Source organism: Sebastes umbrosus, chromosome 14 (assembly GCF_015220745.1).
Source record: "Sebastes umbrosus isolate fSebUmb1 chromosome 14, fSebUmb1.pri, whole genome shotgun sequence".
Lineage (NCBI taxonomy): Eukaryota > Metazoa > Chordata > Actinopteri > Perciformes > Sebastidae > Sebastes > Sebastes umbrosus.
The window spans coordinates 8,095,965-8,167,621 of NC_051282.1; the positions used below are offsets into that span (position 1 = coordinate 8,095,965).

The 71,657-nt window shown below is 40.9% G+C and overlaps 4 protein-coding genes across 7 annotated transcripts in view; all 4 read right to left on the reverse strand.

Moving 5' to 3' along the window:
* Positions 1-7,279: 7,279 nt before the first annotated feature.
* LOC119501755 (NLR family CARD domain-containing protein 3-like) lies at positions 7,280-21,761 on the reverse strand. 2 transcript variants are annotated; one of them, XM_037792337.1, is made up of 11 exons: positions 21,063-21,761; positions 20,884-20,936; positions 20,471-20,704; positions 17,847-19,683; positions 17,517-17,690; positions 16,604-16,771; positions 14,770-14,943; positions 13,745-13,915; positions 10,583-10,756; positions 10,405-10,454; positions 7,280-9,039 (listed from the first exon to the last, which is right to left on the reverse strand). In XM_037792337.1, exons 1-11 carry the CDS (start codon positions 21,338-21,340, stop codon positions 8,522-8,524), a joined length of 3,831 nt encoding a protein of 1,276 aa, XP_037648265.1. In that variant the 5' UTR covers positions 21,341-21,761; the 3' UTR covers positions 7,280-8,521. The 2 variants fall into 2 exon arrangements, with proteins under 2 accessions (XP_037648265.1, XP_037648264.1); XM_037792336.1 differs by having other exon boundaries at positions 20,471-20,707; positions 21,063-21,760.
* Positions 21,762-22,862: 1,101 nt separating this feature from the next.
* Positions 22,863-37,014, reverse strand: LOC119501754 (NLR family CARD domain-containing protein 3-like). Of its 2 annotated transcripts, none has more exons than XM_037792335.1 (12): positions 36,888-37,014; positions 36,104-36,413; positions 35,925-35,977; positions 35,510-35,743; positions 32,886-34,722; positions 32,561-32,734; positions 31,672-31,839; positions 29,835-30,008; positions 28,810-28,980; positions 25,663-25,836; positions 25,485-25,534; positions 22,863-24,149 (listed from the first exon to the last, which is right to left on the reverse strand). In XM_037792335.1, the coding sequence occupies exons 2-12, from the start codon at positions 36,379-36,381 to the stop codon at positions 23,629-23,631; spliced, it is 3,834 nt and encodes a 1,277-aa protein (XP_037648263.1). In that variant the 5' UTR covers positions 36,382-36,413; positions 36,888-37,014; the 3' UTR covers positions 22,863-23,628. The 2 variants fall into 2 exon arrangements, with proteins under 2 accessions (XP_037648263.1, XP_037648262.1); XM_037792334.1 differs by having other exon boundaries at positions 35,510-35,746.
* A 7,220-nt stretch (positions 37,015-44,234) lies between these two features.
* On the reverse strand, positions 44,235-54,631 carry atf7ip2 (activating transcription factor 7 interacting protein 2). 2 transcript variants are annotated; one of them, XM_037793305.1, is made up of 13 exons: positions 54,396-54,631; positions 53,031-53,106; positions 52,136-52,393; positions 50,478-50,550; positions 50,195-50,326; positions 49,596-49,664; positions 49,373-49,406; positions 49,228-49,283; positions 48,922-48,967; positions 47,835-47,914; positions 47,503-47,664; positions 47,213-47,400; positions 44,235-44,613 (listed from the first exon to the last, which is right to left on the reverse strand). In XM_037793305.1, exons 3-13 carry the CDS (start codon positions 52,360-52,362, stop codon positions 44,382-44,384), a joined length of 1,299 nt encoding a protein of 432 aa, XP_037649233.1. In that variant the 5' UTR covers positions 52,363-52,393; positions 53,031-53,106; positions 54,396-54,631; the 3' UTR covers positions 44,235-44,381. The 2 variants fall into 2 exon arrangements, with proteins under 2 accessions (XP_037649233.1, XP_037649234.1); XM_037793306.1 differs by lacking the exon at positions 52,136-52,393 and having other exon boundaries at positions 54,396-54,629.
* A 975-nt stretch (positions 54,632-55,606) lies between these two features.
* Positions 55,607-71,657, reverse strand: part of emp2 (epithelial membrane protein 2) — an 18,854-nt gene continuing 2,803 nt past the window's right edge. The window contains exons 2-5 of the mRNA XM_037793183.1: positions 60,364-60,654; positions 60,161-60,269; positions 59,928-60,068; positions 55,607-58,858 (exon numbers count right to left, since the gene is read on the reverse strand). Coding sequence (XP_037649111.1) covers positions 58,689-58,858; positions 59,928-60,068; positions 60,161-60,269; positions 60,364-60,441 — 498 coding nt within the window. The 5' untranslated portion in view covers positions 60,442-60,654 and the 3' untranslated portion in view covers positions 55,607-58,688. The remainder of the gene's footprint in view (positions 58,859-59,927; positions 60,069-60,160; positions 60,270-60,363; positions 60,655-71,657) is intronic.

Below are 71,657 nucleotides of genomic sequence, written 5' to 3' on the forward strand. Positions count from 1 at the left end.
TATCGATTGTTTTCATGAACGACAGAATGGTGCGGCTGCAAGGAATTGTGGGGCGGCATTATCTCCTTTCTTTTCGTAAAGGATGGTCCAGTGTATCCTATGCTAAAGGAGATGAGAAAGGAAGCATTGAAGCACCTTTCCTTAACATTTAGAGAATTCAAACAGCTCTTATTATGGCTGATACTTAGATACTTCCGGGTCATTTCACTCAGTTAGGAACCTTACTAAGCAAAAAAAAAACGCAGCCTTGGTTTTATCCTACCATCATGAAGAGGTTGGCTGGTCTTGACTCTGTGGATCTTCAATTCAGGAATCCAGGTTTTAGATGTTTCGACCGGTTTGGCTCGGCACCATCTTCACTCAACTCCAAAAACCTGCAGTTATCAACGTGGACAGAATTGATCATTATAATCACTTTTCGGTCTGAACTACCAGGAATAGCTCATTCCTTTAACCTAAAAAAAAGAAATGAATATCTTTAACTTGACAATGCATATATTTTTAACAACCATAGAGAATAATGCATGAATCACATTATGGTATGAACTATTTGGTATAAACATTACACACAGTATTATGCTAAGGTGAATGAATGAATGACAATTCAACAAAACATAAGCTTATTTAACATGTTGCTTCAGCATAAAACACTTCAGTAACTTAACCAGCTGCAGACAAAAACACAGCTTTACCAAAGCTTTCAGTAATGCTAACGATAAGTAAGCTACTACAGTCAGCTAAATGCACTGATCATCACTTAATGCACAACTAGCATATGCTGTCTACCTGCCTACGGTGCTGCGAAGCCGCGTTCTGATTGGCTAGGACAACTTCCGTATCATTAACCCTTTGTGGCATGAGTTACAAATGGGTTTAGACCAGGTGTCAGCAACCTCTACTATCAAAGTGACATTTTAGGCAAAAAAAAATCTGTCTAGAGCCGCAAAACATTTGAGCAATGTGATGAAGGTAACACAGTTTATAGTCTAAGTATATAGTATATAGGTCTAATGCAGTGAGGCCAAAGTGCAAATGTACTACGGAGTATTAGGACCACACTGAGGGAAAAAACATCTGAGATGTACAGGATAAAGTCATAATATTACGAAAAAAAAAGTTGTAATATTATGAGAATACAGTCCTAACTTTACAAGAAAAAAGTCGTAATATTACAAGAATAAAGTCATAACTTTACGAGAAAAAAATAAAATAACACGTAAAATTACTACTTTATAATATGCCTTTATTCTCGAAATCTCAGATTTCTTTTTTTTCCTCAATGTGGCCCTAATACTCCATCGTACCGTCGTACCATAGACCTACAACAATGATAAATAAAAATGAAAATGTAAACAAAAAAACAGTTATTCATTTCCATTTTTAAAAAATCCACAGGGACCCACTGGAGAGGGGCTAAAGAGCCGCATGTAGCTCCGGAGACGCAGGTTGCTGACCCCTGGTTTAGACCATGGTTTAGACAGGTGGAAATATCTTTATTTAGCCAATGTATAGGGAAAACACCAAATTTAGGCGGCAGGTAACAATTAAAAGTCTAAAAAAAAAAAATCTCATTTTACAGCTAAACAGCACACTACAAGATTTTTTTGAAAACATTTGAGGAATATGAGAATATTGATTTATATTTGATCAACGCTGCCTAGTTTGACTGTTTGATTGGAGTTTGCGAGTGATTGACAGCTGCCTCTGTTGAATGGATAGCCAATAGGAACGCACTCTCTCTCTCTGAAATGACCTGTGATTGGCCAAAGTCTCCCGTCACGGGAGATGATGATGATGCCAAAAACTTTCTGCCTGCCCTTGCTTTCAGTGGAGGGGTCTGGAAAGTGTCAAACATTTCCTGCATTCTGGTGAATTTGTATGCACCAATTTCTGGTGGAAATGCCTTTATTTATGTAAAGGAAAAACAAAAATAAGATGGCAGGTGACAATTAAAAATATAAAAATATAATTTTTCAGTAACAATCTCAGGCATTCCGTATTGCTTCCAAATATTTATTCATCTGTAGATCAACTTTTCTCATTTAAAGTTAATCGTGCTGAGTCAACACACATGAAGGAATGATTTACCCTTCCCTCCTCTTTTGGGTCTTTTGTTTGGGAAAATAAGTAACCTCTTTTAAATGTGCATGTGCCACCAATTCACTTCAATGATACATTAATTCATTTGAATTCATTAATAAATCCCTGGACTTTAATTCAATTCAATTCATTTTTATTTAATGTTTATTTTTAGAGAGCGTCAAATCATAACAGAAGTTATCTCGAGATGCTTTTCATATAGGGCAGGTCTACAACAAGACCCAACAAGAGCATGAGCATGCATTCTTATGCAACAATGGCAAGGAAAAACCCCATTAGTGGCTAGAAACCTTGGGCAAAACCCAACAGAACCTTTAATAGCTCATATGTGTTTCAGCAAGATTTCTGTTCATGGTGACCCCTAGCTCACCTGGTAGAGCATGCCGTGCACCCTATATAGGCTGAGGCCTGGTAGCGGCCACGGTTTGATTCCAACCCATGGCCCTTTGCTGCGTGTCATCTTCTCTCCCTCCCACCTTTCCTGTCATTCTCCAGCTGCACTAATAAAGGCAATAAAAGCCGTAAAAAAAAAAATCTTCTGCTCATGTTCAAAACTTTCTGCGCATTCCAAACATATCTCACATCTCAGTGTTCTCTGAGAAGTCAAGAATAAAGTTGGACTATTTGAGGAAAAAGTAATTTTACATACATGGTCCCTGCAGAATTTTGGTGATTCCTTCACTTTTTTTTAAGCTTCTAAAACTTTTAATGCACCCTGACCTTTACAACATATGGGTAAATCAAGATGAGAATATGAATAAATAATATGCATAAATAATTTCAAACAGAAGGTGACTCATGCGTGAAGGATTTGGCTCCTGTCTTTTCTAAAAGGGTGCTTAGCTCTGTTTATTGCCGATGTGTTCCTACAGTGAGTGTGTGTGTGTCCATCTGCTTTCACCTGTTCCAAGGTCCTCCTGTCCTTGAGATATTGTTCTATATGAGGTAGGAAAATGTCCTTATAATTAAAATAAGCTGCATTCTTTCGGTAAAACAGAAACACTGCTTTCACAGAAGCAACCCTGAAATAGGGAGAGAAGTAGGGCCTTCTGAGTCCATGTGTTTCCTTCTAATCACGGAACAAATATGCAGAGGCTATGCCTTGAAATGTCATTTATACAAACACACAAACATATACACATTAAACCAGCATGCCTACACTGTCGCCTGGCCTGGCATGCCATATCCTGTTAAGCATCCCCCTCTAGTGTTACACCATTAGAATGCAGTGACTGTGATATATAGTCAAATGCAGCAATGTGCAACATATATGACATGTCACCAGTCTCATATATCTGATTCCTCTGTGTTGCCTGGTGAAAGTGCAAAGCTTCTATATTGTGAAAAAAAAAAATCAAAACTTGTTTAAAGGAACAGTGTGTAGCATTTAGGGGGATCTATTGGCAGAAATGGAAAATAATTAATAAGTATGTTTTCTTTAGTGTATAAACACCTGATTGTTGTGTTTTCGTTACCTCGTTAGAATGAGCCGTTCTTATCTACATACGGTGCAGATCCTCTTCACGGAGCCGATGCCATGTTGCTCCGCCAAGTTTCTACAGTGGCCCAGAATGGACAAACCAAACCCTGGCTCTAGATAGCAATTTTCACATTGGCCACCGTAGTTCTCCTACACGTTTGGTACACGGAAGAAGTTTGAGTTGGTTGCAATCTGCAACTTCACAGCTAGACGCTGCCAGATACTACACACTGCACCTTTAAGTGAGAGCGTGTAACTAGTCAGCCGATTAGACTGTTGTCAGGCTATTATATAGGTGGTATCAGTCGCTATAAGCCCCATAGATGTGGGTCAATAGAGGCCTACTACACCCACTAGTAGGTTTTATCCTCTATTCACATGATAGATCACCGAAAGAAGGTATAAAAGAATACGACAGTGACCTCTAGCGACTGTAGTAATTATGACAGGAGCAGAAGGGGAAGTCGGGCGCTGTAGTATAGATAGTGTGAAACTCCGTAAGGGGTGGAGGTCGGAGACGATGACTAGGACACACAGGACATTCACCCAGGAGACCAGAGTTTGCATACTGAGTGAAACCAACAGTGCGTAGTTGTTTTGTAGTTATTTTAACCCAAAACACAATGTTTTTCCCCAAACTGAACTACGTGTTTCTTTGTTGCGTAAACCTAAAGAAGCCTTTTTGTTTTTGTTTCACTTTTACAACATAGTAGGTGTAGTAGGCCCCTAATTACCCCTAATTACCCACATTTATGGCGCTTATGGCAACCGATAACGCCTATTTAATGGCCTGATAACAGTTGAATTGGGTGAACTAGTGATGTTACGTGCTGTGCTGAGGCTTCGGAGCATGTCGAGTAATCCAGGAAGTTTTCTGTGAAGCGCGTTACCGAAACACAGCTGAGAAATTATTGTTCCTGAATAAAATCAAATAAAGTCTCCCTTCTATCATTTTCCCATAGTTACACTAGCACATTCACTGTCCTCTGACCAGTTAAAACCCTGCCACTTTCCAGTTTTAGAATACTAATATTGCCCCTTCTGCCATTATTATGACTATATATATAGTATATTACATATACTATATATATTGACTTAACTTTATTTATTATTGATTAATTTACCAGTACACACATTCGATGCATTACTCACAAGACAATTATTGTTTATTATACACTTGTGTTATACAATCATAATATAGGCTACTTGCCAGACAATACATTACATTGATATAAATGGATTAGCCTAAATGGAAACAATTTTTTCATTGTTGACAGTCATTATTTCAAAGCCTGTACTGGTGTAAAAGACATTAGCCTATATCACAGACCACATAATACATCTGCCTGTTTTACACTCTTTGACCACCAGGTGGTTTCGTGTGCACATGAAGCCCAGATGAAGTCTTGTGAAATGAACCCTTTTGCCAACCAATTTGCTGGAGAGCTTCAGTGCTTCATGAAGCTTCATCTCATCATCACTACGTGTATCAATAAAATACAACCTCTAATAATTATTTAAGAAAAGGGACGGGGTTATAAAGATGCAATCTTATGGCTGGACAAGATTATATTGGATGATTGCGCTAAACCCCAGAGTCACTTTAATAAATGGTCAATTGGTTGAAGTAATTGATTAAAAAAAGGTTTATTCCAGGACAATTTTTTTCACATTTAGTCTCAAAAACAATACCTGTTCAACAGGAAGTATGCTTGTTTGCTTTCTGGCCGAGAGTTAGATAAGAAGATTGATATCACCCGCATATAAAGCTGGAGCCAGCAGCTTGTGAGCAGCTTGTGAGCCCAAAGACTGTTGAACTGTTCCTTTGCGTCACCGTATGCACGTTCAGTATATTTAGATGTGTGTGTGATGAACTGTGTTATCTATGTGGCAAAAATGTGAATGTCGGTGTACAAGCAGGTAATTGGTGCTTGTGTGAGTCTCTCCAAATATGACAAACATGTGCGTGTGTGCTCATGTCTGTGTGTGCACGTTTATCTCTGAGTGTAGAGATGCGTGTGTGTCTGTGCACCTCGGAGTGAGGTACGCTAACAAGGCTCCTACTCTGCTGACAACTGAAGGGAACCGGGGGAGAAACAGAAGGTGACAAAACAAACAGCAGAGGGGACAATCCCCATGTGTGTCACAGAGCTGACAGGAAGCTCCACAGACTGCTTTAATGTTGTCAAACCAAGTTTTAAAGCTCCCACCCACCCATCGACCCACCACCACCACACACACATGCACATTTGCCCCACCTGAGCTAAAGCACGGGACTAGAAACCAAGAATCTGATGTCTTACTTTGGCTATTTGTGTTCTGCTCAAAGATGTTCTGAGCACATAGATGAAGAATAGTCTTATTTAGAGCAAATATTACTAGTTGGAGCACATTACTGTACCATATAGGCCTAGCTGCATGCATGGGGGGTCCATCCACAAATTTCAATGTGTCTCAAAATATCCAGGAATATCCAAGCATGTATTTCTGGAGATTGAAGCTATTCTAAAATCAATTTCATCCTGATTTTTTTTTTTTTCTTTCAGTATTTAGGTTCATTCCCTCCATCAAGATCAGCATAGAGTGTTCCAGGGATGACGTATTTTTGTAGGCCAACCAAAGCCTATTGAAAGAGGCTGGGACAGGGGTCATGGGGTATAACACATGCGCAGTGTAACTGGAGCTGCGGTCGCGCGATGTGATTGGCTCAATTTTGGCGAATGCAGACCAGATTTTACTGCGAGTGTGTTGTACCCCAAAGATATGACGCGTGACATCTCCTCTTTTCACCCTCCAAGAGGCCAACCAGGAAGTTAGCATCACTGTGGGTTCCCTCGACAAAAAGCCAATGGGATTTTTCCCATCGGGTTTTGGATTATTGCAGAAAAGAAACTCTGTGGCAAACACACGTTTATAATGCTTACACGTTTTGTTCCCTAAAATAATCTCCACAAATGAACAGAACTTTTATGATTTTTGAAGCAATCGCCAGAAGTAACGTTAGGCTATAAACCAACTACACCACGGTGGCATGAACGCGAGTATATACAACGAGGCTGTAAAGGAGGACCTTTAGTAGTCTCATTTAACCACTTGTTAGCAACGGCCTTTTTTAAAGACACAAAGGCTTCAAAATTCACAAGTGGAATATTTACCGATGTACTTTACGTCTTAGAACAAAATGTTAAAATCTCTTCAGCTTGTGTCAACCACAGACCTTATTTCAGGCATATAACTAAAAACCCATTAAAAAAATCCACTGACTTCGAGACAAGGAAACCAGAAGGGCTAAAACGCTAACTCATTTCAGGTGTTTACAACTCATTCCTGTAGCACTTTATAGAGACTTTTGTCAAATTCTTTCTCCCATGACCATATAGTATATCATTTTTCAGTCGGTATTTTTTTCTATGCATATGTATGTGTTACTATGTCTAGTGTCTAACTCAACCTTTTCTCACACTTTGCTGCAATTAAAACCGATCAGACAGCTACTTTAGGTTTTATCTATGTGCGACCAAAGTGTTCTGCAGTCACATAATGAAAGCTGTGGGAGGAAGAAAGCTGAGCTGTGGTTATCTATGCACATCCATAATAACAGTAACTGTCCCTCTTTATCTTTCACATTCAGTCAGGGTGGGAGTGCTCTGTTTTTTTTTTGCCTTTGCAGGAAATGGTACACACACACATGCAAAGAAAAATGCTTCAATAGTGTTTTTATTGTGCATCTACCGACAGGCAAACAGAAAGAAGAGGATGGATAATCAAGAGGCAGGAAGAAGAGTTTCTCTCTCTGCGTTTCACTTAATATTTCAATCAGAGGTGCAGTCAAAAAGATTAGATTTTATCAGAATCAGCTTTGTTTGCCAAGTACATGTGCACTTACAAGGAATTTGACTTTTCATCTCTCCTGTTGTACTTACACAGAAATAGAAATAACAGCGAGGGACAAGGGCAACAAAGTTGGACAAAAAGGTAAAAAATAGACAGAACTGTTATGTACACAAGTATGTGGAAAAAATAGGTGTATGTGTGAATATTACATAAATATATATAAAAAAACAAGAGAAACAATGACCAACAGTAAAATAAAAAATCAAATGTCTATATACAAGTCAAGAGTTCTTTAAGCTGTAAAAAAATACAAATAGCGTAAAGAAATAAATACCGAATGGAAATACATGGACTGGATGATTATGTATGGTATGTACAGGTGTCTATATACTGTGTGTACAGCGTGTAGGATTTATATTGACAGTGACAGATGATATGTACATTTCTTTTTAAAAATGGTGCATTATAAACTGTAAAATTATATCTATAATGGCAGCTTTGGATATGAGGAGATCAAAATTGATTCCATATATGGCCTGAATGTGCCACTGTGCTATTTTTGTTTCTCACAATCAAGTGGGAAATTTGCAGATGAACTTTCAATTGTTAACTGACAATCCAGAATTTGAGAAGTTGAGTCATAAAATGTGGGAAGAATTATAGACAAATCCTTATTGTACCAGTCTGAAATGTACTCTGCTTGATGTGCTTTCTGGCCCTTGTTTCAATTGTTAAATGTGTTTTTTTCTCTAGATTTCCTATATTTTTAGTGGGCCATGCTGTGTAAAGCACAAGGATAACCACATTTTTATTTGCCATACTTATTATTATCATTCTTTATCTTCTGTACAGATGTTTTTCAAAAAATATACAAACACGTACGCAAAAGATGGCTGGGTTGAGTATGCTGTGTGCTCAAACCCGCCCCAATTTGGACCCATATTTCTCATCATACTTTCACATAGAAAATGTATTCAACCTTTAAACAGGTCACGAGACTTGGATCTTTATTTGGCTAAATCAGTATGGTATTGACAAAGTCACAGTTTATGCTTTTTAAGACCGTTTCAGATCCTATAATGGGTTTGTGTTGTATGGACTTTTTGGTTACTTTATTTTACACAGGTAAATGGATCCATATTCTAATTGGAAACCAGGATGGAGTGGTTCAGTGAAAGTTGTACGGACAGTGTGCAAGTGGGTCAGTGTGTCAGGAAAGACCTGAAAAAAGGACAAAATGCCAGCAGGCCAGTCTAGATACACTCCTATCGTACTTTGATATGTATTGGGGCCCATAAACTCCAGATGGGAATTGTTATGACAAAAGTCCCCCTTAAAAAACCAGCACCAAGACTTTTCATTTTCTCCCAAAGAGAATTCCCTTGAATAGTCGTGTGCCCTGGCTATACTTTTGTATGCCACTCCGACATCAGCTGAAATACACTCAACCTCCCAGTAATGGCGACCAGTCAGACCCTCTTCACACAGTACTTGACAGTAGTCAAATCTGTCTTCATTTTTAGGATACGGCTGCTTCTCATGAACATATGTTCCCTTTTTGTTCTCTTCTGTCAAAATCACAGTCACACCTGCTGTGTTAGGGTCCAGTGTCAGATCACAAGCATCTGCAATCAAGACAGAAGAAACAATTTATTAGAGTTCTATTTCTTAAGTTCTATTGCTTTGTGAGCATGGCAGGCCGTTTTAATATGTAATAGCTAGACAGGATATTCATTAGAGATATCTGCAACGTCATTTTGCCTAGTCAAAATTCTAATTCTATTCTGACTAGGCAAAACTCTAATTTTATATACAGTACATAGCACAATGATACCGGAATCACATTACAAGGTCAACCTGATATCATGCCAAAGCCTGTCCACCAGAGGATAGCGTGTCAGTGTCACATTTTGCCTCGCCGAGGCGTGAATATTGCTCGCGTGTATGAAGCTAGAGTACCAGCAGGGAGCAACAAAACCACTCACTTAAGGCCAAGACACACCAAGCTGACATAAAAGAACTAGCGGCTTTGTCTTGGTTGACAAGTTGCAAATGAACACATCGCAAAGACTTCAGACGTCCTGCACCTACATGTGAGGAAATAACTCACCACACCAGCAGGTCACAGTAGTCAGTATTCGTCATTCAAAAAGGGGAAAAGGTAAGACCTAGGTCGGCGGATATACAAACTGTTGTTATGATACGTACATGAAAGACAGCGGCTTTTGACGACTATTTTCACACCACTCTCACTCACCACTTAGCTTTATTCCAGATGGCCGTGTTGTGAAAATATCTGTGTATTGTAATGATCAGATGAGATGAAGATGAAAAATGACAAGGACCCTCTGTGTGTGCCCTCCTGACTTTACTCGTTGGCTTGCTTTCCTCACTTCCGTTTCTTTACTAGTACACTGATTCGCTGAAGCTGAACAGCCAATCAGAGTGATTTTTCTTACCGACGAGCTCCACCGCCAATTCAACATGCTGATTAGGGCAAAAAGCCTCCGACACATGCAGACTAGAGCCGAAAGCGCGGAACACACCACAAAAACTAGATGCTCACCGACGGCCCCAAACTGTCCAACGGCCGACCATCGGCTTGTTGTGTCAGGGCCTTTAGGTTTAGGCAATCAAACCACTTAGTTAGGTTTAGGGAAAACGTCATGGTTAGCCTTAAGATAAGTACGTAAACGAACTACAATACGTATAGAAGCAACGTAACGTAAGTACGGAAAACAAATCACAAAAAAATACGTCACTAACGTAACAAAACAAAACAGCGCTTTTTCCTTGGCATTATCGTGTCATTCATGTCTTTTTGTGCGACTGGGCTGCCCATGTAGATAAGTGCCCTCCACTTAACATGATATCCTTTTATCCACATTTGAAGGATATTTTAAGACTTTTAAAAACAGCCTTACTGCAACATGCATGTGTGTTACAACACCACAGCTTTAGCATTTCATTAAAAATAAATGCATTCTTACACTGTCTCAGTAGCTTCAGGTCAAACCAGCATTCTTCATTGTGGTCCACACTGATGGGAAATAGAGGGACAGCAGTTGACAACATCAAAAATACTGTCAAATCAAACAAATGAAGTGAATCTTGCAAATGAATCTTGGAATAATGATAGAAGTGAGTAGACAGCCTGTTTGAGCATACTTGAGTTTCTCCAGACTGCAGCGTGAATCCCTCTGTATTTCAGTCAGCAGCTCGACTCCGTGATCTGCCAGGTGATTAAAGCTCAGGTCCAGCTCCCTGAGGCCGCAGTGGTCAGACCTCAGGGCAGAGGCCAGGGCGACACATCCATCTTCTGTCACTTTACAGAATGACAGCCTACAGAAATCAGACAAGTGACATTTTAGGCGTGTGGTACATGCCCTTATCGGCAGCGATTTTCACTTGTTAACATGACATGAACCTGATTAGTCATTTATCAGGCTCTCCCTTTGGACTTGTTGACATGTAGCGCCACACATCACACAAGTTGACACTTTCAGGGCAGGAGGCAGAGCAAAAGAAGAAAAAGCAAAGCACTTACACACTTAAACCTGCAGTAGACAGAATGTTTTTGGCATCATTGGGAAAAATATCCATAATAACCTTTCAGCATATTGTAATTCAAGTGTTCTGAGAGAAAACTAGACTTCTGCACCTCCTCATGGCTCTGTTTTCAGGCTTTAAAAAATCTAGCCCGTGACAGGAGACTTTGGCCAATCACAGGTCATTTCAGAGAGAGAGCGTTCCCATTGAGCGTTCCCATTGAGTGTTCCCATTGAGTGTTCCCATTGAGCGTTCCCATTGAGCGTTCCCATTGAGCGTTCCTATTGGCTGTGCTCCGTCTGGTGGGCGGTGCTTGGTATTTTCTAATCTCAACATGGCTGGCGGGTCACAAACTTTCTCATTTTACAACTAAACAGTACACTACAAGATGTTTCTGAAAATATCTGAGGTGAGAAATAGGCATTACAGTAAAATAATATTGATTCATATTTCATCAGCGCTGCCTAGTTTGACCGTTTGATCAGAGTTCGCAAGTGATTGACAGCTGCTCAGAGACAGCAAGGCTCCAGATCTGCTCTGATTGGTTGTTTTACTCCGGTCTGTGAAATCTTGCAGATGCCATTAAGAGCACCGGAGGACACAGAGGCACATGACTTTTTTCTTTTTTCAGATTACCTGTCTCATGCACTACTGTCAGGATAGTCACACACAGTCACACACTGTCACACATCTCAGCCACTGGGCGTGGCTCCCTTGGATGTTCGCCTGCCTCAGTGCTCCCTCTCCTCCTTCTCCCCTGTATGTGCTCCTCAGGTCGCCAAGTTGATCACTAAGGCCAAGGCCTCCACCTGTTCTCTGGACCCCATGCCCACAGCCTTGGTCAAGGCTTGCCTACCTGCCCTGTGCCCCATCATGGTGAACATCATCAACTCCTCCTTGGCATCTGGTTTGGTACCCGATAGCCTCAAGATGGCCTCAGTCACTCCTATCCTCAAAAAGCCAGGTCTGGACCGGGATGACTGCAACAACTACCGACCGATCTCCAACCTTCCTTTCCTGAGCAAAATTCTGGAAAGAGCAGTGGCCGCCCAACTCCATCAACATATGTCCAACCATGAGCTCTATGAAACCTTTCAATCTGGCTTCAGACCACACCACAGCACAGAGACCACCCTCATCAAAATCACGAATGACCTCCTCATCGCTGCAGATTCCGGCCACATCAGCATCCTCATCCTCTTGGACCTCTCAGCCGCCTTCGACACAGTCTCTCACACCATCCTCCTCACCCGCCTATCTGACTACCTTGGCCTCACCGGTTCAGCTCTCTCCTGGTTTCAGTCCTACCTCACAAACAGAAAACAGTTTGTCACCATCAGAGACTCCAGTTCCACCCCGGCCCCAGTAAACCATGGTGTACCTCAAGGCTCTGTGCTGGGACCCCTCCTCTTCACCATCTACATGCTCCCCCTTGGTCAGATCATCCGCCACCACGGTTTCAGCTTTCACTCATATGCTGACGACACACAACTATATCTTAGCACCAAACCATCCACACAGCTACCCCCACAGTCACTTGTAAACTGCCTGAATGCAATAAAAATCTGGATGTCATCTAACTTCCTTACACTCAACAGCAACAAAACCGAGCTCATGGTTGTGGCTCCCAAGGCCCTGCTCCGGAAGGTTGGAGATCTACATCTGGACGTTGATGGCTGTTCTTTCTCCCCATCCTCGGGGAGTCCGCAACCTGGGTGTCATCCTGGACCCAACACTCTCATTCCAGTCTCACATCAGGTTCATCACCAAATCCGCTTTCTTCCACCTAAAAAACATCTCCCGTCTCCGGCAATCACTCTCTGACTCTGTGGCAGAAACCCTCATCCACGCTTTCGTCACCTCCCGTTTGGACTACTGCAATGGAGTACTGTCCGGGGTTCCCAGCAAAGCCCTGGTCAGGCTCCAGTATGTGCAAAACTCTGCTGCCAGGGTTCTCACCCGCACCAAGCCCTGGTAGCACATCACCCCCACCCTCATCCACCTCCACTGGCTCCCGGTCAAGTCCCGCATCACCTACAAATCCTCCTTCTCACCTACAAATCCCTCAACGCCCTGGCTCCTCAGTACTTATCTGACCTCCTCCACCCATACACACAGCCCCGGAACCTCAGATCCTCAGGCACGGGTCAGCTCTCCATCCCTCACACAAAAATGCGAACTTTTGGGGACAGAGCTTTCAGTGTGACAGCCCCCACCCTCTGGAACTCTCTCCCCATAGAGCTCCGCAACGCACCATCTCTGGACAGTTTCAAAAGACTTCTAAAAACCCACCTCTCCACCAAGGCCTATGGCCTCTAGCTACTGTTATGTTCCTTTTGTTGTGTTTATTTATGCCTATGTTAAAGCGTCCTTGGGTTTCTTGAAAGGCGCTATATAAATCCAAGTTATTATTATTATTATTATTATTATTATAGGGTGACTGTTTTATAAAAATTACTTTTTTAAATCCTATTTTCTCCATTTCTACCCACTGCAGCTTTAACATGGAAAAAAATATTTTTAGAGTTAAATTTGACACACACACTTCATATATTTACACCATCCTCACTGATATATCACTGGTATAAGGTGGACAAAATATTTGTTCTAAGTATGATGCAATACAATTCAACAGCAGTACAACCTCCAAAATACCCATAAAGTTGAATCAACACCTCTCTGAAACAGTGCGTTTGTTGTGTTGGTGAATTACAATCATGCTGAATCCGGATTAGCAAATTCGCAAAGACAAAGTGAATAAGAGCTATTCGTTACACTGACTTTAGTGTTTTCAAACAGCGTGGGTTCATCAGTGCAGTAGAGAGCGCCCTCACTCCTGAGTCCTGCAGGTCATTGTAGCTCAGGTCCAGCTCTGTCAGGCGGGAAGATTTGGAGCTGAGTACTGAGGCCAACGTCTCACAACCTTTCTCAGTGAGTCTGTTGTGACTGACACTGAAAGACAAAGGTAGCAATATAATTGAATTGCTTAACAGAATATTTGAACAACATGTACACATGAAAAACTTTACTTAGCATGATGTTTTATTAATTATCTGTGTATGATCACAATTTAGTTTTTCTGGCTTAAAGGAACAGTGTGTAGGATTTGGCTGCATCTAGTGGTGTGGCTGCAGATTGCAACCAACTGAGTACCGCTACGCTCACTCCTCCCTTTCCAAGACGGTGGTAATGTGAGCCGCCGAGTGCAAAACCATGGTAACGCCTTTCGCCACGCTCAGAGGCCATCCTTACCATAATAACACTACTTTAAGAGCAACGGAAGTCAGACGGTGGCTGGTGGTACCGCGGTTTTGCGCTCTGCGGCTCACGTTAGCGCAGTTTCACAAGCGTGTCGGAGAACCATGGTGGCTTTCAGGTAATGTAAAAATGTGACTCTCTCTAGAGCCAGAGTTTGGTTTTTCTGTTCTAGGATACTGTAGAAACATGGCGGAGCAACATGGTGGACTCTGTGAAGATGACCCGCTCCCTGTGTAGATATGAAGAGCTCATTTTAAGCTAACGAAAACACTACGATTCTTAGTTTCAGATGGTTATACACTCAAGAAAACATAGATATGAATATTATATTCCATTTCTGCTAATATATCCCCCGAATTGTTACACATTGTTCCTTTAATGATATGAATTGATGTTTGTTCTTTCACCTTTTCAGACATAATTTTGCCTACATACTTCTTCACATGTATTGGATTTTGGTTCCTTCTTTCTTCTATTTTGAATGATATTGCAGCTGTAATTGAGACTTTTTACAACTTGTTGCAGTGCGATATAATGCAGTCTTTTACCTCAACACCTCCAGGGTACAGTTTGTGCTCATCAGCCCAGTAGAGAGGAACTCCATTTCTGAGTCTTTCAAACTGGTGTAACTCAGTTCCAGCTCTCGCAGGGAACATGGGTTGGATGTGAATGCCGTCACCAACTCCTTGCAGATTTTTGCAATCCAAGGATTTCTGTTCAGTCTTTTGGTACAGAGAAAACAACATTAAATTTAGACACAGATAAATAGGTCATACTGTCCAGCTCTACCAAACTGACTTGTGATACAAAACAAGCTGACAGCAGCTAGAGGCTGCATAAAAGTACACAGTGGGATGTTTAGCAAACAATTTTACATTACACAGTAATTTGATTCAGTGTTAATATGGTAAACATTGTTTATAGTAATTGAGCTGTAATAACAATGATACATCTATCAAGAAGTATTCATTTAAAGATGTTTTAGCAGCACGACTATTCCTACGATTTCGATGGTGTCTTCATAGAACACGTTGTAATATATCGAAGTAATAATACTTCTTTACAGTACTTAGGTGTTTTTTTGGAATATCTGTTTTTACCTGAGTTTTGATATTTCTGTCAACTTTCACTTTTACTCCACTACGTTTCCTTTGTAAAATGTATACTTCTACTCTGATACATTTCCCCTAAGCATCTTCGTTACTCGTTACTATTGCAAGCAAACAGGTTTAGTGAATCAGTGATCTTAGCTTGCGAGTTACATCGTTCATGTGACGGGCAAGTGCAAACAAAGTGCTCTCAAAGTCGTAGTTAAATTTAGATTTATGCTCAAGTCCAGGCAGGCTGCATGTCAGATCATGCTACATGCTACTTGCAACTACGAGGGAAGGAAGAACTGGATTTTGTTCTTTAAATCCTTTAAGTCGTTTTTCTTCATGTGTAATGCAAGCCCCCAAGAAGAGCGCCGGTCGTTGATCCCAACTTCCGTAGTGGCCAAACCGAGGTACTGCAACTTTTGTGTCCGTCACGTGATGCCATTGGGCCCAAAAATACTTTTTCCGATAGACTTACATTGGGAAAGAGACGTCTGTAACTCAGCGGATAATTTCTTTTTAGGTAAATCAACTTCCCAGTAGGAACACTCTAACACCCCTTATTCAATTCATTAGGTCCTAAAAGTTGTAAAATGCACTAATAGTCGAATCCAAAGTTATTTTCCTTCCTCCGTTCATGTGAATGAGACCCAGACCGTAACGACAGCGCAAGCCGTGACGACGGCGTGACGTTGGGACCCCGTGACCGAGTCATGTGACCGAGCGGACGCTACTGCCCGTGTTCCATGTGTCCCAATGGATGCGGAAGATCGCCGGAACTTTTCCAGACAGAAGTTGAGCCATTTAGTCTTCATGCACCACTGAGCAACTTTCATAGGAATGAACGTGACCTCGCCTGCAACGCTGTATCCAGTTCTGTTTATACACCTATGGTGTAATGTTGCCACCATTTTTAAGGTGGTGTATATGTTAAGAGGAATAAACCTATAAATCTCAAAATCCTTGCTTTTTTTAAACAGCTTTTACTTTTACTTTTACTTTTAATACTTAAATACATTTAATATCAGAAAATTAGTTTTGATACGTAAGTACAGTAAATATCAGACACTACAAGACTTACTCAAGTAATATTATAATAGGCTACTCTAACTTTCACTAAGGTAACTTACTGGTTAGATTTCTACTTTTACTCAAAAGTAAAAAGCTTTCAGGTACTTCATCCACAACTGATAGAACAAATACATAATTTCTGCCATATGACATAGCCAAGAAAATTGACTTTTATTCATACTTCAGTGTTTTGGGGAACAACATGTCTGAGACTGACCTGAGCTTCTCCAGTTTGGGGCTACCTAGCCCAACAGAAAGCAGAGAGTATAATGAACCTCCCAGCGGGTTGCCACTCAGATCCAGTTCCCTTAGATTTGAGAGAACTGATTTGATAGCTGATGCCATCTTTTCACAGTCTGGTTGTACCAGACCGTGACCTGAGAGACTACAAACACAGAGGATAAAAGCGTTACATGAGTGCATGTATAACAGCAACAGCAGCAACAACTAGTTGGCAACACTGACTGAAAGAGGATGCAGTGGTTCGTAAATGTCCCTGTTTGTTGGGGCTCATCCTGGCTCGGCTGGCTGAGTGCACATTATGCAATTTTTGGTGTATTAATCCTCTAGGATGAGAGCCAACTGGAAATATAGAACTTCAACTACGGCAAAATAGCCTATATTGTCCAGAAACCCTCACAGGTACTGCAATTAGCATTAAAAAATATGCTCAAATAATAACATGGCAAACTCAAGTTTGACCCAACAGGCAACAACAGCCGTCAGTGTGTCAGTGTGCTGACTTGACTATGACTTGCCCCAAACTGCATGTGATTATCATAAAGTGGACATGTCTGTACAGAGGAGACTCTTGGGTACCCATAGAACCCATTTTCATTCACATATCTGGAGGTCAGAGGTCAAGGGAACCTTTTGAAAATAGCCATGACCGTTTTTCCTTGCCAAAATGTTGCACTAATTTGGTTGGTACCAATGGTTTCCTTAGGTTTTTATCATTTTTCACTCTAGCTATAAAACTGAGCCTGCGACAACCTCCAAAAGTTTGATTGCGTTAATGCATTAATGAAATTAGTGGTGTTAAAACGATTTTGCGTTAATGTGTTATTATGCATTAACTTTGACAGCCCTAATAGCAACACAATACAATTAAAAGTAATAGTTTTACTAACCTCAGAGCTTCTAGTTTACACTGACAGTTTTGCAGTCCATCAATCAAGATCCCTATGCCTTTCTCAAAAAAGTTATTATTTGTCAGGTGCAGTTCTGTTAGCACGGAGTTTGGCATTCGAAGAGCTGAGGAGATTGTTTCGCAAAGCCAAACATCAAGAACGACACCTGAGATTCTGCGAAGAAGAAATTAAAAAAGACAATCATGCAAGATCGGATACAGTTTGCAGGGAAATTATAAACGTGTACTTGTGTGCGCTATATTAAAAAACGGTAGGGACAAAGTGATTGCATGCAATGCAGAAATACCACTATTTAAGTAACCAACCCACCTTGCTTTTCTGCAGTTCCTCACAGCTGGGACAAGTCGAAAAATACCTTTTGCTGATGGTCTGTATTTCTTCAGGTTGAATTCATCCAGAGGCGTATTTGACATCAGAATTGAGTCAGCCAGAGCTGAGCACTGAACAGGGGAGAGCTGTGTTTCTGGATCGTGATCCGGTCTCAGATACTTCCGCACATTATCGTGTAGGGAACTGTCTTTCAGCTCGATCAGGCAGTGAACGAGGTTCAGACATCTTTCAGGTGAGCAGTCCCCTAAATCTATTTCTAAAAGGCTCTTCTTAATTTCCTCAACAACCACAGAGTGCGCCTCTTCCTGCTGAATCAAGCCTTGAAGCAGCTCTTGTGTTGATTGTAGGGACATGCCGATGAGGAACCTGAGGAACATGTCCAGTTCTCCTGTCTTTCTCTGAGTTGAATTAGCTATCGAGATTTCCATCAGTTCGTCCAAAGGTAAATCAACTGGATCTGCATCCAAGATAGACTTGAGCTCTTCCACGGACCCTTTGAGCAGGAACTCCTTGAGGCTTAGGGAATCTATCTTTTTACTTGCAAAACTGTGGTACACAAAGAGGGCAGCAAAGTACTCCTGAACTGTCAGATGCACAAAGCAGTAGAGTTTCTTCTTGTTGAACACATTCTCTTCTTTGAATATCTCTGTGCACAACCCACGGTAAAGTCCAGCTTGGGTTATGTCGATGCCATAGCTTTTCAGATCATTGCCAGTAAATATGATGTTGCTTTTATTCAAATGTTCAAATGCCATTCTGCCTAATTTAAAAATGAACCCTTCATTCGACTTGAAGATCTCCTCTGTATCTGACTCATCCTGGTTGTCGTACTTTTCCGTAGCTACCTGCATTTGAATGCAAAGGAAGTGTGTGTACATCTCAGTAAGAGTTGTGGGTATCTTTATGTCTTCACCTCCAGTGTTGTCCATCTTCCGCAGCAAATACACAAGAACCTTTGCCGCAATCCAACAGAAGATAGGTATGTGACACATAATGTATAAGCTCCTGGACATCGTGATGTTGTTGATAATTCGTTCAGCTACTGCCTTGTCCTCAACTCTATTCCTGAAGTACTGTATTTTCTGTGGATCATTAAATCCTCTGACCTCAGTCCACTGGTATACATGCTGGCGAGGGATGCGCTGAACGTGTCCTGGTCTTGAGGTTATCCAGACAAGAGCGTTAGGAAGAAGGTCTTCCCTGATGAGGTTGGTCACCAGAGTGTCCACTGATGATTCCTTAGTGGCATCTTTCAATATTTGGGTTTTTTTGAAATTCAGTTGAAGCTGGCTTTCATCGAGACCATCAAAAATGAACAAAACTTTGTGATTATCAAATATTCTTGCAACTGATATGTTCTTAAGTGTTGGATGGAAGTCTCTCACGAGTGTCTCAATACTAAATGGATCATCTATGACTAGATTTAGCTCCCTGAATGGTAGCACAAATATGAAGTCCAAGTCCTGGTTGGCTTTCCCTTCTGCCCAGTCAAGGATGAACTTCTTCACGGAGACGGTTTTTCCAATGCCGGCAATTCCCTTTGTCATCACGGTCCTGATAGCTGATATAAAGATGTCATTGCAGTTGATTTTAATGTCCTCAGCTGTTTGACACCTCGCCTTATCTTCAATCTCCCAGATCTCATGTTCTGTATTGACACGTTCGCTCTCTCCCTGTACAATGTGAAGCTCTGTGTAAATTTTGTCCAATGATTTTTTCTCCTTATGATCTTTTTCAGTGCCTTCAAACTCATACCTGAACTTTTCCCTCAGATATGCTTTGTGGTTTTTGATGACTTCTTTGACGACATCTTCGGCTGCAATGAAAGAGTGCAGCGTTGTCAAAGCATAAGCAATGCAGTTTGTTCAATATGTTCAGCATTTGATTTAAAATTGCAACGTTGTTTTATCAACAAGCTATGCCATCAAATAGACTGGAATCAATATTTTATGGCCGACCTGACATGTTTGCACCATAGACTGTATATAAAGATGGATGACATGACAGCTCCCCAAAAGTGAGGCCAGAACATCTCAATCGCCCCCTGGGGGCCGGCTGCTGTATAGGTCATATTTCCCGCTCCCTCCATGTTAGTGGATGGGACATGGGTCAAACTAAAAAATCAAAGTACACGTGAAATAAATGTTTCCCAAAGATGGTTTCTGTCATGTTAGGTATATTTCTTATCACTCTGATGTATGTTCACTACTGTACAGACTCTGGCTTCAAATCAGAATCACAATCGTGTTTATTGCCAATTGTAAGAGGTATACACTAGGAATTTGCTTTGGTTTTGTTGGTGCAAATAAGCAGTATAATAACAAAAGTTTAGATAAAATGGATGTTGGGGCAGTTGTGTGTGTGTGTCTGTGTGTGTGTGAGGGAGAAATTACGTCAAAATCTCAAGACGGCAGCTCCCGTATCTGGGATATTTTGGCTTCACTTTTGTACAGTGGGAGGAAGTGGAGATGCGTCTATATATGCGGTCTACAGTTTGCACAAGTCGGTTTATTACAACACTAACCATTATAAACATTGTAGTATCATTATGTCTTAGACAAAGACCTCAACAGATGTCAACTTATCAAAAAGACTTCACGTACTTCCACAGTTCTCTGGCTGCCATTTCTGGAGGATTCTAAAGAAGTCCGATTTGGCTTTTGGAGACGTTAGGGTCTTGAAGAGCTTCCTCATCTTGTCCTTGTTGGTATTGGCAGCCTCGATGTTGTCGTACATCTCTTGATGCATTATCTTCTGCTGGAGCATCTCATCAGCTATTGGCATCACTGAGTTTACAGTCTGAATGAGATCAGCCCTGTTCTTGTCCACCCAGGCAGCTTCTTTTAAAAAGATAACAAACACACGATTGCACGTCATCACATTTTTGACACGGGTACCTGTTACAAGCATGCAGCAGAATAAAATGGCCTCTAAAACATGTGCATATTTTTTGTGATTGCCATTTTATGATCACCAAAATCAAGATTTGCTCTTGACACTATTGACTTGAACTCACCTTTCTCCTCTGTGTTGGCTGAAGCAGGATCAGGTGTTTCAAAGAGGCAAGCACTTACAAATGACAAAAACAACATGAGTTAACAGTTAACAATGCATGTAACTATTAGTATTAGAAGTAGCTGTTATTTACTGTATATACACATATTAATACTGTTTTAGTGTTAATGTGAGCCTCACTTTGAGGGGTTAACTTCAACGACAGTGTATTCATGTGCCAGAGCGCTGCTCGTCTCACATTCCAGTTTTTCAGAGGAAGTTTCTTCTTCTTGCCTCTCTAAAGTCTCCTCCTCCTTCACGGCTCCTCCCTCCTCCTGCAGAGATGGCCTTCTTTGGAGGAGAGGAGACTTTTCTCTACTCACTGTGGTGGAAACCTCATCTTTCTTTCTTATTTTGTGAGGTGTGTCAAACTCATCTTCCTCTATTTTACCCCTCCTGAGAGAGCATTGGCTCCCCATGATGTTGTTTCTTCAGTGTCGGCTCAGTGAATCTGTCATTTGGAAAGTATTTAAATGTCAGCAAGTTTTCTTTGGACACATACCATGCTCCGCTACAAACATTGCTGTACTTAGATCGTGAAAATGAAAGTAAAAAAACACTTTTGATCTGCATCTATCTTCTGTTAATTATTAATTTGATACACACTGGATCATAGTCATGAGTCATGATCGTAGATAGCAGAGTTGTAACAGTTTTAGTTTAACTAAAAATTAACATTTTTAAAGTGTTTTCTGCAGGCACACATTAACAAACTCTGTTAAAAGTGAAAGCAATGTTTGTTTAGTCTGTATTTGTATTCTTCACAACTCTAAAACAACTCTTGATGCTTTTGATTTTACCAAAACACTATGTAAGATATTTGACTGGACTATTCATGTGTAATAAAATATCTATTCCCCCCCCCCACACACACACACACACACATTCACAAACAGGCACAGAAACATTCAAAAGTGTTGTCTTACCTTTGGTTAGCTGCTGCAGGAAATGAGACCGTGTTGCATGTCTGCCGGTGTACTTGTGAACAACATTACACAAGAAAACTTTTATCAGACAGAGGAAGCCCAACATCTGGTGGGCGGACCCAGAGTAATGTGTGTGTGTGTGTGTGTGTGTGTGTGTGTGTGTGTGTGTGTGTGTGTGTGTGTGTGTGTGTGTGTGTGTGTGTTCTTGTACAGCTATCTTTGTGAGGACCAATTTGAGATTTAGACCTTCAGAGTGAGGACATTTTTGGAAAGTGAGGACATTTTGGCCAGTCCTCACCTTCGGACAGACCTTCAAAGGCCTGTTTGAGGGTTCAAACTTTAAGGTCCAGGTTAGAATTAGGGTAGGGGTTGGTGTCATGCATTTAGTTGTGATGGTTAAGGTTAGGGTAAGGGGCTAGAGAATGTGTGTGTGCACGTTCATCTCTGAGTGTAGAGATGTGCGTGTGTCTGTGCACCTCGGAGTGAGGTACGCTAACAAGGCTCCTACTCTGCTACACGCACACACATGCAAAGAAAAAATGCTTCAATAGTGTTTTTATTGTGCATGTACCGACAGGCAAACAGAAAAAAGAGGACGGATAATCAAGAGGCAGTAAGAAGAGTTTCTCTCTCTGCGTTTCACTTAACATTTCAACCAGAGGTTCAATCAAAAAGATTTGATTGTATCAGAATCGGCTTTGTTTGCCAAGTACATGTGCACTTACAAGAAATTTGACTTTTCATCTCTCCTGTTGTACTTACACAGAAATAGAAATTACAGCGAGGGACAAGGGCAACAAAGTTGGACAAAAAGGTAAAGAATAGACAGAACTGTTATGTACACAAGTATGTGGAAAAAATAGGTGTATGTATAAATATTACATAAATATATATAATAAAACAAAAGAAACAATGACCAACAGTAAAATAAAAAATCAAATATCTATATACAAGTCAAGAGTTCTTTAAGCTGTAAAAAATACAAATAGCTTAAATAAATAAATACCAAATGGATATACATGGACTGGATGATTATGTATGGTATGTACAGGTGTCTATATACTGTGTGTACAGTGTGTAGGATTTATATTGACAGTGACAGATGATATGTACATTTCTTTTTAAAAATGGTGCATTATAAACTGTAAAATTATATCTATAATGGCAGCTTTGGATATGAGGAGATCAAAATTGATTCCACATATGGCCTGAATGTGCCACTGTGCTATTTTTGTTTCTCACAATCAAGCGGGAAATTTACAGATGAACTTTCAATTGTTAACTGACAATCCAGAATTTGAGAAGTTGAGTCATAAAATGTGGGAAGAATTATAGACAAATCCTTATTGTACCAGTCTGAAATGTACTCTGCTTGATGTGCTTTCTGGCCCTTGTTTCAGTTGTTAAATGTGTTTTTTTCTCTAGATTTCCTATATTTTTAGTGGGCCATGCTGTGTAAAGCACAAGGATAACCACATTTTTATTTGCCATACTTATTATTATCATTCTTTATCTTCTGTACAGATGTTTTTCAAAAAATACACAAACACGTACGCAAAATATGGGTGGGTTGAGTATGCTGTGTGCTCAAACCCGCCCAAATTTCGACCCATATTACTTCATCAATACTTTGACATAGAAAATGTATTCAACCTTTAAACAGGTCACAAGACTTGGATCTTTATTTGACTAAATCAGTACGGTATTGACAAAGTCACAGTTTATGCTTTTTAAGACCGTTTCAGATCCTATAATGGGTTTGTGTTGTATGGACTTTTTGGTTACTTTATTTTACACAGGTAAATGGATCCATCTTGAAATTGGAAACCAGGATGGAGTGGTTCAGTGAAAGTTGTACGGACAGTGTGCAAGTGGGTCAGTGTGTCAGGAAAGACCTCAAAAAAGGACAAAATACCAGCAGGCCAGTCCAGATACACTCCTATCGTACTTCGACGTGTATTGGGGCCCATAAACTCCAGATGGGAATTGTTATGACAAAAGTCCCCATCAGAAAACCAGCACCAAGACTTTTCATTTTTTCCCAAAGAGAATTCCCTTGAATAGTCGTGTACCCTGGCTATACTTTTGTATGCCACTCCAACATCAGCTGAATCACACTCAACCTCCCAGTAATGGCGACCAGTCAGACCCTCTTCACACAGTACTTGACAGTTGTCGAATCTGGAGTCTGGATCATCAGGATACGGCTGCTTCTCATGAACATATGTTCCCTTTTTGTTCTCTTCTGTCAAAATCACAGTCACACCTGCTGTGTTAGGGTCCAGTGTCAGATCACAAGCATCTGCAATCAAGACAGAAGAAACAATTTATTAGTGTTCTATTTCTTAGTTCTATTGCTTTGTGAGCATGGCAGGCCGTTTTAATATGTAATAGCTAGACAGGATATTCATTAGAGATATCTGCAACGTCATTTTGCCTAGTCAAAACTCTAAATCTATAAACAGTATATAGCACAATGATACCGGAATCACAGTCCCAGGTCAACCATATATCATGCCAAAGCCTGTCCACCAGAGGATAGCGTGTCAGTGTCACATTTTGCCTCGCCGAGGCGTGAATATTGCTCGCGTGTATGAAGCTAGAGTACCAGCAGGGAGCAACAAAACCACTCACTTAAGGCCAAGACACACCAAGCCGACATCCAAGAACTAGCGGCTTTGTCTTGGTTGACAAGTTGCATTTGAACACACCGTAAAGACTTCAGACGTCCTGCACCTACATGTGAGGAAATAACTCACCACACCAGCAGGTCACAGTAGTCAGTATTCGTCATTCAAAAAGGGAAAACGTAAGACCTAGGTCGGCGGATATACAAGCCGTTGTTATGATACGTACATGAAAGACAGCGGCTTTTGCCGACCATTTTCACACCACTCTCACTCACCACTTAGCTTTATTCCAGATGGCCGTGTTGTTGTGAAAATATTTGTGTATTGAAATGATCAGATGAGATGAAGATGAAAAATGACAAGAGCCCTCTGTGTGTGCCCTCCTGACTTTACTCGTTGGCTTGCTTTCCTCACTTCCGTTTCTTTACTAGTACACTGATTCGCTGAAGCTGAACAGCCAATCAGAGAGCCAATTACCGATGAGCTCCACTGCCGATTCAACATGCTGATTAGGGCAAAAAGCCTCCGACACATGCAAACTGGAGCCGAAAGTGCGGGACAAACCGCAAAAACTAGATGTTCACCGACGGCCCCAAACTGTCCAATGGCCGACCATCGGCTTGTTGTGTCAGGGCCTTTAGGTTTAGGCAATCAAACCACTTAGTTAGGTTTAGGGAAACATCATGGTTAGCCTTAAGATAAGTACGTAAACGAACTACAATACGTATGGAAGCAACGTAACGTAAGTACAGAAAACAAATCACAAAAAAATACGTCACTAACGTAACAAAACAAAACAGCGCTTTTTCCTTGGCATTATCGTGTCATTCACGTCTTTTTGTGCGACCGGGCTGCCCATGTAGATAAGTGCCCTCCACTTAACATGATATCCTTTTATCCACATTTGAAGGATATTTTAAGACTTTTAAAAACAGCCTTACTGCAACATGCATGTGTGTTACAACACCACAGCTTTAGCATTTCATTAAAAATAAATGCATTCTTACACTGTCTCAGTAGCTTCAGGTCAAACCAGCATTCTTCATTGTGGTCCACACTGATGGGAAATAGAGGGACAGCAGTTGACAACATCAAAAATACTGTCAAATCAAACAAATGAAGTGAATCTTGCAAATGAATCTTGGAATAATGATAGAAGTGAGTAGACAGCCTGTTTGAGCATACTTGAGTTTCTCCAGACTGCAGCGTGAATCCCTCTGTATTTCAGTCAGCAGCTCGACTCCGTGATCCGCCAGGTGATTAAAGCTCAGGTCCAGCTCCCTGAGGCCGCAGTGGTCAGACCTCAGGGCAGAGGCCAGGGCGACACATCCATCTTCTGTCACTTTACAGAATGACAGCCTACAGAAATCAGACAAGTGACATTTTAGGCGTGTGGTACATGCCCTTATCGGCAGCGATTTTCACTTGTTAACATGACATGAACCTGATTAGTCATTTATCAGGCTCTCCCTTTGGACTTGTTGACATGTAGCGCCACACATCACACAAGTTGACACTTTCAGGGCAGGAGGCAGAGCAAAAGAAGAAAAAGCAAAGCACTTACACACTTAAACCTGCAGTAGACAGAATGTTTTTGGCATCATTGGGAAAAATATCCATAATAACCTTTCAGCATATTGTAATTCAAGTGTTCTGAGAGAAAACTAGACTTCTGCACCTCCTCATAGCTCTGTTTTCAGGCTTTAAAAAATCTAGCCCGTGACAGGAGACTTTGGCCAATCACAGGTCATTTCAGAGAGAGAGCGTTCCCATTGAGTGTTCCCATTGAGCGTTCCCATTGAGCGTTCCCATTGAGTGTTCCCATTGAGCGTTCCTATTGGCTGTGCTCCGTCTGGTGGGCGGTGCTTGGTATTTTCTAATCTCAACATGGCTGCCGGGTCACAAACTTTCGCATTTTACAACTAAACAGTTCACTACAAGATGTTTCTGAAAATATCTGAGGTGAGAAATAGGCATTACAGTAAAATAATAATGATTCATATTTGATCAGCGCTGCCTAGTTTGACCGTTTGATCAGAGTTTGCAAGTGATTGACAGCTGCTCAGAGACAGCAAGGCTCCAGATCTGCTCTGATTGGTTGTTTTACTCCGGTCTGTGAAATCTTGCAGATGACATTAAGAGCACCGGAGGACACAGAGGCACATGACTTTTTTCTTTTCAGATTACCTGTCTCATGCACTACTGTCAGGATAGTCACACACAGTCACACACTGTCACACATCTCAGCTACTCGGCGTGGCTCCCTTGGATGTTCGCCTGCCTCAGTGCTCCCTCTCCTCCTTCTCCCTTGTATGTGCTCCTCAGGTCGCCAAGTTGATCACTAAGGCCAAAGCCTCCACCTGTTCTCTGGACCCCATGCCCACAGCCTTGGTCAAGGCTTGCCTACCTGCCCTGTGCCCCATCATGGTGAACATCATCAACTCCTCCTTGGCATCTGGTTTGGTACCCGATAGCCTCAAGATGGCCTCAGTCACTCCTATCCTCAAAAAGCCAGGTCTGGACCGGGATGACTGCAACAACTACCGACCGATCTCCAACCTTCCTTTCCTGAGCAAAATTCTGGAAAGTGCAGTGGCCGCCCAACTCCATCAACATATGTCCAACCATGAGCTCTATGAAACCTTTCAATCTGGCTTCAGACCACACCACAGCACAGAGACCACCCTCATCAAAATCACGAATGACCTCCTCATCGCTGCAGATTCCGGCCACATCAGCATCCTCATCCTCTTGGACCTCTCAGCCGCCTTCGACACAGTCTCTCACACCATCCTCCTCACCCGCCTATCCGACTACCTTGGCCTCACCGATTCAGCTCTCTCCTGGTTTCAGTCCTACCTCACAAACAGAAAACAGTTTGTCACCATCAGAGACTCCAGTTCCACCCCGGCCCCAGTAAACCATGGTGTACCTCAAGGCTCTGTGCTGGGACCCCTCCTCTTCACCATCTACATGCTCCCCCTTGGTCAGATCATCCGCCACCACGGTCTCAGCTTTCACTCATATGCTGACGACACACAACTATATCTTAGCACCAAACCATCCACCTAGCTACCCCCACAGTCACTTGTAAACTGCCTGAATGCAATAAAAATCTGGATGTCATCTAACTTCCTTACACTCAACAGCAACAAAACCGAGCTCATGGTTGTGGCTCCCAAGGCCCTGCTCCGGAAGGTTGGAGATCTACATCTGGACGTTGATGGCTGTTCTTTCTCCCCATCCTCGGGGAGTCCGCAACCTGGGTGTCATCCTGGACCCAACACTCTCATTCCAGTCTCACATCAGGTCCATCACCAAATCCGCTTTCTTCCACCTAAAAAACATCTCCCGTCTCCGGCAATCACTCTCTGACTCTGTGGCGGAAACCCTCATCCACGCTTTCGTCACCTCCCGTTTGGACTACTGCAATGGAGTACTGTCCAGGGTTCCCAGCAAAGCCCTGGTCAGGCTCCAGTATGTGCAAAACTCTGCTGCCAGGGTTCTCACCCGCACCAAGCCCTGGCAGCACATCACCCCCATCCTCATCCACCTCCACTGGCTCCCGGTCAAGTCCCGCATCACCTACAAAATCCTCCTCCTCACCTACAAATCCCTCAACGCTCTGGCTTCTCAGTACTTATCTGACCTCCTCCACCCATACACACAGCCCCGGAACCTCAGATCCTCAGGCACGGGTCAGCTCTCCATCCCTCACACAAAAATGCGAACTTTTGGGGACAGAGCTTTCAGTGTGACAGCCCCCACCCTCTGGAACTCTCTCCCCATAGAGCTCAGCAACGCACCATCTCTGGACAGTTTCAAAAGACTTCTAAAAACCCACCTCTCCACCAAGGCCTATGGCCTCTAGCTACTGTTATGTTCCTTTTGTTGTGTTTATTTATGCCTATGTTAAAGCGTCCTTGGGTTTCTTGAAAGGCGCTATATAAATCCAAGTTATTATTATTATTATTATTATTATTATAGGGTGACTGTTTTATAAAAATTACTTTTTTAAATTCTATTTTCTCCATTTCTACCCACTGCAGCTTTAACATGGAAAAAAATATTTTTAGAGTTAAATTTGACACACACACTTCATGTATTTACACCATCCTCACTGATATATCACTGGTATAAGGTGGACAAAATATTTGTTCTAAGTATGATGCAATACAATTCAACAGCAGTACAACCTCCAAAATACCCATGAAGTTGAATCAACACCTCTCTGAAACAGTGCGTTTGTTGTGTTGGTGAATTACAAAAGGCTGAATCCGGATTAGCAAATTCGCAAAGACAAAGTGAATAAGAGCTATTCGTTACACTGACTTTAGTGTTTTCAAACAGCGTGGGTTCATCAGTGCAGTAGAGAGCGCCATCACTCCTGAGTCCTGCAGGTCATTGTAGCTCAGGTCCAGCTCTGTCAGGCGGGAAGATTTGGAGCTGAGTACTGAGGCCAACGTCTCACAACCTTTCTCAGTGAGTCTGTTGTGACTGACACTGAAAGACAAAGGTAGCAATATAATTGAATTGCTTAACAGAATATTTGAACAACATGTACACATGAAAAACTTTACTTAGCATGATGTTTTATTAATTATCTGTGTATGATCACAATTTAGTTTTTCTGGCTTAAAGGAACAGTGTGTAGGATTTGGCTGCATCTAGTGGTGTGGCTGTAGATTGCAACCAACTGAGTACCGCTACGCTCACTCCTCCCTTTCCAAGACGGTGGTAATGTGAGCCGCCGAGTGCAAAACCATGGTAACGCCTTTCGCCACGCTCAGAGGCCATCCTTACCATAATAACACTACTTTAAGAGCAACGGAAGTCAGACGGTGGCTGGTGGTACCGCGGTTTTGCACTCTGCGGCTCACGTTAGCGCAGTTTCACAAGCGTGTCGGAGAACCATGGTGGCTTTCAGGTAATGTAAAAATGTGACTCTCTCTAGAGCCAGAGTTTGGTTTTTCTGTTCTAGGATACTGTAGAAACATGGCGGAGCAACATGGTGGACTCTGTGAAGATGACCCGCTCCCTGTGTAGATATGAAGAGCTCATTTTAAGCTAACGAAAACACTACGATTCTTAGTTTCAGATGGTTATACACTCAAGAAAACATAGATATGAATATTATATTCCATTTCTGCTAATATATCCCCCGAATTGTTACACATTGTTCCTTTAATGATATGAATTGATGTTTGTTCTTTCACCTTTTCAGACATAATTTTGCCTACATACTTCTTCACATGTATTGGATTTTGGTTCCTTCTTTCTTCTATTTTGAATGATATTGCAGCTGTAATTGAGACTTTTTACAACTTGTTGCAGTGCGATATAATGCAGTCTTTTACCTCAACACCTCCAGGGTACAGTTTGTGCTCATCAGCCCAGTAGAGAGGAACTCCATTTCTGAGTCTTTCAAACTGGTGTAACTCAGTTCCAGCTCTCGCAGGTAACATGGGTTGGATGTGAATGCCGTCACCAACTCCTTGCAGATTTTTGCAAGACCAGGATTTCTGTTCAGTCTTTTGGTACAGAGATGAAAAAAAACAACGTTAAATTTAGACATATATAAATAGGTCATACTGTCCAGCTCTACCAAACTGACTTGTGATACAAAACAAGCTGACAGCAGCTAGAGGCTGTATGAAAGTACACAGTGGGGTGTTTAGCAAACAATTTTACATTACACAGTAATTTGATTCAGTGTTAATGTGGTAAACATTGCTTATAGTAATTGAGCTGTCATAACAATGATACATCTATCAAGAAGTATTCATTTAAAGATGTTTTAGCAGCACGACTATTCCTACGATTTCGATGGTGTCTTCATAGAACACAGTGGTGTAATATATCGAAGTAATAATACTTCTTTACAGTACTTAAGTGTTTTTTTGGAATATCTGTTTTTACCTGTGTTTTGATATTTCTGTCAACTTTCACTTTTACTCCACTACGTTTCCTTTATAAAATGTATACTTCTACTCTGATACATTTCCCCTAAGCATCTTCGTTACTCGTTACTATTGCAAGCAAACAGGTTTGGTGAATCAGTGATCTTAGCTTGCGAGTTACATCGTTCATGTGACGGGCAAGTGCAAACAAAGTGCTCTCAAAGTCGTAGTTAAATTTAGATTTATGCTCAAGTCCAGGCAGGCTGCATGTCAGATCATGCTACATGCTACTTGCAACTACGAGGGAAGGAAGAACTGGATTTTGTTCTTTAAATCCTTTAAGTCGTTTTTCTTCATGTGTAATGCAAGCCCCCAAGAAGAGTGCCGGTCGTTGATCCCAACTTCCGTAGTGGCCAAACGGAGGTACTGCAACTTTCGTGTCTGTCACGTGATGCCATTGGGCCCAAAAATACTTTTTCCGATAGACTTACATTGGGAAAGAGACGTCTGTAACTCAGCGGATAATTTCTTTTAAGGTAAATCAACTTCCCAGTAGGAACACTCTAATACCCCTTATTCAATTCATTAGGTCCTAAAAGTTGGAAAATGCACTAATAGCCGAATCCAAAGTTATTTTTTTTTCATGTGAATGAGACCCAGACCGTAACGACAGCGCAAGCCGTGACGACGGCGTGACGTTGGGACCCCGTGACCGAGTCATGTGACCGAGCGGACGCTACTGCCCGTGTTCCATGTGTCCCAATGGATGCGGAAGATCGCCGGAACTTTTCCAGACAGAAGTTGAGCCATTTAGTCTTCATGCACCACTGAGCAACTTTCATAGGAATGAACGTGACCTCGCCTGCAACGCTGTATCCAGTTCTGTTTATACACCTATGGTGTAATGTTGCCACCATTTTTAAGGTGGTGTATATGTTAAGAGGAATAAACCTATACATCTCAAAATCCTTGCTTTTTTTAAACAGCATTTACTTTTACTTTTACTTTTAATACTTAAATACATTTAATATCAGAAAATTAGTTTTGATACGTAAGTACAGTAAATATCAGACACTACAAGACTTACTCAAGTAATATTATAATAGGCTACTCTAACTTTCACTAAGGTAACTTACTGGTTAGATTTCTACTTTTACTCAAAAGTAAAAAGCTTTCAGGTACTTCATCCACAACTGATAGAACAAATACATAATTTCTGCCATATGACATAGCCAAGAAAATTGACTTTTATTCATACTTCAGTGTTTTGGGGAACAACAAGTCTGAGACTGACCTGAGCTTCTCCAGTTTGGGGCTACCTAGCCCAACAGAAAGCAGAGAGTATAATGAACCTCCCAGCGGGTTGCCACTCAGATCCAGTTCCCTTAGATTTGAGAGAACTGATTTGATAGCTGATGCCATCTTTTCACAGTCTGGTTGTACCAGACCGCGACCTGAGAGACTACAAACACAGAGGATAAAAGCGTTACATGAGTGCATGTATAACAGCAACAGCAGTTGGCAACACTGACTGAAAGAGGATGCAGTGGTTCGTAAATGTCCCTGTTTGTTGGGGCTCATCCTGGCTTGGCTGGCTGAGTGCACATTATGCAATTTTTGGTGTATTAATCCTCTAGGATGAGAGCCAACTGGAAATATAGAACTTCAACTACGGCAAAATGGCCTATATTGTCCAGAAACCCTCACAGGTACTGCAATTAGCATTAAAAAATATGCTCAAATAATAACATGGCAAACTCAAGTCCAACAGGCAACAACAGCTGTCAGTGTGCTGACTTGACTATGACTTGCCCCAAACTGCATGTGATTATCATAAAGTGGACATGTCTGCACAGAGGAGACTCATGGGTACCCATAGAACCCATTTTCATTCACATATCTAGAGGTCAGAGGTCAAGGGAACCCTTTGAAAATAGCCATGACCGTTTTTCCTTGCCAAAATTTTGCGCTAATTTGGTTGGTACCAATGGTTTCCTTAGGTTTTATCATTTTCCACTCTTGCTATAAAACTGAGCCTGCGACAACCTCCAAAAGTTTGATTGCGTTAATGCATTAATGAAATTAGTGGCGTTAAAACGATTTTGCGTTAATGTGTTATTATGCGTTAACTTTGACAGCCCTAATAGCAACACAATACAATTAAAAGTAATAGTTTTACTAACCTCAGAGCTTCTAGTTTACACTGAGAGTTTTGCAGTCCATCAATCAAGATCCCTATACCTTTCTGAAAAAAGTAATTATTTGTCAGGTGCAGTTCTGTTAGCACGGAGTTTGGCATTCGAAGAGCTGAGGAGATTGTTTCGCAAAGCCAAACATCAAGATCCACACCTGAGATTCTGCGAAGAAGAAATTAAAAAAGACAATCATGCAAGATCAGATACAGTTTGCAGGGAAATTATAAACGTGTACTTGTGTGCGCTATATTAAAAAACTGACAAAGTGATTGCATGCAATGCAGAAATACCACTATTTAAGTAACCAACCCACCTTGCTTTTCTGCAGTTCCTCACAGCTGGGACAAGTCGAAAAATACCTTTTGCTGATGGTCTGTATTTCTTCAGGTTGAATTCATCCAGAGGCGTATTTGACATCAGAATTGAGTCAGCCAGAGCTGAGCACTGAACAGGGGAGAGCTGTGTTTCTGGATCGTGATCCGGTCTCAGATACTTCCGCACAGTATCGTGTAGGGAACTGTCTTTCAGCTCGATCAGGCAGTGAACGAGGTTCAGACATCTTTCAGGTGAGCAGTCCCCTAAATCTATTTCTAAAAGGCTCTTCTTAATTTCCTCAACAACCACAGAGTGCTCCTCTTCCTGCTGAATCAAGCCTTGAAGCAGCTCTTGTGTTGATTGTAGGGACATGCCGATGAGGAACCTGAGGAACATGTCCAGTTCTCCTGTCTTTCTCTGAGTTGAATTAGCTATCGAGATTTCCATCAGTTCGTCCAAAGGTAAATCAACTGGATCTGCATCCAAGATAGACTTGAGCTCTTCCACGGACCCTTTGAGCAGGAACTCCTTGAGGCTTAGGGAATCTATCTTTTTACTTGCAAAACTGTGGTACACAAAGAGGGCAGCAAAGTACTCCTGAACTGTCAGATGCACAAAGCAGTAGAGTTTCTTCTTGTTGAACACATTCTCTTCTTTGAATATCTCTGTGCACAACCCACAGTAAAGTCCAGCTTGGGTTATGTTGATGCTATAGCTTTTCAGATCATTGCCAGTAAATATGATGTTGCTTTTATTCAAATGTTCAAATGCCATTCTGCCTAATTTAAAAATGAACCCTTCATTCGACTTGAAGATCTCCTCTGTATCTGACTCATCCTGGTTGTCGTACTTTTCGGTAGCTACCTGCATTTGAATGCAAAGGAAGTGTGTGTACATCTCAGTAAGAGTTGTGGGTATCTTTATGTCTTCACTTCCAGTGTTGTCCATCTTCCGCAGCAAATACGCAAGAACCTTTGCCGCAATCCAACAGAAGATAGGTATGTGACACATAATGTATAAGCTCCTGGACATCGTGATGTTGTTGATAATTCGTTCAGCTACTGCCTTGTCCTCAACTCTATTCCTGAAGTACTGTATTTTTTGTGGATCATTAAATCCTCTGACCTCAGTCCACTGGTATACATGCTGGCGAGGGATGCGCTGAACGTGTCCTGGTCTTGAGGTTATCCAGACAAGAGCATTAGGAAGAAGGTCTTCCCTGATGAGGTTGGTCACCAGAGTGTCCACTGATGATTCCTTAGTGGCATCTTTCAATATTTGGGTTGTTTTGAAATTCAGTTGAAGCTGGCTTTCATCGAGACCATCAAAAATGAATAAAACTTTGTGATTATCAAATATTCTTGCAACTGATATGTTCTTAAGTGTTGGATGGAAGTCTCTCACAAGTGTCTCAAGGCTAAACGGATCATCTATGACTAGATTTAGCTCCCTGAATGGTAGCACAAAGATGAAGTCCAAGTCCTGGTTGGCTTTCCCTTCTGCCCAGTCAAGGATGAACTTCTTCACGGAGATGGTTTTTCCAATGCCGGCAATTCCCTTTGTCATCACGGTCCTGATATCTGATATGAAGATGTCATTGCAGTTGATTTTAATGTCCTCAGCTGTTTGACACCTCGCCTTATCTTCAATCTCCCAGATCTCATGTTCTGTATTGACACATTCGCTCTCTCCCTGTACAATGTGAAGCTCTGTGTAAATTTTGTCCAATGATTTTTTCTCCTTATGATCTTTTTCAGTGCCTTCAAACTCGTACCTGAATTTTTCCCTCAGATATGCTTTGTGGTTTTTGATGACTTCTTTGACGACATCTTCGGCTGCAATGAAAGAGCGCAGCGTTGTCAAAGCATAAGCAATGCAGTTTGTTCAATATGTTCAGCATTTGATTTAAAATTGCAATGTTGTTTTATCAACAAGCTATGCCATCAAATAGACTGGAATCAATATTTTATGGCCGACCTGACATGTTTGCACCATAGACTGTATATAAAGATGGATGACATGACAGCTCCCCAAAAGTGAGGCCAGAACATCTCAATCGCCCCCTGGGGGCCGGCTGCTGTATAGGTCATATTTCCCGCTCCCTCCATGTTAGCGGATGGGACATGGGCCAAACTAAAAAATCAAAGTACACGTGAAATAAATGTTTCCCAAAGATGGTTTCTGTCATGTTAGGTATATTTCTTATCACTCTGATGTATGTTCACTACTGTACAGACTCTGGCTTCAAATCAGAATCAGAATCGTATTTATTGCCAATTGTAAGAGGTATACACTAGGAATTTGCTTTGGTTTTGTTGGTGCAAATAAGCAGTATAATAACAAAAGTTTAGATAAAATGGATGTCGGGGCAGTTGTGTGTGTGTGTCTGTGTGTGTGTGAGGGAGAAATTACGTCAAAATCTCAAGACGGCAGCTCCCGTATCTGGGATATTTTGGCTTCACTTTTGTACAGTGGGAGGAAGTGGAGATGCGTCTATATATGCGGTCTACAGTTTGCACAAGTCGGTTTATTACAACACTAACCATTATAAACATTGTAGTATCATTATGTTTTAGACAAAGACCTTAACAGATGTCAACTTATCAAAAAGACTTCACGTACTTCCACAGTTCTCTGGCTGCCATTTCTGGAGGATTCTAAAGAAGTCCGATTTGGCTTTTGGAGACGTTAGGGTCTTGAAGAGCTTCCTCATCTTGTCCTTGTTGGTATTGGCAGCCTCGATGTTGTCGTACATCTCTTGATGCATTATCTTCTGCTGGAGCATCTCATCAGCTATTGGCATCACTGAGTTTACAGTCTGAATGAGATCAGCCCTGTTCTTGTCCACCCAGGCAGCTTCTTTTAAAAAGATAACAAACACACAATTGCGCACGTCATCACATTTTTGACACAGGTACCTGTTACAAGCATGCAGCAGAATAAAATGGCCTCTAAAACATGTGCATATTTTTTGTGATTGCCATTTTATGATCACCAAAATCAAGATTTGCTCTTGACACTATTGACTTGAACTCACCTTTCTCCTCTGTGTTGGCTGAAGCAGGATCAGGTGTTTCAAAGAGGCAAGCACTTACAAATGACAAAAACAACATGAGTTAACAGTTAACAATGCATGTAACTATTAGTATTAGAAGTAGCTGTTATTTACTGTATATACACATATTAATACTGTTTTAGTGTTAATGTGAGCCTCACTTTGAGGGGTTAACTTCAACGACAGTGTATTCATGTGCCAGAGCGCTGCTCGTCTCACATTCCAGTTTTTCAGAGGAAGTTTCTTCTTCTTGCCTCTCTAATGTCTCCTCCTCCTTCACGGCTCCTCCCTCCTCCTGCAGAGATGGTCTTCTTTGGAGGAGGGGAGACTTTTCTCTACTCACTGTGGTGGAAACCTCATCTTTCTTTCTTATTTTGTGAGGTGTGTCACACTCATCTTCCTCTATTTTACCCCTCCTGAGAGAGCATTGGCTCCCCATGATGTTGTTTCTTCAGTGTCGGCTCAGTGAATCTGTCATTTGGAAAGTATTTAAATGTCAGCAAGTTTTCTTTGGACACATACCATGCTCCGCTACAAACATTGCTGTCCTTAGATCGTGAAAATGAAAGTAAAAAAACACCTGATCTGCATCTATCTTGTGTAAATTATTAATTTGATACACACTGGATCATAGTCATGAGTCATGATCGTAGATAGCAGAGTTGTAACAGTTTTAGTTTAACTAGAAATTAACATTTTTAAAGTGTTTTCTGTAGGCACACATTAACAAACTCTGTTTAAAGTGAAAACAATGTTTGTTTGGTCTATATTTTTATTCTTCACAACTCTAAAACAACTCTTGATGCTTTTGATTTTACCAAAACACTATGTAAGATATTTGACTGGACTATTCATTTGTAATAAAATATATATTCCCCCCCGCCCCCACCCACACACACACACATTCACAAACAGGCACAGATACATTCAAAAGTGTTGTCTTACCTGTGGTTAGCTGCTGCAGGAAATGAGACCGTGTTGCATGTCTGCCGGTGTACTTGTGAACAACATTACATGAGAAAACTTTTATCAGCTAGAGCAAGCCCAACATCTGGTGGGCGGACCTAGATTAATGTTTGTGTGTGTGTGTGTGTGTGTGTGTGTGTGTGCATGTGTGTGTTGTGTTGTGTGTGTTTGGGAGGGACAAGAAAAGAGAGAGAGGGAAGGAAATTTCTCATTTCCTGCACCGACTCAAAAACATGTCTTGTCTTTAAAATCAAACACTGCACAGTTTGAACGCAGCGCATAGTACAGCAGCCTCCAAGTCCATTTGGGGCTGTTTCATGTGTCTATCTTTTTGTGTGAAAACTTATTGCACATTGACCCACAGTCTGACACAAACATCATACATTAATGCCGGGCAGTTGGCAGCTTTCCTTTGTTAATAATTAGCCAGAAGTTCACTGTACCGGGCTGCATTTTGGGGTAGGGATTTTGTGGCTCACTTAAACACAGTGTTGTGTATGGTCTAAACAGAGAAATTTCTCAAACAGAGAAAGGATGGCACTGCTATACTAATAAATATACAAGAACAGACAGTAACAGCAACACTCCATTACCCTAAAAAACATGCATAGCTCTGTACTTGAGTCCACACTGACTACTCGACTGGCTTTACATGGCATTTCACTGAAAACAAACCTGTGAATTAGGTCTAGGTTTTACCCCTAAAAGAGGCGTGGTGATGAGAGCCTACTCTGGATGACGTATTGCCAGGTCTGATGTATAGGAAGGGGAGCCAAATCGGAATGGTTTGTTAAATCACGTTTTCTGATCCGCAGCCTACAAAAAACACCGAGTGGGTTGTCTTATTTCACAGTATGTGGGTTGGTAGGCACTCTAGGTATAACCTCACCCGCCAGATGGTCTGTTACACAGAACCAACTGAGAATTGGAAACTGTTTGGAAAAGGGCAGGCACTTTAAAAAAAATACTTGGTAGGTGATTGGATGAATCATCTGTCAATCAAACTGTTACCGAAGCCAGTCAGGAGAAGAGTGAAAACATCTTTTCCATGGAGAGAAGCCTTCAGTGACGTTCTTTGCTCTTCTTTAAAGAAGAAATAATCTCCAGTTCCGATATAACTGAAGCTATTGCAGCATCTACGCTAACCTCTTCAGGAGCGCCATTATTGTTTAGAACAAACCGTCGCCTCTCCGTGTCGTCTCGGTTGTCTCACACTATGGTCCCACACACCTAAGCCATACTTCTAGCTGCAGTAGCTCCTTACAGGACCCTGATTGATCCGTGATTTGGCTTGCCGAGCACAAATGCATTACTTGGAGCCTGACAAGATGGATTTTCGTGTGATGTTATCCCGCGATTCTCGCATGATCGTGTGATGTGTGTCACAAGCACTGAAAAAGCAAAGTTTTCATAATATGTCCCCTTTAATGTTAGCTGTCCTTTTGGCTTCAAGTTGAGGATCTTAGCAACTCTGCTGTCATATACTGTATAGTTATAATGCTATATCGTTCATGTGCATTTAAAATTATGTTGTGTGTCTTATTTTTGTTCCGATAAGCAGATTTTAACGGAGGCAGGAAGAAAAATCAGGCCATCATCTAATAGTGGATTTACAAGTGCCTATAAAAAGTATTTTGCCCTTTGGACCAATAAAAAGACTATAATATCACCTTTGTACTATGACACATCTACTGTCCAATAAATTATCACTGCCGCAGTCAACTGCTTTTAGGAGTTCATTACAAATAGATTTTGTAGCGGTAAAGTGAAACTATGAGAACATTAGTCAGGGTACTGATATAACCAAAAGATGACCAAGAAAATGACAACTTATATAAAACCTACTGCTCATATTAGCTGCTTATCAACCGTTGGTATCAGGAAAAATATTAAAAAAAATGTCCCCCTGTATAATACAGGTGGGTTGTGAGCTGTACTGTAAGCATGAGAGTGGTGTGCTGCTAACTGCATGGAACTTTTCAATGAGACTGTGTACAAACAATGATGACTCTCATTCCTGAAATATTTTGCAACAATGCAGGGTTGTCCAGGAAAAAAACTGAACCTGTCTCAACTTTAGACGCAATGTCATTAGATTAAGGTTTTGAAATGCTGCTGGCATTGCTCTGTGCAGTTACCCCTGATTTTCTACATAGTCTCCTTACAGGTTCCTCAGGCCACAAATGTGGGATTCATACCTGCCAACACTGCTGTTTTTCCAGGGTTTCTCTCGTATTTCAAGGCCATCTCCCAGCGGCCTTCCGTTTTGTGGTTTCTCCCGGGAAACTCCCGTAATTCGCATGGCCCTCAAACTTTATTATGAATAATCTTCATACACTGATCCATACGTTTTCTATGTTTGCCTGACGTCATCCAAGTTGCCAAATCGTCTACGAAACGCTAATTTCACACACAAAACACAATACATACAATTTCAACCAATCTGTCACCGCAACCTGCATTGCAACCAACAACCAGATTCAAGAGGTGTGTGAGCAGCTGCTCTATGTGCAGGCCAAAACCCCATGAAGAGCGCTGGGCTTTGAAGCCAATGTTCATAGTGGCCAAACCGTGGAATTACAACTTCCGTGTCCGTCATGTGATGCCATTGGGCCCAGAAAGACTTTTTCCCATAGACTTACATTGCGAAATAGAAATTGCCTTACACAGCCTTTATTTAAATCAGTAGGTCCTAAAAGTTGTAAAATTCACTAATAGTCAAATCCAGAGTTATTTCCCTAAATATAATGAACTGTTGTTCATGTGAGCGAGCAAAGACTGGGCGGTTGGGAGGTGGGGTTAAAGGAAATGCTGGTGCACTTTCTCTATGGGCCCCATGAATGCAGAAGATCGCCAGAAGATCCGGGTAATTTCCTACTGGGCAGTCTATTTTTTTTGGCTTCATGCACCACTGAGCAACTTTCATAGGAATGAACGGGGCCCTGCCTCCAATGCTGTATCCAGTTCTCTTTAAGCCTCGGTTATACTCCCAACGGAGGCGTTCACGGACACGTGCAGACACCACGGGCGAGTGGTAGCTCTGTTTATACTGTCCGCATGGAGGACTCATTCAAACATGCGCGGTAGATCGTCGGAGACAAGTCTGCGTGGTCACAACAAACTGCCGGTGCACGGACGTCCACACAGAGCCTACACGTACGCCATCTGATGACAAAATTAAGGTCACACGGACCCTAACGGATACACGGACGCGGAAAGTACGAATTCAGCTTTATACATCCATGACGAAGGCAGGCAGACGGGCCAGCTAACTTAACGTAACTGTTTTAAGCTTAGCGGTCGTCAAAATGGCAGGGCAGGGCAGGACAGTGTTCCGCCTAAAAAGATCTAAATACACCTGCAAATTTAAACAAAGTTGGCTTAAACAGTTTCCATTTATATCTGCCAGTCACCAGAATAGTGGCCATGCCTTTGAGCAAAGCCTGTAGGGTTGAACGGCATGAGCCAACATATCAGCTCTCAATGGCACAAGCGCGCCGTTGAGGCACAGACGGGTACACCGGCAATATCGACCTTCATCACCAAGGGACAGACAGAGGCAGAAAGCGTCTTATTTACTATCCCCCCTCACAAAATTAAGATGACAAGTTGACCTGTGTCTTCAAGCACACATTTACGAAAGGGGGTAATTCCATACACATCATCCATTTTACAGGACGGAAGGGACTCAGGAAGCAGGTCACCATTCTGCCAACACTTCACTTTAAAACTTTAAAGAACGCATTTGCTCCCTAATCACTCTCTCTGCTCCACCTCTGCTTTTTCTATCTGGCTTCCCTGCACCATCTTTTTTTTCCTCGCCCTCTTTTTCATAAGCTCTCTCTCCTCTGCTGTCAGCTCTAATTAGGCCACTGTGTGTGCCCGTATGAGTGTGTCAGTGTGATTGCGGGCTTGTGTTTTTAAGTGGTCTTAGGAGGCCCATCACTCTGCTTTGCTTCCCCATTGGGTCCTGCTGGTCGAGGGGAGACACACACATACACACAGACTATTGCTGATGCTGGGAACAGGCATTCAATGTGGGTCTAATGACTCCCTTTACAGTCGCACTCCCACTCCTTCATACACAGCATAATATCAAACTGTGCCTGACCAACAGCACAAGCACAACAGCAGACCTTCTTTGAAACCTATGAGCCTAAATGGTTAAATATTTTGCCATCTATACATGCATTATACACATATTCCAGCCTGTGGGAGAGAGGATAACTCTAAAGTCTATGTGCTCTGAAGAATAATGCAGGTAAGACTAATGTAAGCCACTCCTGAGTAAGTACACCTCACTCTATGTCTGGAGGAGTGACTGTATTAGGTGTAATAACCACAAACACAACACAAGTCAGTCAACTATACATTTTAGCTTTGCACATAGACTGTATATAAGAAGTGGACGTAGTCACAGTGACGTCACCCATTGGTTTGTGGACTGCTGTTTTGAAGCCTCGAGTTCAGCATTTTGCCCGTCGCCATCTTGGGTTTTTGCCCACTGGTTTTGCATCACATTTACAAAAGAGGGGAAATAAAAAAATGTGTCCCAGGAGAAACATAAACGTTATTGCTTATTGTCTTTCTGTTGAGTTTTCAGTCAGTAGGCTACCTACGGGTCTGAAAAGTGAAGCCAATGCTGAAGTGCCTTAAACTTGCATTCTTTCTAACAGCCAGCAGGGGGCGACTCCTCTGGTTGCAAAAAGAAGTCTGATTGTATAGAAGTCTATGAGAAAATGAGCCTACTTCTCACTTGATTTATTACCTCAGTAAACATTGTAAACATGAGTTTATGGTCTCAATCTCTAGTTTCAAGTTTTCTTCAATACAGCATGATGTTCATTTAGTAAATTATGGTCCCATTTAGAGTCAAATAGACCATAAAGCAGGGGATGCTTTAGGGCATGGCTACCTTGTGATTGACAGGTCGCCAGTTGTCGAGTTGTCCGTGTTTTCGTCTCAGTTCGTGTCACTTCTGGTAGCAAATATCCAACATGGCGACAGCCAAAAGTCCCGAACTCGAGGCTCCAAAACGGAAGTCCACAAACCAATGGGTGACGTCATGGTGACTACTGTGCGTCCACTTCTTATATACAGTCTATGGGTCTATGCTGCAGGGCTAACCTGCTAGGTTAACTTCAGAGGATCAGATCAAAACCTGCCAACAGCCCAATCAATGACCGTCATCGGTGGAAATTTATGTTCATCACATATTTATAATAGATTGTTCATCATAAGACAAAAAAGTAAAAAGTACTCAATCTGCATGAAAGACATAATAATTAACACACTTTTAATATTTGGAAATGATTTCTATTGTTTCTACAGCTTCTTATTCTATTCTACTAAATTTCACCTTATTGAATATCACTTTTTTGCTGTCGCTCTATCCAAATTTTCCTGCAGATATTACCGTTTCATCTCATGTGATATTAAGTACTCCATTTGTGGTTGGGCCGATGTCGCTTGTAATGAACTGCTCCGCCTCTTTCACATGAGCATGCTCGTAGCTGGATGGGAAAACCAGAGTTAACTGAGCCATAATTAACCACCTTGGTTATTCAGGATCACCAATGTTAAGGCTCAGTGAAGCCAGGTAACCCAAAGAGAGCGTGACTAAGTTGAACTTAACTGATGATACCGGCCCAGGATCTGATCAGGCCCGGATCAAAACTTAAATCAGATTAGGTCAGAGTTAGATTGGTCTTGATAGGGTCCAGTTAGTTGGGATGTGCCCTTTACATACAGTATATGTGTGTTCAAGCTGGTATTCGGGTGACTGTGGCACCTACCACAAGGCAGATTGTTCATCCGATTGTCTCATTGGTCCTGTTACTGGTCCAGTGGATCAAGCTGGGAGGTTTGCGGTCTATGGAATCTCTGGAGCTGCAAAACTAACTGGATCTCACTCAAAGAAAACTTGCATTTAAAAACAGGCTGAAAGTCTCTTGTCTGTATTCCTCTTATGCGTTATGTGTTTTTACTATACCTGCTTATCCAGTTCAGGATTGCAGGCGGGTCTGGGACCCTTGAAGGTGAACTTGTGCCAATAGGACAGGCCCCTCGGTACATGGTCAGCAACAGACATTCAATGAGATCCAAAACTATAGAGGACCAAACCTGGCTTCATAGGAAAAATTTTAAAAAAATTATTAAATACATTATACATATACTGCATGTATGTATGTATATAAATACATCATATGCTGACTGGATGCTAATCGTCATTATTTAGAGGTCATCTTGTAGAGGAAATGGCAGATATAGGGCTGGATACCACTATGTGGGTGAACCGGTCTTTTAAGGTCGAGCCAGGTCTGCAAGTCGGGCTCACAAGTCTACCCAATTTTGACGGAGTATTCCAAGCCTCTATTGTGACTGATGGGGATTGTGTCCTGTCTTCTTCACTTACACGTACTGAATGTAAGACCTCGCGGCAGAGCGAGAGAGTGAGGAGACCGTTGACTGCTGCCAGCTGGCAAGAGAGCAGAGCTCTATCAAGCAGGAAAAGGAAACATCTGGAGCAGCACAATCATAGCTTAGTGTGTACATGTGAACTGAAAGAAAATGCATTCTGTGTAAACAATGCAAAGTATGGCGTCACAGAGGAAAGGCAATGGTGTTACCTGAAAGAAAGCAGCTGTACTTCATCAGCCTCAGCTGTATTTAACTGGTGCAAAGCCGACACCTCCCTCTATCGGCCGCTTGTGGGTTGATCCGTGTTACTGTGCAAATTCAAATTCATGCTTGCTTCCATAATTGTTACAGTTTAGGGTCACAAATCACAAATCATTTGTTCAAAGGTTGCATCTGATGAGAGCCGAATTTCAGCAGAGAAATAAGCTTCAAATTTACAATCAATCATTGTACGTTAGGTGTGAGTCGTGAATTATGTGACGACAAACAAAAACACATCACAGAGATTATGGTATTACAGTGTATTCACTGGCATCGCCATATTTATTACATCACATTAGGTTGGGCACCTATTGACAGTTAATGACTCCAGACTTTTAATAATCTTCAAATACAACATTAGCATCCTCCGTGAGATATTATAGGTTGGTGGTGTATATGGCTTTAGCCTGACCAGCAGCCAAATAATCCAAAGCATTCAAATCATTATATGAAACAGAGAAGCAAGAAATTAAAAAATTAAAATAAAACTTCAAAATTTACAAACAACAAAATTATCAAAGCGAACATATGTTTAAACTTTATTAGCTCATTAAAAAATTCAACATTTATTTATTACTAAAATTTTGTGAAATCTAATTTTTTCAAAGTGAAATGATAACTCACAATTAACTGTTTAATTATGGCTCAAAAACTTAAAAAATGATGTAGGTAACATTGTCTCCAAAGACAACCAAAAAAAAGGAATCAGTATCCTCCCGATGCTTTCCTTGTTATCAACCTTGAGGCACTTGAAAATAGTTTTGTTCATGTGGAAAGTGGGGAAATCCCTCTTTAAGTAGCCACTTGTGTCGTCTTTTCAGGTATGGCTGCGGTTACAACTTTACTGTAAGGTCCGAACCGGCCGAACGTGTCCTTGCCCACCACAGCGACACACACCTTATGCCCGGGCTTGTACTTGTTGATCATCGCACACATGGGCAGAGGGATGGCCTTCACCTCACCGAGGGTAGTCCAATCTGGGAAGACGTTGCTACCCTTCACCTTCTCCACAGTCATGAAGACTCTGCAGCATGGGCGGAGAGAGAAAACGAGGATGCGTAAGAAGTGAGTAACTAAAAAAAGACTAAAAAGGACAAGAGAGCTGTAGTGAAGGCAACACGACAAAGATGGCAGGACATATTGTCGTAAACGAATGAATGAATGAATGAAATTAACAGAATCTGGTGGCTTTCTGCAGGTGAGGAAACTCAAGCTGTTGTTGTAAAGTACCCGTCTGCCATCTAGTGGCTCTTCTTTTTGTTTTTGTGATTAACAATTTGTTCCCAATTGACTGGTGAATAGAGCTGGGTAATAAATCAATTTTATCAATTAATTTGAATATATGGTGTAGGACGATGTTTAAAAATGAAAATTGATTTTTACTTCAACTTGGGTAATACAGTATAGAACCACCACCGCGTTTCTGAGCTCCCGAGTCACGCAGCCAAGTGGGAGAAGTGTATGGCACTGAGAGTTGCACAAGACGGCAGCAGCCCCTAAAACACCTGCTAAAAAGCAGGTAACATTAGTGGAATCATTTTCCCATAGCATCCCATATGGGAAGATTGCGAGCAGAAATGAAAACGTCGGAGCTGGACGACCCGCCTGCTGGTTCTCGGTCAGGAACCACCAGTCGGCCGTCGGACAGTTTGGGGCCGTCGGTGAGCGTCTGTCCGCCTAGTTTTTGCCGTCGGCTCTAGTCTGCATGTGTCTGAGGTTTTTTGGCCGATTCAGCACTTTGAATCACTGGCGGAGCCCGTCGGTGAGAGAAATCACTCCGATTGGTTATTCAGCTTAAACGACTCAGTGCACGAGAAGAGAAACGGAAGTGAAGAAAGCAAGCAAACGATTAAAGTCAAGAGGATAGTTGGCAAAGGCCACTTCGTTTCATGTACATATCATAGCAACGGCTTGTATCTCCACAGTCCTAGGTCTTCCGGGTTCCCTCTTTTGAATGATGAATTCAGGCTAACATCACCTGCTGGTGAGGAGAGTTATTTCATCTCACGCAGGCACAGAACGTATTTGCTAACTGGCCGTTGGCTTTAGTCTTTGCGGTGTGTTCAAGTGCAACTTGTCGGCCAAAACAAAGGCGATGCGACGCAACGGTCGGCCTTCAAAAAAACACAATCAAAATAGCACTACTGGTAAAATAAGTTATTGTTATTACATTTTAAATACATTATTTAAATGAGACCATATGGCCTTAGTGTGGTACATTCCAAAAGAAATAAGGTGGATATATCCTACTTACCATGTAGCCTTCTTTTTAAAGAAGAATTTGAAAATGTAAATGACGGTTGTCAGGGCATAAAACCAATGATCTTTATGGATCACGACAGAATAGTGGCATAGAAAAGAAAATGTTCAATAAATCAAAAATCGAATTGTGACCTTAAAATCAAGTCAAATCATGACACCCCTATCCCAGAGGCAGAGCAATGATGGCAATATATATAGATCTAATTCTAATGTGCCAGATGTCACCAGCTTGCGCACTACTTGCCTCAGATATCGCTGTCTAACGCCGAAACGATTAGTCGATATATCAATTAGTCGATCAACACAAAACAATCTGCAATGCTTTTAATAATCAATTACCCTCTTCAGTCCTTTCTCATGCCAAAATTGTGAGAAAAAAATGCTACACATTCTCAGTTTAAAGCTTCTCAAATGGCAGGGTTTGATGCTTTCTTTGCCATGTATAATCGCAAAACTGAATACGTCTGGGTTTTGGACTTTCGGTCAGACATTTAAAAGACGTCATTGTGGTGATGCATTTCACAGCAGCATTTGGAGGAGACACTGGAATGAGACGAATTCAGTGAAAGAGGCAGTCCCTTAAAAAAATATTAGGGCTGTCAAACAATTAAAATATTTAACCTTGATTAATCGCAAATTAATCACACATTTTTATCTGTTCAAAATGTACCTTAAAGGGAGATTTGTCTAGGGAGTATTTAATACTCTTCTCAACATGGGAGTGGGCAAGTATGCTTGCTTTATGAAAATATATGTATTTATTTATTATTTGAAATCAATTAACAACACAAAACAATGACAAATATTGTCCAGAAACCCTCACAGGTACTGCATTTAGCATAAAAAATATGCTCATATCATAACATGGCAAACTGCAGCCCAACAGGCAACAACAGCTGTCAGTGTGTCAGTGTGCTGACTTGACTATGACTTGCCCCAAACCGCATGTGATTATCATAAAGTGGGCATGTCTGTAAAGGGGAGACTCGAGGGTACCCATAGAACCCATATTCATTCACATATCTTGAGGTCAAAGGTCAAGGGACCACTTTGAAAATGGCAATGCCAGTTTTTCCTCGCCAAAATGTAGTGCAAGTTTGGAGCGCTATTTATCTAGTTTCATATGATGCCAGTATCGTCACTCTAGCTTTAAAACTGAGCCCGCTACAACCGAAAAGTCGCAAGTTACAATAATGCATTCAAGAAATTAGTGGCGTTAAAACAAATTTGTGGTAACGCGTTATCGCATTGACTTTGACAGTCCTAGTGTATAACTACAGTCTGGTTCAAGGTTCAGAAGGGTGATTTTATCCAGTGGCTAGCAGGGCTGAAACCTGCCTACTCAACACATTATCTCTCACCCGTAACTATCCATGGGTGGCGCACTGGGGTCTTTCTCCGCCACGTCCCAGAGCACAGAGAGGCCAGCGGGGTTCCTGATGAGAGCCATTTGTACCTCTGGTCTCTGGGGGATGTTGTATGACGCCGCCTCCATGCTCAGGGTGGAGGGGAAGGGATGGAAGGGGAGAGGAGGAAACAAGAGCTCGTCCTTAGGGTCAGAAAAAGGAGGGGAAGGCAGTGGAGATTAATATGTGTTGCAAACAGTCAAGTGAATTACTACTGTGGGTCAGTGTTAGAGTGCGTGTATTACCTGCTTTGAGTCTGTGTGCTTGGGAGTGTTGATATTGCCAGGAGAGACACATTCTACTTTCACCCTACTAGCCCCTGGTTCCTCACACTGCTTGGACTCCTCAACGTAGTTCTGTATTTCCTCTGTATCTTGTGGCTCTTTCTTTATGAACCGGAGAAGTTCCTCAATAACACAACATAACAATGTGAGTAAATGAAGGCACGACACAATATACACGTAAACAGTGAGAATAAACTCTAACAGATGTAGGTTTTTTTTTTGTTATTAGCGACACATAACATATTTATGCATGGCATGTTTTGAAAAGTGTATCAAATAATGACGCATCGTACCTTACAGTCAGGAGAGCCATATGGGGTAAGAACCGGAGGAGGCAGCTCCTCACTTAAATCGGCTATGGCAGCCTTCAAAGCTTAACACGGATTATGTGCAGTGACGAGTAACAGAGGAAGGGACAGGAAAGAGTAGGACAAAAGGATGTGGTTATTAATTCATGTACTCACTGACTCATATTATTTAATTTGGGTCATTATAACAGCTTATCGTGTCAGTTTTTCTCACTGTGTGGCAAAATAATGTTACCAGAAGCTACATTAGATAGTTTAAACTTGAGCTATTCAAACATCAGCTTGTTTATATATTTATATAATCATTAGGGTTGTCAAAGTTAACGTGATGATAACGTGTTAAAGCAAATTTGTTGTAACGCCACTAATTTCTTTAATGCATTATCACAACGTTACATTTTTTTAGGTTGTAGTGGGCTCAGTTTTAAAGCTAGAGTGAAGCTACTGGCATCATATGAAACTACAAGACCTAAAAAATTCATTGGTACCAACCATGTCATACTAGCTTGTTGAGAAGGAGGCTAAATAACACTCCAAACTTACATTCAATTTTGGTGAGGAAAAACTGGCATGGCCATTTTCAAAGTGGTCCCTTGACCTCTGACCTCAAGATATGTGAATGAATATGGGTTCTATGGGTACCAACGAGTCTCCCCTTTACAGACATGCCCACTTTATGATAATCACATGCAGTTTGGGGCAAGTCATAGTCAAGTCAGCACACTGACACACTGACAGCTGTTGTTGCCTGTTGGGCTGCAGTTTGCCATGTTATGATTGGAGCATATTGTTTTATGCTAAATGCAGTACCTGTGAGGGTTTCTGGACAATATTTGTCATTGTTTTGTGTTGTTAATTGATTTCCAATAATAAATATATAACTACATTTGCATAAAGGAAACATATTTGCCCACTCCCATGTTGATAAAGAGTATTAAATACTTGACAAATCTCCCTTTAAGGTACATTTTGAACAGATAAAAAGTGTGTGATTAATCATGATTAACTATGGACCATCATGTGAAAGTGATTCAATATTTTAATTGATTGATAGCCATAATAATCATCTTACCGTTATTATCAGCACGGATCTCATTTAGTGCCTTTTTTGTTGTTTCCTGGACAGAAAGGATTGATCAACTTCAAAGTTTACCCCATTTTTATTTTACTCAAAACAGCGTAAGCCACAACATTAAATAGCCTAATAACCAATTTTGGCCATACATGGCCATAAAAGCCTCTACTCTTTTTAATAACTATTGTCTAAACTACAATCAAACCTTACCTGTGTGAAAATAGTTTTTTTGCTGATTAAACAAGGAGACATTTATAAGATGTATTTAACGGGTTATTCCAAGATAAATAACTGCATATTTACCATAATTTTAGAGAGCTCTCCGCTCTTGTCCACGCACTCCATGCTCTTTTGGTCAACTGAAAAATAAAATTGCATAGAATGAATACTTATGGAACCCACAAATGAAAATGTTCATTAACGCACGTACGCTTTGCTGGGCTCTTACACTGTGACATGTTTTCCACTTCAGAGTTTGGGCTCTGAAAGGCAAACCGAGAGTTTGTTGTGTTTACATCTCAAATATTATTATCTGGTGTATCTATCATCACATTTTCTACTTTAAGTTACCATACAAACCGGACAAAAAGATTATATTAAGATTTTTTTCACTGCTTTGTGTTTGAACATACTGTATATTTAAAAAAAATTTAACTGCACGAGTAAAAAACCTTTTTCTGTGTCTTCGTCATGTAGGCAATAACTTCTTCCGTCCTCTTGGTTACCGTGTTAATCCGAGCCTGAGAACGAGAGGAACATTCTGTAGAGATTTAATGGGTTTAAGGTATTTGTTATCGCCAATTCGGCTTTGAGACATACGCACAATAGATTCATGTTTGGTTCTTTTGTTTTAAAGAGATAAGAAATGGCAGAATAACAAAAATGTGGATGGTAGGCATCTGTGTACAATTCAAGTGGATTTAATGGTGAAGAATGGATGCTTAAAAGATTAAACCGCAGCTGTTAAATTTAGAAAGGGCCGAGGCGGAATAAAAAGGAAAAAGACTGATTTTAAAATGGCTTGATGAAATTAAGGTATGAGGAAATTAAGTAAGAAAAGACAAAAAGAAGGAGAAAAAAAAACAAAAGGAAAGAACAAAGAAAAAGCCATGCGTTTATACTAGCAGAACTTAGCAGTAAGAAAAAAGTAAATTAAAGCATTAGACCCCCACTACCTAACTCTGACGATCCCAAACTCCCCGTAGAGTTGAAACTTTGTCAATTCAATGCAGAATTAGTTCAAAATGTGTACCACACTACTTCCACCAACCTCCAGTTTTTTCATGGAGTTTCCATAGTCTACTGCACGGTCCAGCTGTTGAATAGTTCCTATCAAACCCTGCAGCTTGCTTTCTTTCTTTTTCAACGCAGTGTGAACCTCCTGTTCGATCAACATTTCGACCTGTGGAACCACACACACATATACGCAATCATATGGAAGAGCTGCATTCAGTAACTGCAGATTATAGTTATAATCCGGTATATGCATTTACAGAATGTAACCATGCACAGAAAAAGTATACATTTAATAATCGCACAATAATGTCTCTCACCTCAGATTGGGAGAACTTAATCTTTTTATCACTGTCTTCAGGGGAAGCTGACCTGGAGGGCAACCTCTTCATTCTGCATGCAAACAGACAGACAAACACAGAATGTCAAGATTTACTACTGTAGGTATTCAGTTGATAACGTTTGTTTGCAGTCGGTAGAAATGGAGCAAATATGATAAAAAAAAAAAAAAGTTATTTATATCCTGACAGTAGTGCATGAGACAGGTAATCTGAAAAAAAAAATCATGTGATTCTGTGTCCTCCGGTGCTCCAGAAACATCTTGTAGTGTACCGTTTAGCTGTGAAATGAGAAAGTTTGTGACCCGGCAGCCTTGTTGAGATCAGTTAAAGAAATACCAAGCACCGCCCATTAACCGGAGCAAACCTTCTCATTTTCCAGATAAACAGGACACTACAAGATGTTTCTGAAAAACATTTGAGGTGAGAAATAGGCATTACAGTAACAGAGTATTGATTCATGTTAGGAACTCTCTCTCTCTGAAATGACCTGGGAAGTCTCCCACCATGGGCTAGATTTTCTAAAGCCTGAAAACAGAGCCATGAGGAGGTGCAGAACTCTAGTTTTCTCTCAGAGCACTTGATTTACAATACGCTGGAAGGTTATTATGACATTTTTGCCCAATGATGCCAAAAACGTTTTGCCTACCATCGCTTTAATGTCTAGAAGTACAATACTTCTACTGATATTGTTGTGCATTATGATCATAGTCACATTAAAGCTGTTCCAAACAGAACCAGCGTGCTGTAGGCATCGCATTTCCCATCATTTCATTTTAACACGCTGAAATCAGAAGTATAAGCCTGAAGCACAACACTAAGTAAAACACATGTATAAGCCCAGTAATATCACACTATATAAGCCAAATATAATACATAACAAATGTACCTTGAAGCATCATATAAATACACTTTCTATAACCTGCTGTAAAGAGAAGTGGCAAAATGTGGTGCGATAACAAGAGTTTTCAATGTAGTATAGCGTGCGAGAGAAAACAGCAAAGCAAAGTGTGCATTTCAATCTTGACAAGCCATTTGCGAAAGCATCACAAAACAGGTTTCATTAAGTTGAACAAGCACTGACTGCCTAGAAGAAAAATGTGCTGGAGCGACAAACATTTGAAGCAGTAAAAAAAACAAAAAAACAATGAGAAACTTCCGCAGAGATCAGCAACAAAGCAAAGCTGGTAACGGAGTACATTTAGAATTTTCTTTAGACACTTCACTGCACGTCCTGAGCCTCAGACTCAGAAACGGCTGTGCGATCTACAAGCCAGTTATTAAGTTCATTTCAAAATACTGCATAAAAAATGTGAAGTGATGCGATCGTCCGCAACAATTTGGGTTGAAGGACACTTTTTCTCCTGCCGGCAAATTTCAGCTTCACACGATACTTTCAGAGGATCACATGATCCTTCCCATCAGATCCATCTTTTATGCAACTCCGCAACCATATTGACTGACTCGTCCAGCTAGTAACAAAATGAGCCGCAGGGCACACGGACGCTGGACAAACAAAAGCAGCTGTATGCGTGTAGATCATATTATTAGTAAAGCACTTTGAATTAAGCAAACTGGCAAGCTGCAAACATTTATGAAGCTGATCTGCAATCATGAAGCTGTTGGGAGGGTTAACTCACGCATCCAGCAGATTCAGGGCCACTTCTGCATCAGATTTCAATCCATTTGCCGCTTTCAGCGCACGCCACCTTTTAAATGCATTTCCAATGTCCACTCGAACCCTTGTGCGGTCTGTTAGTGTCTGAGAGGAAGGTCTGCGTCTCTTGGGTTTGGTGGAAGGGTTTACCTTCCTTGCTGGTCTTTTATTGCCCTTGCGACTGTGAGTTTGATCTTGAGCATCTGACATATTTTACTGCAGTGTACTGTCAAGACAAAAGCTGCATGCAGACGGTTTTGTTGAGTTGGGGAGTGTCAGAGAATGTACAAGGCCGACATTCATCAGTCCATCACCTGGCAATAACAACAGCCTTTTAATTTCGTTTCACTCCTACATTATTGGACTCTTACTCAGAGCTGAGTAACTCTATGATGTGATGCAATGTTATTACTGTACAATATGTTGCCCACAATAACAATATCAGGGTACACACAATGTTGTAATATATGCTACTGTATATTGTAAGAGGCTTCTACTGTTCAGATATCTGTGTAACAAAAGAGGTAAAAGTAACCATTCAAATTGAGATATTTTTACTAAAATGTATTCACTGCATTGGGGTTTACATTAGTTTTACAAATATATTCTCTGTATAACAAACAGCATATCAAAATGCTTTGAGTTTTAGCCTCATTGACACAAACAACATGAAGAACATAATGTGTGCTATTACTCAAACTGAACAGAGGCTTGACTTTCAGAGAGTGCAACAGTTCAGAGTTAAATGTCTGAAGTAAACAAACAATTCACCTTTACCCTTGCATAGAAGTTATTGTGTTCCAAGTTTCTATCAATGAGTCCACGAGGCTTTAAAAGGCCATAGTGTGATTTGTTGCCATATTGGTTATTTGTCCCACCTCTATTGTCTGTGTTCCTCTTTGCCGCTCTGTGCTGTAATGAAGTCCTTAACGTCTTCGCTGATGCTGCAAATTGCTGTCAACAGAAACACAGAAAGAAATGTACACATTTAGATTAAACCTGGAGGAGGCAGAATCTTTTTGGCATCATCTTTCAGCATATTGTAATTCAAGCATTCTGAGAGATAGCTAGACTTCTGCACCTCCTCGTGGCTCTGTTTTCTGGCTTTAGAAAATCTAGTAGTGATGTTAACAGCTGTGCCGAGGCTTCGGAGCGTGTGTCGAGTGATCCAGGAAGTTTTCTGTGAAGCGCGTATCGAAGCGCGTATCATTTCAGACCAACGACGTCATTGAAGATGTCCGAAGCCGGAATACAGTTGAGAATTTATTATTACTGAATAAAAATGAAAAATGTCTCCCATCTATCGTTTTCCTATAGTCACACAAGCACATTCACTGCCCTCTGCCCGGTTAAACCACTGCCACATATCTGGCTGATATCTGGGCTGTTCATTCAACAGAAGCAGCTGTCAATCACTCGTGAACTCTGATCAAACGGTCATTAGGCAGCGCTGATCAAACATGAATCCATATTCTGTTACTGCAATGCCTATTTCTCTCCTCAAATGTTTTCAGAAACATCTGGTAGTGTACTGTTTAGCTGTAAAATGAGAACGTTTTCTCCGGCTGGAGGGCGGCGCTTGGTATTTCCTCAACAGATCTCAACATGGCTGCCGGGTCACAAACTTTCTCATTTTACAGCTAAACAGTACAAAATGTTTCTGAAAACATTTGAGGTGAGAAATAGGCATTACAGTAACAAGTGTTGCAAGTGATTGACAGCTGCTCAGAGACGGCAAGGCTCAAGCTCGGCTCTGATTGGTTGTTTTCCTCCGGTCTGTGAAATCTTGCAGATACCATTAGGAGCACCGGAGGACACAGAGACACATGATTTTTGTTTTCCAGATTACCCATCTCATGCACTACTGTCAGGATATAAATATGTTTTGTTTTTATATCATATTTGCTCCATTTCTACCTACTGCAGCTTTAAATGTTCTGTTGGTATTAACATTGTTAAGTTGTTACACCCCAGTCACCCCTATTCTTATCCAAATTCAAAACACCTTAACACTACTTTGACATAAAGATATATTTCCACAGTCATCAGTCAACAACTGGAAACATTGTTATCTGTGCAGGCTAACAGACACTTTACCATCACATGTCACTCTCTATTGATGTTGACAGCGTTGTTTTGTGAAGTGGAGAACAACAACTAGGAGGTAAAGTAGCTGTTTGTTTGGAGAGAACAATAGGTTAGTTTGCAAAACATGCTCACTGCTAATAAGAGGGTTAGCTTACCTGTAGCTGAAGTGTTTAGCACTTTATTCCTCTCTCTAGCGAAGAGCTACTAAACTAATAACTAGTGCACTATGTGGCGTTGCTGTACAAGACACCTACTGAAACAGCTTCTACGTTCAAAAGACTTCAAATTGGATATAATATCATTTGTGAGTGCAGTGCAATGTTATGCTGCTGCTGCTGCTTCTTCTTCTCTCAGTTTCTGGCGCATCACAACCAACTTTAAGCTGCATACCGCCACCTACTGGACTGGAGTGTGTTAACATCATGTCATTTTACACATTACTGCTACTCTGCACGGTGGTGCAGTGGTTAGCACTGGCGCCTCACAGTTAGAGGGTTGTAGGTTCGAATCCGGCTTGGGACCCTTCTGTTTGGAGTTTGCATGTTCTCCCCGTGTTAGCGTGGGTTTTCTCCGGGTACTCCGGTTTCCTCCCACAGTCCAAAGACATGCAGGTTAGGTTAATTGTGGACTCTAAATTGCCCATAGGTGTGAATGTGAGCGTGAATGGTTGTCTGTCTATATGTGTCAGCCCTGCGATGGACTGGCGACCTGTCCAGGGTGTACCCTGCCTTCGCCCAATGTCGGCTGGGATCGGCTCCAGCCCCCCCGCGACCCCTAACGGGATAAGCGGTTGCAGATGGATGGATGGATGGATGCTACTCTTATATTCTACCCACCAATCCTGTGTCTCTTAAGAACCGTGTGGTGCAATATGCTTGTTTTGCTATCATTTTGTCCGTAGCTGTGTAAAATCAGTACAACGGTGACAGTTTTTTTTGATTGTTAACTCCAAATGTGTGAAAGTGCGTGTTTTTAATTTTTAATTTTATAGTCCAAATATCTTGGCACATCACTGGTTACTTTCACAGCAATTCAACAGTAACATGCATGACAAAAATACAAACAAAACAAGCTCAGAGATCAAGGATAGCCTGATGGGTGACATAAATAGTAAACTTCCTCATTACAAGTGAAGCAAGTTGCTATGAATGTCAGACAGACTATTTCTTCTGCTAGATTATTTTTATCTTTTGAACACTGAAAATAAAGAAAGTAATCTCGCACGGCAGCATGGAAGAGTGAAATATTGCTTTCCGCAGACAAGTGGAGGTGTGGGGATGAGGGCAAGCAGGCACTATAACAGTGTATAATGAGTATAGATGGATACTTACTCAATGACAGATTGGGCACACACACAAAACAAATATTCATTGTAAAATACATTTATTGAGATCTACATCTGATGGATTGGCACAACAGGAGGAAAAAAATAAGCACCTATACATTTTGGCAGGGGAGATGAGTCTTTGTTCCTGAATCAGTTGGAAATTTGCCCATTCTGTCGTTCAGAGATTAGAGCAGCAGGATTCACCAAGATGACACAAGTTCATTCTTTTCAGGAGTGCTTGACAGGAGCTCGTAGCAGTCTATTCCTTAGCCTGAAACCATAAAACTATCATGAAGACATTGTGTAGTTTTCTATCAGTCCACTGGGTGTCAACAGCAGACAACATTTTAGTTTGAGGTGAATACATGAAAACACAGTGAAATTTTACAGATTACAGAAGCAGCCACTCATGTTACAACAGATGTCATAATTACTAATAGCATGTTGTGATTTAATTTGCCTAAAATAATAGAAGCAAAGGAGCCTGTAACAAGCAGAAACAAGCCGATGTCAAAACTAACAAAACATGTTTCCAATTTCCAAAACAAATCCAATTTAAGTTCTTAAAACATTGACTATTTCAACATGTCCCCGTTATAAAGCAACATGAGATTCTCAATCAATGTGGAATTAATACTTCATAAGCATTAGAACTATTTAAAAAATGTTTAAAAAAACAAATCCCCATAAATACAGTTTGGCTTCAACAACTCATATGCTCATTTGTCACTGTGGTGCTGTGGGTATTTGTAAAGATCTACACTATCTAACATACAGTAAATCTACATTGACATAAAATAGACTACAGGAAAAATGATCATAACCATAAACCAAAACATTTCCAATTCCAAATCAAGAGTATACATTTAGATTTGTTCTGAAATCACCAAAGCTAAACCAAATAGATACAAACTTTACATAATTTGTAATAAACTGCATTCCCCCCCCCCAAAAAAATCTCCTTTTTCAGCCTGCAGTGACTTACTTTTCATCTCAACATAAGTTAAAAAGGGATCTGCTGAAAGACAAAAACTTGCATGCAAACAGGAGGCTTATTATTTAGTTAAACACTCTTAAGATGACAACTTCACAAAACGTATGAACAACAAACATGACAATCTTGGCCTTCGATATGTTGTTTTGATCATTTTCAAGTATCTTGAGATAGCAGAGCAAAATCTTCACTTCCATTTCTTTTCCCTGAACCTTTATTATTGGTGCGATAGTAAGTTACCACCAGGCTCTGTGGTCCAAATGTGAACATATTCCTATCACAAAACAACCCAGTGCACCTCTGAAGGATCCATCAAGTCCAAGCTGCATGCATTAATACACCGCTGGTGTCCCTTAAAGGAACAGTGTGTAACATTTAGACGGATCTATTGGCAGAAATGCAATATAATATGTTTTCTTTAGTGTATAATCACCTGAAAATACGAATCGTTGTGTTTCCGTTACTTAGAATGAGCCATTTATATCTACATTGGGGGCGGGTCCTCTTCACGGATACGGCAGCCATGTTTCTACAGTAGCCCAGAACGGACAAATGAAACACTGGATCTAGAGAGGGCCATTTTCATACTTTGGCGTTGGCCACCTTAGTTCTACTACACGCTTAGCACACAGGGGGGAAGTTTAAGCTAGTTGCAATCTGCCACCTCAACGCTAGATGGCGCCAAATCCTACACACTGCACCTTTAACTGTTAAGCCCCCAAACTAACACTAAGATAGAGGAAAACATCATCTCCATATTTCCACAAAAGCTGAAATTAGAAGTAGTTCTGGGAATTGGTGGCAGGTACAGTACAGTAACACATTTATTGTTGTTAAATGCCAGAGCACAGATGTGCACAGGGGTGTTAGAGATGTTTCAGTAAGGGACCAAATGAACAGAGAGGGAAAACATATGGAAAGACTTAATTACTTCATACATCCCCAGTCACATGATGCTAAAATACACAACAGTGGTTTTAAACAATAAATAGCTTTTTGTATTGTTTTCTCTGTGAAGCTGTGAACAAAAAAAAGAACACAATAATAACAAAGAAATGTCCAGTCTTATTTCAAGTTTGCATGTTGTTGTCATTTGAAATCCCGAATATCACAGCACATCATTGGTTCCTCTTTCACCATTAAAACACAAGTCAGTAACAGAAGAATACAAACGACGAATTAAAATCCTACATATTATACCTCAACTAGTGCCTCACTACACTTCTATGCTATGGTTAACATAAGATTCTCTATTTTTTTTCTTTTTGTATATATAGTTTTAGTATTTGAGTCTTAGAAATAAGCTTATGGCAATTACCTGAACTATACATACACAGCAAATATGTACAAAATAAATTCCGTTGACTATAGATTCACAAAAAAAAGTATGGACCCTTTTGGAAAGTCCGGGGGCTGTGTCCCAGTAAGACAAATCTCCCCACTTGTCTTTGACTTTTATCCTTCGTGATCATATATTTCAGACGATTTCCAAGATTTCCTATGAATGGAGTTGGTAGGAACTAAGACACAATGAAACAAGAGGAGGAGACGAATCAGTATGTTGGAACAGTGCTCATGTCCTGTGTAGTGGCTAAAAAGTAGGAAGAGGATTAGTGAAGGCATGTTCTCACTAAACGTGGCAATGCACGTTTCTATGCAGCAAGGCGCATGTGTGGTGCATTTGCTGATCTGCATTTATATTGAGTAGATTTGACCTCAACTTCATGTAAATGAATCTATCCAGCACAGTTGACCTAGCTGGCAAAAGTATGATTACACTTTTCAAATCAAGTGAACGTCAATTGAACACACTGGGTGTCTGGAGAGTCCTGGTGCATCTCTGCCACATTCAGTGAGAACATTCAGGAAGGATAAAGCTTATTTGGGGCTTTAAGGTGGACAAAAATGTGCTGCTGAACGCTTTACTGGTGAAGTTTCTGGTTCTAAATCTGACACTGAAATGATTGTGGATTTGTGGTGTATTTCCTTTTCTCCGATGTTATTATAAAATCTAAGGGTTAGAGAGAGAATGCATGTTTGTCGAGGCAAAGTGTATGTCTTTATGTGTCCAAGTGTTCCTGTTTTTGAATATCTGCATGCCTGTGCTTGACGTCAGGCCCGTCACATCTATTTGCGCTTCCTGAGCACTAGGTACATGAGTCCGCTGATGAGAGTCATGGGGAAGCTGATCCAGGCCAGGATGTAGGAGGAGCCGTAGGAGCCGTCATGGAGACTGGGCACGTGGAAGCTCTGCTTCTGAGCCGTGTAGATGGACGCCGCGATCATTACACATAGAGCTGGGAGGAGGAGAGAGGACAACAGAAATTATTACACTTGATAGTTGAAGAAAGAATTTCATTTCAGACTCTGAAATATTCAATCATCCTCCTGCTGCCTCGTTGGTTCCACTTCAAGGAATAATTTGACACTTTAAGTCCCCTCTTTGTCGATTAGTTGACTAATCGGTTGATTTCGACTAAGATTTCTTTAGTTGATTAGTCATTTTTTTATGCTTTTTTCATGCTGAATGATTTATTTCCTACAACCTTATGAGCACGTTTCTGGTAAACACAAGATTTAAAGTGGTGCTTTTGCGTGATTCTTTGTGGAGAAACTCAGTTTTACAGATCTGACGATTAAATCAACTAATCGATTCGTCGACAAAATCGTATAAGTGTTAGTCGACTAAGAATTTCTTTGGTCAAGGACAGCCCTAGACACTTGATGAAATACACTTATTTGTTTTCTTGCTGGGAGTTAGATGATAACATTGATACCAATCTCATATCTGCCTGTTAAATATAAGGCTAGGGCCAGCAGCCGGTTAGTTTATCTTAGCACCAACACTGGGAATTTTGGGTAACTGGTTTTGTCCCTCAATTGCCTTTGAACAGTCAGCTCCAATCTGAAAGGGCCAACTGTGCATCACTAAGGTAGATCAGATTGCTTTAGATCTGCAATTTCTTAAAATGAATAGTGTATATTATAATGAAGCAGCATTTGTTAGTGGAGTGTTAAGTGTTGAGAAGCTTTCTGCACTTTGTCATTGTTTACTGGCTGTCAGGGTTGCATCTGCCCTGGTTGACCAATAAAGTGAACAACATATTTGATTTCATGTCTTTTGGTAAGTCGATGACATTTCTCAGTCAAAATGCTAAATACCGAATAACTCCAAGGAGAGACAATGAGAGTAAAGGCTCTGCTATCTTCTCATCAATGCGAGGAAAGTTGAAGATTACAGATTGTACCTAACACTTGGACTGGGACTCAACATAGTCCTGATCTAAAAGTGTGCAACAACTGTGAAAACAACTTAAGCACACTGCATTTAATGTATGTGTGTGTGTGTGTGTGTGTGTCACTTACAGGCCAATAGCTCGATAACAGCGGTGAAAATGAATCTGTCCCCCTGTTGGAGCCTGAAGAGCTGAAGGATGAAGACGAAGAAGCTGACGCAACATAAAATAGTGGCCAGGATCATAGTAGCCTGGACGGCCTGCAGATAGGCTGGGGAAAAGAGGAGAGAGGAGGTGTTACATACACAAACACAACACTTTACAGTACACACACATAGGCTAAATAGCTACACACTGTCTTACCCGCTTCAGCAGTATGGCTGTTCTCCACAGGGTAGCAGGTGGAGTTACAGGAGTACCACAGGTCAGCGTAGATCACCTCACGTCCGGCTGGCGACACCACCCACCACGCCTACATCAGGGAGGATGGTTAAAATGATGAAAAAATGTCCCGTACTGCCCTGCTCTGTGTCGAATGTGCAGCCTTTCTTGGCTTATATACTCACATTGTGAATGGTTGCAACAAAGAGGAGGATGGCTGCAGCCAGATGGAAGAGGAGGATGAAGGCTAAGATGATCAACATGGCTGCTCCTCTGTCTGGTCAGGCCAGTTAAATATCGTACAGGTTGCTTCAGTAGCTGTATGTCGTCACTGTCACTGGTTTTCAATGCGCAGAATGTATGTTTCAGCTTTTGGTGGATGACAGTCCTGCTGGTGTGTTTATGCTGGTTGTCACACAGGCTGGTTTGCAGGCTGATAGTCGGGGTTGGATCAAGGTCCTTCACATGAAAGGAATCTGTTGGGAGCAACATATATGTAATACTTTAATAACACACACAAATACAGGGAAGATTAATCCCTTGTGTGTCATCAGCATACATCAAACACATAGATAAAACTATTGCAGAGGTCCTAATTACCAGTACTTGGCCCTGAATGTTTGTAAAAACATGTACTGTACATATACCCACAACTTGTGAAAAATTGCAGAAAGCATATTCATACTAATTTGACTTTTCTGAAATCACGTTTTAAGCAAAGTATACTAAAGGAAAAAGTCACTCAATCTGTGCTATTTTATGAATTGATTTTGCGCACAATTTGATGTATCTTATAAGTGTAAGATAAGAATAATATAGATCACATTATTTCCTGGTACAGTTTTAATATATTTGCTGCAGTATCTCTGACCCCCACATCACTGAATGGTTTAAAAAGACAGCTGAATATGCAAAATATATGCAAACTTCATTATTGAATTATGTCAAATTTAAAATAACTGAGAGGACAGGGAAATAACATAAAGGCAATCCAAGTAGAGTTCATATGAACTTACGACAACTATTACATCTGCAACCGATTACCAAAATACAGCATTTCCAAACAACTGTGAAGAATGCAGGGTTAATGAAACAGCCAGAGAAATGTTTGTAGTCTAAACGTCTTCCCTCAAATTGGAGAAAACTTCCGCTGAGATGTGAGATGAAGCGTGTGTCTGTATGTATGCCAAACCATGTGTGTGTTTGGGAGTGTGTATGTGAGTACAGTATGTGGGAGTGTGGTGTTTACTCTGCAGTGATTGAAGGCCTTAATCCTGACTATGACTTGTTGATAGAAGCGAGGAGTTGACTGTTTACATCTTGAAATGGGCAGTCTGTGCTCTGTCAGTCAGTGTAGACCAGAATATGACATGCTAAGTTAGCATAGCAGCATTAGCAGACAATCCCATCCAATGGTGCCAAGAGTACTAGTACATCAAGTACACCTCCACATGCTATGGAGGGTCACTGTAAATGAACCAAAGCCTCAGCAGCCCTATCCCTCTGGAGAAAACAATGCCTAAAATAACATATCCAAAATGAATCAGGAATAGCTCCTTAACCATAAGGCTTGTATGCATATATCTGGTCTCCTTTAAAAGGTAAGAATCTAAGGGATATTAATCAATTGTAAGTAAACTAAACAATATTACCATTCCAGAGAAAATGGAGATGAAATAAAGGAGAAATTAAGATTTCCATCCTCACCTAGTATAAAATCTAAATTTCAAAGTAAATATCACCATCAAAACCAAAAATCCCATAGACAATGATGCAACTGAATGTCTTCTCCTACACTTTGAAAACAACTGTAACTATGTAACTGTATAAATGTGATGGAAATACACTAAAATACAACATTTATGATTCATAAAGATGCACTCAGGCGGTCTCAATGATTTGGCCATGTATATTGTTTACATGTTGACTTTACTAGGAGTTTTACTTATAAAAACTACTTATTTCCATATAGCCATGTTAAAAATGACATAAATCTCTCAAAAATATTGAAATAGTAATAAAAACAACAAATATTGATCAATATTTATAGACTTTATTGTTTAAATGCTGCGTAATAAGTAAGGCTGTCAAAGTTAACGCCACTAATTTTGCGTTAACACAATCGATCTTTCAGCGGTTGTAGCGGGCTCAGTTTTAAAGCTAGAGTGAAGATACTGCTATCACATTAAACTAGAAAACCTAAGGAATGCACTACCATGTCATACTAGCTTGTTGCAAGGGAGGCTCCAAACTTGTGCTAAATTTTCGCAAGGAAAAACAGTCATGGCAATTTTCAAAGGAGTCCCTTGACCTCTGACCTCCAGATATGTGAATGAAAATGGGTTCTATGGGTACCCACGAGTCTCCCCTTTACAGACATGCCCACTTTATGATAATCACATGCAGTTTGGGGCAAGTCATAGTCAAGTCAGCACACTGACACACTGACAGCTGTTGTTGCCTGTTGGGCTGCAGTTTGATTTGAGCATATTTTTTATACTAAATGCAGTATCTGTGAGGGTTTCTTGACAATATTTGTCATTGTTTTGTGTTGTTAATTGATTTCCAATAATAAATGTATACATATATTAGCATAAAGCAGCATACTTGCCCACTCCCATGTTGATAAGAGTATTAAACACTTGACAAATCTCCCTTTAAAGTACATTTTGAACAGATAAAAAATGTGCGCTTAATTGAGATTAACTATGGACAATCCTGCAATTAATCGCAAATAAATATTTGAATCGATTGACAGCCCTAGTAATAAGACATCATTTGAACAACATACAATTGGGTTATGTACTCTGAAAGCTAAAGACCTCATGTTTTCAAAACAGTATAACATTCATATCTTCTTTAAATGGATGATTATGAAATAGCCATATTTCATAACTACATGGGGTTCTAGAGGTTTCTGGGTCAAAAGCTTATTCCTTTGTTTTTCTGCAGCACGACCTTGGTGTTTGTAGCATTATAATACAAACCAAATGTCTAAAGTGTATGGCTTCAGACAACACTGTTGACAGTCACAACAGGGGTGTGTGTGTGTGAGTGTACCTCCGCTTAAGATATGATCATCTAGTAAGGCCTTGATTTTGTTTATGCACTTTTCTGTTCTGAACTGAAACTAAATTGACTACAAAGGCTAATGTTACTCTTTCCGTCGGGATATCCAGTTGTTTGTTTTTGTGTTGCTTTCCTGTTTTTGTTCACATATATTACGAGGGATTGTCTTGGGGGGGGGGGGAAGCCATCAAAAGTACCAAATACATCCAGAAACCCATTAGTTTGTTTGTCCAGGAAAGGGCTTTGCTCAGCATGTAAAATGCTTCGTCAGCATCATTCTGTTTAACATTCATAATGACACAAATAACCACACAGGATGAGATTCTGAAGTCTAGAATAACATTTTTCCGACAAAACTTTTCCAGCACCGCTTTTACATGCTGTTTTACAACTTCACATGAATGCAGAGTAAAGACTTCACCTCTACTACGCTTGCAGTCTGCTCTCTGTGTACACTGTACACATTAAACTCAGCCTAACTACCCCGTGGGGATAATGTACTGCATACAATTACTGACATATGAGTTTGATCCCATTAACTGCCTAAACTCCCACCAAAGGCATTCAGAAGCTGAGCAGGCAGAGACACAAACATGTTTAAAAGCACATGTGAGTGCACGCGCGCACACACACACACACACACACACGGAGCCAGACAGCAGAGGAATTAGCCCTCTCCGCCAAAATGGAGTCGCAGTAAAAACAGCCTCTCCCCGCCGACAGGAAGCAGGCCACAGTTTGTGTGTGTGAGCATGTGGCTTTGGGGTGTGCCAGAGGATATAGGCCCCTGTCTGAGTTGGGGGGAAGAGGGCGGGAAAGGGGGGAAATAGTAAAGAAGGAGGTGAGGAAACATCAAAAGTAAGCTATACACTTTGAAGGGGTTTAGGGTATGGACAGGAATGTAAACAGCAACTGTTTTTTCTGGCCTCCTGATCCTAATGCTCAATAACCTGGCAACACACACTTTAATTTGCACCTTAACCTTGTGAGGAAAAATATGAATATCACACAAGTGGAACTGAAATTGAGCATGTGCAAACCTGCATTTGATGTGGATGAAATATGTGTTTAACATCCACAATGTGCAGCAAGACAGCATTAAGGTGCATGGTTTGTATATAGTTTAGAGCTCCAGAGACGATATTGTATGTTACATATAGGCCTGTCAAGATAATTATTTTAAAGACTTATCCCACAATATATGGATGTGACCTTGATAATTTTTACGTTGTCGACTTAATTGTACAATATACAGGAATGACATCAATCATTTTTACATTATCAACTTATCATATGGACATGAACTTTATCATTTTTACGTTATAAACTTATCGTACGATATATGGACATCACCTAGACCGTTTTTGCTGACATTTTTGCTGAATTGAATGCCTCTCTAAATTATAATATTTATATTTAATATGATGCAATATTTGTTAACAGAGCCCACAAGTCTAGTTTATTTATTATCTTGGTTGTGTGGTTATTTATTTAGGATATTTCAAAATGTTTTCACATTCCAATGTCTGAATATTCTCAAGAACTAAAAGTTATTTGCTCTTTGAAAGGGTGTACGTGCATTATTGTTTTAAATCAGAATCATAAAATGGTCTTAAATGATATTAATATCATCTACCGCAATTATTTCTGGGACAATATATCGTCCAACAAAATGAGTTATCATGTCAGGCCTTGATTCATACACAAAACATATACAGCTGTACATTTTAACATCTACATTTTCTACATTTCGTAAAGGATGTGTGTGAGCTTAAGTATAATGGTGTGTGTTAGTGACAGCAGGTCACACTGGAGGGAAATGTGAGACGCACCCTTATTTTTAGGATTGGCGACGGCATGCTGGAGGTCTGACTTTTGCAGCTTCAGAGCTCTATAAATTCCCAGAAAAGTGGCCTATTATAACATTTTATAATCGCCGTGTCTCTAGGGGGGGCAATCAGACTTTAGGTTTGACCTTATAGAACAAAGCTCGTTTAGACTGAGAAGAACAGAAATGGAAAGCACAGGCAAGCCAAAGTAAAAACCAACAATTTAATTCCCTGCATCCGTTGCAGAGCATCTCTCTGGTATTTGAGTCTAATCTGACCTGCAGGAACATTCTTTGGAGCAGTAAATAATCTCCTAGACATGTACACACACACATCCACAGAGCTAGATCTGATTCCATCTGCAGCTGCTTTCTCCTCTCAGTGGAGATAAAGGGAGGAGCGAGGGAGGAGACAGAGAGGGAAAGAAGGGAAGCCCATTGGAGGGAAATGGAGGGAAGCGAGGAAAACAAAAACAAGAGCGTAAACGCACACACACACACACACACACACACAGACTCTGATGTACACACATACATATAAACTACACAAAACCGCAAATACATAGCCTGCCAAGAAACTCACAAAAATAAGAGACTCGAAGACGCAGTTCAGATGATAAAAGTTCATTCAAACTATGTAGACCACAGACATAGAAGCCTGGCGATGACTGACAGAGCAGACACAGTCTGTACCGCTTGTTTAAATGATGTATACATCACCCTTTGTCTGTGTTTGTATTTAGAGATTTGCTGCTTTGATTGTCCAAACTGTAGTCATGTTTCCAAAGCAAATTTTAAGAAAAGTTTTGAAAATAAATGAAATGCGAATCAGATGCGTTTCCATCAACTGGTTTGGAGCGAATCATTTATCAGAAGTTGGCGGTAATAAAGATGTTTTACGTAAATGCAACTTGTAATGATGATATACAAGGGTAATTATCCAAAAACTACAATTATGCTGATTTATTATTGTCATTTCTTATCATTTCTCTCTCTCTCTAAGGTGACAAAAATGAGAACAAAGTTAACTTTGTATATGGGTGGATGATGAACCATCCCTTTGTCCATTCCTTTGATTTTATTGAGCAAACATAAACTGCAACATAATAATAACCAAACATTACTCCCTTACTGCCTAAAACCTGTTCATAATAGTGATACACTCTTTCTCGCCGCCATTTAACACACACACGCACACTTTCAACAAAAGCACACACACAAACATTAACCTAAATGTGGAGCCCTGTATTCCCCAGGGGTGCTTGGTGTGTTGCGTTGCAGAGGTTTCACTCAGCGCTGATAGTAAAGTGTGAAAGAACTGATACTCACCTCTGACACCAGGCAACAGCTGCAGACACACACACACACACAGAGCACATATCCCTGCTAGTCTGGTATGCATAACACAGCTATTTCATGCCTTATCTATCGTAATAGACATATGCACACACTGAGGGGTGCTTCCCTCAGCTGTGGTGCATCAATCAGCAGAACAAGTGAATAACAGTCCTCAACATCCAAGTTAAAGATAATCCTATATTCACCATACATCACTCAGATCATTAATAAAGTCATTTGATTATGATGCACTGATGTCTAACCAAAGCAGAGGAGTCTACTGCTGTCATAGGAAAAGAAACCTGCTAACTATTATTTTTCACTGCAATGTTTTAAGAGCTATAAAAAGCGGATTTCTATCTGGTTTACTAAGATAAAAGAAAGACCCGATCTCATGGGAAGGCGTATAAACAGCACGACATTTCTGCACATCATGGTAACGCATTTTAGGAACGCATTTTAGGAAACGTCTTTTCACATGTCATTTAACGCCATGTTGTTACTGTGAAACATTCGCGGTTATGTTTAGGCAACAAACATGTTTAAGAAAAAACATCATGGTTGGGCTTAAAATAAGTACATAAACTAGTAAAATACACACCTAAACAAAATAACATAAGTATGAAAAACACGTCACAAACACAAACGTAACTTCAAAATAACTCAACAACAATTTGGGACACGGACACCACGTCATGTCACTTTACTGTATGCATCTTATTCGATGTTTTGTTTGTTCTTGATGTCACAGTCGTCCTTTATGTTTAACTTTCAGAAACTGTCACTTCGCTAAGTAGATACAAAAAGTAGAAAGATAACAATGCTTTAGTTTTGTGTGATCACGTAGGTAAGGCTGATAGATTCTGTCAGACTCCAGCCACCTCGGCTGACACTGACAAACAAGCTGCCATTCCTCCTCTCCACTCAGCCTTATAATAGGAGGCTGGGGGACTCGGTGCAAGAGTGTAAGTGTGTGTGTATGTGTGTGTGTGTGTGTGTGTGCTGACTGATTCCCTTGCGTGGTGGAAAATGCTGACTTTTAATGTCCTTTTTTTACTCTTTTCATAAAACACAAAGCCACAGACTTAACTGGGCCTCTGACTCTCACTCCCCCGTCTCTCTCACTGTCCCACTCTCTCTTTCTCTGAATGTCTCTCTTTCTGTCTTTAGCCATGGAAAAACTGATTGAGGAAGAGAAAAGGCGAGAAGGCTTCCAGTGGAGCCCTCTGGCCCCTTATGAGGTCGTACAGTTGAGACTCAATATACAACATTTCCTCCTCTAAACCCTCAGTCTGGAATACTTGTTGGGATTCCACGAACAGGGGATGCTTCGTCTGGAGTGCCTCACTTTGTTTCTCATGAGCTCTTATGTTATATTCATCAAACCAGTTTAAACTAATGCAAGGTCAAACAGTTGGGAAAACTAAAATCTAACAAAACAGACCATTTTTATAATTCTTTTATAGGTTGAGTTTGAGCGCTCTTTGCAAATGGGATAAAATCTCTGTTATGGTGCCTTCGAATGAAACTTGTGAGGTCGTGTTTACAACATGGGAAGTCCTGTACACGTTATGCTAAGCAATGGCACTATTACTGTTTCTGTCTAGAAGCCACAGAGGTTAACAATTTAGCAAGCCAGTAAGTTGGTAACATAATGCAGGAAATGCAAAGGCACAATGACAGAGGACAAAGATGAGGCCGTTGGGAATATCAACATTTTCCTCAGATATTATAAAATTACGAAAAAAAAGCAATATACGACTACTATTACAATAAATTCACTTATTATGTACCGAAAAAATTTACTTCCATGGCCTCCGCCCATTTCTGACAACGTCAACAAACAAGTCACAACTCGTAAACTCTGAGCTTTCAGAAACCTTCCACTCACGAGGTCATGAATACAACAAGAGGGGGGCGTTCATATGGACTCTTCTCGTGAACACGATAAACCCCATTTGAAGGCACCATGAGCAACAAACTGTTCTATAGGGAACAATGAAAGCGACAATTTGACATAACGGCGCAAAGTGTCAAACCTATCCCTTTTCAAGATACTTTGCGTAGTAGTTTTCAGATGTGTCACGTGTTGACACTGAGCAAACACGAACGAAAACCATCCACTCATGATGACGGTGACGTGCGGCTGAAAGTGCTGGAAAAGAGGACAGCAAGTGCACCTCGAGTTAAGACTGAATTTCCAAAGTCAAGCATGAACCTTTGTGCTCATTTTTGCATTGTTCCCCACAGGTTCAACAACCTAGTGTGTGTTTGTGTGTGTGTACACAACAACAATAGCCAAGCTAAGGCTTATTTTTAGAGAAAACAGCAGGCGAATCTTCCCTGGAGTGAAGCCAGTGACCAAACAAAACTTTGTTTAGGAAGAGCACACTGAAACCAGTAGACACCAACAGGCACACATGTAGGCTACGCACACAGTTTGGTTTTAAGATGTACAGTATGAGGAGTCATCTATGTGACATTGGAACAAGTACAGAATTATAATTATAACCAGATTGCCCAGTGTGACAGCTATAATCCTTCACATTATGGATTTACAAGAGCTCTTACAAACCTGGTTTGTGGCTGCCTGTGCACTCTGAGACAATAGGGCCTTTTCACAGCAACCATTTTGACATGTCATTGCAGGATAAACACAGGTGTAATTATTAACATTAATTATGGGCCCGTATCCTGTTCAATTGAGGTGGAACAGGGCTCTGGCTGTTATTGTGCATGCGTGCTGACTGGAATGGCTGCTATGACGTGTCAAAACAGCTGCTGTGAAAAGGGCCTAAAGCATCCTTGAGAAGCAAAGAGCAAAACTGGATGAAAGATGCCGACCTTGCTATTTGCACATCCTTACCATAAGCCAAATATTTGACAATTTGGCTCACTAGAAGTGTCACTAGAGGATAAACCATGGATAATCCAGTATATCCCAAATGCACGATAGTTTAGGTTTCTATGAGGCTAGACCATCTCATGTGGGAAGGAGGCTCAGGTTGACTCTCTGGCTTTGTCTTTTAGAGCGTCCAGCCCCTGAACATCCTTACCAAAAAGGAGTTTATTCAAGTGTGCTATTAGTATACTTCTTTTAAACTTAAAATAAGAGTATGCTTTCAGTTTACATTTTTAGGTACTTATCAAAGATATACTTAACAGAATTACACTTAAGTATACTTGGCTTATACTGACAAGTATATAGGAAAGTATACTTTTATAAACTAAAAAGTGGGCCAATTTAGTCCCAAGAAGTATTGAAGTAGTACACTTAAAAGTATACTACTAGTATATTGATATAAGTATGCTTACTACATAAAGTATAGTTGGGAAATATACTTGAACTTTACTTCAGTTTACTTGATAAAATAAACTTGAAGTATACTACTTTTTCATAAGGGCAGACACGCAGCTGTTGTTGTTACCAAGCGTTTATCTTCAACCTCCCAGTCAAACTGGCTTATCTTCTTCAGTCTAAGTTTTTCGGACTACTTATGCAAAGCTGTGCTACGAGCTTAATGCTAACAGTATCATGCTCTTAAACTCATGCAATTAACATGCTAACAGTTAATGTTTGGGTGAAAAAAACAAACATTAGGCTCGTCATCCTGAAATCACACCCAATGAGGGTGGTTGCGGAAAAACCCAACCCGTTCTCATTCCCAACTCGTCAAATACCACCATTGGTAGGTTCCCCTCGGCATCGGATAATAAACGCACATAGGAACCCTTTAGCGACTGTATGCAACATATTCAACTAACTCCAATTTAAACCCACCCGCAGCATTATTACGCCTAATATGCAGTATACTTCAGTGGAAACGCTTGTGCAGAGCAGAGATGGTTCGCGAAGCTTGTAGAGTGCCCGAGGGCCGCGCCGCACACCTCCTGAAAAATGTGATTACTCACCAGGCACCGCAGAAGTTTGATTGGACATCAGAGCCGGGAGGTGGCATGTTCGGACGAGCAGCTCACATCAACAACCTTATTAATTTTATCATCATCATCATCCAATTCTAACATAATTGTGTTTTCCAGCCATGGAGTTGTGTTGGGCCAAATTTATATGGAAATATTGAATCACGCTTATCAAATAAATAAAAGACTGCCTGACAAAGGATTTGAAAACCGCGGGTCACGTGAGCAGTTAGTCACTCGGTAGTCACGTGAAGGTAACGTCACCCATAACTGTTTCCTAAAAGTGGTTGTGCTGCCTAAACCTAAGTTCCTGTGAAAATGGAAGTTTATTTTGAAAGGACACTGTGCATGTAACGAGTGTATATTGACACACCGTTCCTGACACATCCAAAAGTAACGCAAGAGGGGTTCCCAGTTGCGTCGGTCTCCGATGCCGAGGAGCACTGACCGAGCAGCGGTATTGGAGGAGTTAGGAGTGAGAATGCCTACAGCATCTTGTAAAGCTGACAATTTTATTAGGATCTTCACATCCTCATGCAACACTGTCACTTTATTTCTCACTATCCACACTCTAAATAAGACAAGAGTGGACTTTTGTTTCTAAAAGGGGTAGTGCACATTTTAAATTGAAATTCAACATGTGGAAAATGGATTATAGGTGCATACAAATGATGCATTCACAGCCCAAATAGACAACAACACTGTCGTTTCAAACCGATTTTTTCATAATGGTCATGAGACTGTTTTATTAGTGACAACACAAACCTAATAACCTGACATTTCCCGGAACTTACCATAACCCCAAAATCTATCAGTCCATCTGCATTATTCATATAAAGTTATTAAACACTGGCTGCTTTGAGGCTTTGAAATAAATATTTGAGCTATGTTGAGTTTTGTTGAATGCAAGGAGAGAGTGGAGAATCATTGTTTTGCACAACGAAGCCTACACTGTTGCAAAGGAGTTCGGTGTGTGTGTGTGTGTGTGTGTGTAATGCCTCCTTCATGAATCAGGAACCTAACAAATTGACAAATCCACACACACACAGACACACATGCACCCAACTGTTTTCCTGCTGGTTTTAAAGACCTCTGACGCAGGAATTCTTTCATGTTGGACAGTAACATGGTTTGTTAGGTGTGTGTGTGTGTGTGTGTGTGTGTGTGTGTGTGTGCGTGTGTGTGTGTGTGTGTATGTGTACGTTTTCACACACATTCCTAAAGTGACAGCGCTGAGTAATGACTCCCACATGGCAGAGAGAAGTTGGGAACACCTGATAGAGAGGTAAAAAAGAGACATCCATCCTCATCCGTTTATCATCC

What these genes read in the sequence shown, in the direction of transcription:
- LOC119501755 (XM_037792336.1), bottom strand. Translation starts at nt 21,340, where the DNA reads ATGGGGAGCCAATGCTCTCTCAGGAGGGGTAAAATAGAGGAAGATGAG. An exon ending in TGTAAACTAGAAGCTCTGAG is followed by an intron (nt 16,772 to 17,516) that starts GTTAGTAAAACT and finishes CTGTGTTTGTAG; the next exon opens with TCTCTCAGGTCACGGTCTGG. An exon ending in CGCTGTTTGAAAACACTAAA is followed by an intron (nt 10,757 to 13,744) that starts GTCAGTGTAACG and finishes TGATTTCTGTAG; the next exon opens with GCTGTCATTCTGTAAAGTGA.
- LOC119501754 (XM_037792334.1), bottom strand. Translation starts at nt 36,381, where the DNA reads ATGGGGAGCCAATGCTCTCTCAGGAGGGGTAAAATAGAGGAAGATGAG. An exon ending in GTTGAAGTTAACCCCTCAAA is followed by an intron (nt 35,978 to 36,103) that starts GTGAGGCTCACA and finishes GTCATTTGTAAG; the next exon opens with TGCTTGCCTCTTTGAAACAC. An exon ending in CGCTGTTTGAAAACACTAAA is followed by an intron (nt 25,837 to 28,809) that starts GTCAGTGTAACG and finishes TGATTTCTGTAG; the next exon opens with GCTGTCATTCTGTAAAGTGA.
- atf7ip2 (XM_037793305.1), bottom strand. Translation starts at nt 52,362, where the DNA reads ATGTCAGATGCTCAAGATCAAACTCACAGTCGCAAGGGCAATAAAAGA. An exon ending in ACTCCATGAAAAAACTGGAG is followed by an intron (nt 49,665 to 50,194) that starts GTTGGTGGAAGT and finishes TCTCGTTCTCAG; the next exon opens with GCTCGGATTAACACGGTAAC. An exon ending in AGCACACAGACTCAAAGCAG is followed by an intron (nt 47,401 to 47,502) that starts GTAATACACGCA and finishes TCTGACCCTAAG; the next exon opens with GACGAGCTCTTGTTTCCTCC.